Source organism: Vicia villosa, linkage group LG1, assembly GCF_029867415.1.
Source record: "Vicia villosa cultivar HV-30 ecotype Madison, WI linkage group LG1, Vvil1.0, whole genome shotgun sequence".
In the NCBI taxonomy this organism is placed as follows: domain Eukaryota; kingdom Viridiplantae; phylum Streptophyta; class Magnoliopsida; order Fabales; family Fabaceae; genus Vicia; species Vicia villosa.
The window spans coordinates 134481705-134553793 of record NC_081180.1 but is presented as its reverse complement, the minus strand read 5'-3'; the positions used below and the strand labels follow the sequence as shown (position 1 = coordinate 134553793).

Genomic DNA, 72089 nt, shown 5'->3' with positions numbered 1-72089 from the left:
ATCCACACGATCACTCTAGTTACAACCTGCTTAGATAACCTCTAAGACTTCCTAGAGTATTCTGATCCACACGATCACTCTAGTTCCTTACAACTTAATGTAATCAATTCTAAGAGTATTACAATTGCTTCTTAAAAGCTATAATCACAAACTGTGATATTTCTCTTAATCGTTTAAGCTTAATCTCACTAATATATTACAACAGCAATGTAGTGAGCTTTGATGAAGATGAAGATTCTGAGCTTTGAATTTGAACAGCGTTTCAGCAAGTTTAATATGAGTTGTTTTGGTGCAGAATCGTTAACCTTGCTTCTCATCAGAACTTCATATTTATAGGCGTTGGAGAAGATGACCGTTGAGTGCATTTAATGCTTTGCGTGTTCCGTACAGCATCGCATTTAATGTTATACGCTTTTGTCAACTACCTCGAGCCTTGTTCACGCTGTGTCTACTGACGTAGCCTTTAGTAGCTTTTAACGTTCCTTTTGTCAGTCAGCGTAGCTTGCCACTTGTACTTTCTTCTGATCTGATGTTTGTGAATACAACGTTTGAATATCATCAGAGTCAAACAGCTTGGTGCACAGCATCTTCTGATCTTCTGACCTTGAAGTGCTTCTGAGCGTAATACCATCAGAACTTCAGTGCTTCTGTTCTCTTGTTCTTCTGATGCTTCCATAGACCCATGTTCTGATTCTGCTTCGACCATCTTCTGATGTCTTGCCAGACCATGTTCTGATGTTGCATGCTGAACCCTTTGAGACAAAGCTTCTGAGCGCTGAATTATGCGTACTCTTTATATATTTCATGAAAGGGAAATTGCATTGGATTAGAGTACCATATTATCTTAAGCAAAATTCATATTATTGTTATCATCAAAACTAAGATAATTGATCAGAACAAATCTTGTTCTAACAATCTCCCCCTTTTTGATGATGACAAAAACATATATAAATGATATGAATTTGCGATCAGAAAGAACAGACGGCAAAAGACAAATTACACAGCTATAGCATAAGCATATGAATATGTCTCCCCCTGAGATTAACAATCTCCCCCTGAGATAAATAATCTCCCCCTGAAATAAATACTCGAAGAACTTTAACAAAAGACTTCCCTGATTATTTCGGTAGAGACGATCATATAAGCTTCTGTCTTTAGAGAATTCATAGCTTCTGACTTCTGCTTCCATTGGACAGCTTCAGAACTAGAATTTCTTTAGATCCCTAGAACACTCACAGCTTCTGATTCCTGCTTCCATCTAGGACAGCTTCAGAACTTGAATTTCTTTGATCTTCTGAACATTCACAGCTTCTGATTTCTGCTTCCATCTAGGACAGCTTCAGAACTTGAATTTCTTTGATCTTCTGAACATTCACAGCTTCTGATTTCTGCTTCCATTTAGGACAGCTTCAGAACTTGAGTTTTCTGGATCTTTAGAACATTCGCAGCTTCTGATTTCTGCTTCCCTCGGATAGCTTCAGAGCTTTGAATTTCTACCAACATCACTTCATGCTAGATTTGTATCAGAACATTGTTGAATGTACCAGAGCATCATCAGAGCATCTCTACATCCTGAAATGTTACAGAACAAAAACTAAACGACAAAAGTCAGCATGAACGAGTTAGAACATAAAATATATATTCGAACACATTATATGTATCAGAGCCATATAGGCTAAAAACAATGTATCAGAGCAAATAGAATTTTGTCAAAACAAATAGACAAATATGGATCAAATTCTATTATCAGTGCTTCTGATCTCTGAAGCTTGACAGCACTCAGCTTGCTTCAGTTTCCATGGTTTTGCTTCTTGTGTTTGCTTTGAAGATTCTCTTCACTTTTTTTTTTATACCTGCAAAACACTTAAACCATATAGAACTTGCAGTTCTTGTTAGTGAATGTGTGGGAGCTTTACCCAGCAACTGATAGATTAATCAAATCATTTATCATTTATCTTCTCCCCCTTTTTGTCATAACATCAAAAAGAATATTTCAAAAGATTCAGATGAATAAAACGACAAATAAAATCACTGGAATGTAAAACAAAGAAACTTTTCATTGATAATCAAAAGATATTACAAAAGGTTCCTATGTTTAACAAGCAGATGCAACAAGGAAAGAAAACTACTAAGACCAAAACCTAAGACCCTAGCTAAGACAAAGTCTGTGCCAGCATGCCATGAAGGTGTGAAACGCCTCATTGACTGCTTCTTGGGCTTCCAGGCGAGGGGTCAGGGAGACTTGGTTCTGATGCAGATCTTCCACAATCTTTATCAGAGACAACATTCTCAGCAGGTGAAGATGAGGAGATTTCTTTGGAATGGGTTGAGGGAGAGGAAAGGTTAGATGAAGAGGAAGTTGAGTCTAGAAGGAAACAAGATGAGGAAGAAGATGGAGATGATGGAGGGCTTTCACCAGGGGGTTGAAACACACGTCTAGAATAGTTTCTAGATAGCATTGCTTCGAATGGATTCACCTTGAGAGGGTCATAGGTGATCTTTATCTTTTTGGGTTTGGAAGGAGATGTTTCAACAGCTTTTCTTTTGTTGTTTTGATCATTTTCATGATTTCCTGGGCTTGATGAAGAGTTCATGATGGATTTGCAGATAATGAACAGCTAGGGTTTGATATGAATGCAAAAAGATAGAGTGAATAGAGAAAATATGAGAGGGAAGGAGAAGTGTTTGAAGAGTATTTAAAAGAAAATAAAATGAAACGAATGATGAATAGCATTTAATGTTACGTGACATGAGGAGAGATAATAAAGACAAATGAGGTGACTAGCACAGTTACCTATGGTCGGCGTCCCTTCAACTGCACGCGCGCTTATCCATGAATAGTAACGACAGGTTTACCATCCCAAGATAAAACGTTACAGCTGTTTTGCTTTAAAAGAGGTTCTGAATCAACTTAGACAATGAAACGTTAGTAATAACAGAATCATAATTTCTAAAAGATTTCAATCAGAACTTCTGATTAACAAAAAAAATTCACAATCATTTCAGAAGATACTCATACATAAGAACTTCTCATCTTCTCATTCTGGGCATAAATCCATACTGATGTTCTTCAGAATGAACTTAAACCTATCTTCAGCCAGGGGTTTTGTAAAGATATCAGCCCATTGATGGTCTGTATCAACAAAGTTTAAAGATATAACACCCTTCTGAACATAGTCCCTTATGAAATGATGTTTAATCTCAATATGTTTAGCTTTTGAATGAAGAATAGGATTCTTAGATAAACATATAGCAGAAGTATTATCACAGAATATAGGAATGTTACTCTCATATATCTGATAATCCTCTAGCTGACTCTTCATCCAGAGCATCTGTGTACTACAACCAGCAGCAGCGACATATTCTGCTTCTGTCGTTGATAGAGCAATAGTTGCTTGCTTCCTGCTATACCAGGAGATCAAATGACTTCCAAGAAATTGGCAACTTCCTGAAGTACTTTTTCTTTCAATTCTGTCTCCAGCATAATCAGCATCGCAGAATCCTACTAAGTTGTATTCTTTAGATTTTCTGTAAACTAAGCCAACATTAGTAGTACCTTTCAGATACCTTAGAATTCTCTTAACAGCAGTTAAATGAGATTCTCTAGGATCTGATTGGAATCTAGCACACAAACAAACACTGAACAGAATGTCAGGTCTAGAAGCAGTCAAATATAGAAGAGATCCAATCATACCTCTGTATAACTTCTGATCTACCTTCTTACTTACCTCATCCTTACCTAGGATGCATGTTGGATGCATAGGAGTTTTGGCTTCTTTGCAGTCTAGAAGATTAAACTTCTTCAGAAGTTCCTTCACATACTTGGTTTGGTGAACATACGTTCCTTCTGATGTTTGATTTATTTGTATTCCAAGGAAATACTTGAGTTCTCCCATCATGCTCATTTCAAACTCAGCCTGCATAGACTCAGCAAACTCCTTTCCAAGTGTAGCATTAGATGTTCCAAAAATAATATCATCTACATATATTTGACAAATTAAAATATCCCTTTTAAAGGTTTTACAAAAGAGAGTAGTGTCCACTTTTCCTCTAGTGAAACCATTATCCAGAAGGAAAGAACTTAAGCGTTCATACCAAGCTCTAGGAGCCTGTTTCAATCCATACAATGATTTCTTAAGTTTAAAAACATGATTAGGAGACATAGAGTCTTCAAAACCAGGAGGTTGATGGACATAAACTTCTTCATCTATATAACCATTTAAGAAGGCACTCTTAACATCCATTTGATAGAGAGTGATGTTATGTTGAGTGGCAAATGAAATTAATAGACGAATAGATTCTAACCTGGCCACTGGTGCAAAGGTTTCTGTATAGTCAATCCCTTCTTGCTGACTATAACCCTGAGCCACCAGTCTGGCTTTGTTCCTTACCACTTCACCTTTCTCACTGAGCTTGTTTCTGAAGACCCATTTTGTACCGATTATATTGAATCCATCTGGTCTAGGGACAAGATCCCAAACATCATTCCTTGTAAACTGATTCAGTTCTTCTTGCATAGCAATTATCCAGTCTGGATCTTCTAGAGCATGATCAACAGAAGTTGGCTCGATCAAAGATACAAGACCTAATTGACAATCTGCATTGTTCTTAAGGAATGCTCTTGTTCTGATTGGATCATCCTTCTTTCCAAGAATGACATCTTCTGAATGACCAGAGATGAGTCTGGATGATCTTCTGACAGATGGTTCTTCAGAAATGCTTAGATTCTCCAGAGAAGCTGATACTTGATCTTCAGATTCTTTGCTTCTGAGAAGCTCTGTTTCTGATGCGTTGCTTCTTGGCTCAACAACTTCTGATATATCAATATCACAATCTGCAAAATTATCAAACTGCTTTGGTTTTTCAGAACCAAGCTTATCATCAAACCTGATATTGATTGATTCTTCTACAATCAATGTTTCAGTATTGTATACTCTGTAGCCTTTTGAGCGTTCAGAATATCCAAGAAGGAAACATTTTTGTGCTTTGGAATCAAACTTACCAAGATGATCTTTAGTGTTCAGAATAAAGCATACACATCCAAAAGGATGGAAATATGAAATGTTGGGCTTTCTATTCTTCCACAATTCATAAGGAGTCTTATTTAGAATAGGTCTGATAGAGATTCTATTCTGAATATAGCATGCAGTGTTTATTGCTTCTGCCCAGAAATGCTTAGCCATATTGGTTTCATTGATCATGGTTCTGGCCATTTCTTGCAGAGTCCTATTCTTTCGTTCTACAACTCCATTTTGCTGTGGAGTTCTAGGACAAGAGAAATCATGGGCAATACCATTTTCTTTGAAGAATTCTTCAAAGGATCTGTTCTCAAATTCACCACCATGATCACTTCTAACCTTTATGATTTTACACTCTTTTTCAGATTGAATCTGAATGCAGAAATCAAAGAACACTGAATGAGTCTCATCCTTGTGTTTCAAGAATTTTACCCATGTCCAGCGGCTATAATCATCTACGATGACTAATCCATATTTCTTCCCTCTGACAGATGCTGTTTTGACTGGGCCAAACAGATCAATGTGCAAGAGTTCTAATGGCCTTGAGGTAGAAACAACATTCTTGGACTTGAATGCAGGTTTGGAGAACTTGCCCTTCTGACATGCTTCACAAAGAGCATCTGATTTGAATTTCAGATTAGGGAGTCCTCTGACAAGATTCAGTTTGTTAATCTGAGAAATCTTTCTCAAACTAGCATGACCTAATCTTCTGTGCCAGACCCACTGCTCTTCAGAAACAGACATAAGACAAGTCACCTTCTGACTCATAAGATCTTGCAGATCTGTCTTATAAATGTTGTTCTTCCTCTTGCCTGTAAATAGGATTGAGCCATCCTTCTGATTTACAGCCTTGCAAGACTCTTGATTAAAGATTATATCATAACCATTGTCACTCAATTGACTGATAGATAAGAGGTTATGTGTTAATCCTTCTACAAGAAGTACATTAGAAATGGAAGGAGAGTTACCAGACTTTATAGTTCCAGAGCCAATTATCTTGCCCTTCTGATCTCCTCCAAACTTGACTACTCCTCCAGACTTAAGCACCAGGTCTTGGAACATAGACCTTCTTCCTGTCATGTGTCGTGAGCATCCAGAGTCCAGGTACCATGACATGTTGTGCTTTGTCCTTTTTGCAGTCAAGGATATCTGCAATAGGAATAATCTTATCCTTAGGTACCCACATTTTCTTGGGTCCTTTCTTGTTAGATTTTCTCAAGTTCTGATTGAACTTGGGTTTAACATTGTAAGCAATAGGAGGAACAGCATGATAATTTTTAATGTGAGTTTCATGATATTTCCTAGGTTGTGTCACATGCTTTTTGGTGTGTGTTATGTGAAAACTTTGAGCATGTGAAGTGTGCCTAATATCATGGGAGTGGCCATACTTGAACTGATCATACAATGGCTTGTATGTGAATTTCATTTCATCAACAGGTTCAAGTTTGTATGGGGTTTCACCCTCAAAACCAATGCCGACTCTTTTGTTTCCAGACACAGCATATATCATAGAAGCTAGCTGACTTCTGCCAATACTTCTAGATAAGAAGGAGATCCAACATTATTGGATAATTTTAAAAGTTTTTCTTTTAATTCAGAATTCTCCAACTCAAGCTTCTTTGTTTCAAATTCAAATAGCTTTTTCAGCTTCTTGTATTTGAGACTGATCTGAGACTTGAGTTCCAGAAGTTCAGTTAGACCGGAAACTAACTCATCTCTAGTAAGTTCAGAAAATACCTCTTCAGAATCTGATTCTGATGTAGATTCTGATCCGTCATCTTCTGTCGCCATCAGCGCACAGTTAGCCTGCTCATCTTCAGAGTCTGAATCAACTTCTGACTCATCCCAGGTTGCCATAAGACCTTTCTTCTTATGAAACTTCTTCTTGGGATTTTCCTTCTGAAGATTTGGACATTCATTCTTGAAGTGTCCAGGCTCATTGCATTCATAGCACATGACCTTCTTCTTGTCAAATCTTCTGTCATCAGAAGATTCTCCACGTTCAAATTTCTTTGAACTTCTGAAGCCTCTGAACTTCCTTTGCTTGGTCTTCCAGAGTTGATTTAGCCTTCTGGAGATCAGGGACAGTTCATCTTCTTCTTCAGATTCTGATTCTTCAGGATCTTCTTCTCTAGCCTGAAAAGCGTTAGTGCATTTCTTGATATTGGATTTTAATGCAATAGACTTACCTTTCTTTTGAGGCTCATTTGCGTCCAGCTCTATTTCATGACTTCTCAAGGCACTGATAAGCTCTTCCAGAGAAACTTCATTCAGATTCTTTGCAATCTTGAATGCAGTCACCATAGGACCCCATCTTCTGGGTAAGCTTCTGATGATCTTCTTTACGTGATCAGCCTTGGTGTATCCCTTGTCAAGAACTCTCAATCCAGCAGTAAGAGTTTGAAATCTTGAAAACATCTTTTCAATGTCTTCATCATCCTCCATCTTGAAGGCTTCATACTTCTGGATTAAAGCTAGAGCTTTAGTCTCCTTGACTTGAGCATTTCCTTCATGAGTCATTTTCAAGGACTCATATATGTCATAGGCCGTTTCCCTGTTAGATATCTTCTCATACTCAGCATGAGAGATAGCATTCAGCAAAACAGTTCTGCATTTATGATGATTCCTGAAAAGCTTTTTCTGATCATCATTCATTTCTTGCCTTGTCAGCTTTACGCCTCTGGCATTTACTGGATGTTTGTAACCATCCATCAGAAGATCCCATAGATCACCATCTAGACCAAGAAAGTAACTTTCCAGTTTATCTTTCCAGTATTCAAAGTTTTCACCATCAAATACCGGCGGTCTAGTATAACCATTATTACCGTTGTATTGCTCAGCAGAGCCAGATGTAGATGCAGGTGTAGACTTTTCACTTTCATCAACCATCTTTTACTGAAGCGTTTTTCTCTTCCTGAATCTTTTCTAAACACGGTTAAGTGCTTGCACCTTAGAACCGGCGCTCTGATGCCAATTGAAGGATAGAAAAACACTTAGAAAGGGGGGTTTGAATAAGTGTAGCTTTAAAAACTGACAGATAAAAATAAATTGCACAGTTATTTTTATCCTGGTTCGTTGTTAACTAAACTACTCCAGTCCACCCCCGCAGAGATGATTTACCTCAACTGAGGATTTAATCCACTAATCGCACGGATTACAATGGTTCTCCACTTAGTCAGCAACTAAGTCTTCCAGAGTCTTCTGATCACACACTGATCACTCCAGGAACAACTGCTTAGATACCCTCTAAGACTTTTCTAGAGTATACTGATCCACACGATCACTCTAGTTACAACCTGCTTAGATAACCTCTAAGACTTCCTAGAGTATTCTGATCCACACGATCACTCTAGTTCCTTACAACTTAATGTAATCAATTCTAAGAGTATTACAATTGCTTCTTAAAAGCTATAATCACAAACTGTGATATTTCTCTTAATCGTTTAAGCTTAATCTCACTAATATATTACAACAGCAATGTAGTGAGCTTTGATGAAGATGAAGATTCTGAGCTTTGAATTTGAACAGCGTTTCAGCAAGTTTAATATGAGTTGTTTTGGTGCAGAATCGTTAACCTTGCTTCTCATCAGAACTTCATATTTATAGGCGTTGGAGAAGATGACCGTTGAGTGCATTTAATGCTTTGCGTGTTCCGTACAGCATCGCATTTAATGTTATACGCTTTTGTCAACTACCTCGAGCCTTGTTCACGCTGTGTCTACTGACGTAGCCTTTAGTAGCTTTTAACGTTCCTTTTGTCAGTCAGCGTAGCTTGCCACTTGTACTTTCTTCTGATCTGATGTTTGTGAATACAACGTTTGAATATCATCAGAGTCAAACAGCTTGGTGCACAGCATCTTCTGATCTTCTGACCTTGAAGTGCTTCTGAGCGTGATACCATCAGAACTTCAGTGCTTCTGTTCTCTTGTTCTTCTGATGCTTCCATAGACCCATGTTCTGATTCTGCTTCGACCATCTTCTGATGTCTTGCCAGACCATGTTCTGATGTTGCATGCTGAACCCTTTGAGACAAAGCTTCTGAGCGCTGAATTATGCGTACTCTTTATATATTTCCTGAAAGGGAAATTGCATTGGATTAGAGTACCATATTATCTTAAGCAAAATTCATATTATTGTTATCATCAAAACTAAGATAATTGATCAGAACAAATCTTGTTCTAACATATATATATATATATATATATATATATATATATATATATATATAAGTACATTGGTGTAAATGTATATGGTATATCTTTTGGTATTGTTTTTATTAACTGGATTGAAGCTCCAATTTGTGAAAATCTGGTGAAATTTGTAATGGTATATGCAGGTGCAAAATGTGGTGAAAACCTGGTGCAAGTATGGTTAAAATATGTGCATATAAAATTGTATATTTCAAACAGCGCTTTTTTTCAAAAAAGTTATATAAAAAATTTCGTGGACATTAGACAGCACTTTAAAAAAGAAGTGCTGGCTAAAGAGGCTTTTTTTTTATAAAAAAACTGGTTTCAAAATAGCGCTGGTTAAAGGGGTCCTTTAGCAGTGCTTTAAAAGTAAAAGCGCTGGCTAAAGGGGGCCTTTAGCAGCGCTTCAAAAGTAAAAGCGTTGGCTAAAGGGGTCCTTTAGCAGCACTTTTACTTTCAAAAAAAGCGCTGTCTTTACCTACAACAGTGCTGGAATAGACAGCGCTTTAAAGTGCTGTCTAAAGCCAAAAAAAGCGCTGTCTAAGGTCTTGTTTGGCGTAGTGGGGCATGAGATGGGATCCCCAGTGATTCATAGAGGGAGCCTAATATCAATTGGCTTAAACAAATGTTTTACCTTTCTTATAATTGGTTAGCCAAAGTGAAAAACTTCTTGTCTACTTTCATAGAGATATAACAAAAAATGTAGTGTGACAACCACAATGTCAAAAAGCGATGTGTTATTTATCTGAAACATCTTCAATTCGGTCTTCAAAATGGCCAGTGATGACGTTCCTAAAGCTAATGCGTTTAGAGTTGAAGTTGATGGTATCTTCATCCACAGGGTAGGGTCAAAATTTTCACCAATCGGTCAAAGAATAGTGATAGCAGCTACGTCAAGTAGAGTTGGCGTGATCATCCGACAATAGAGTTGGAGGGTGTTTGTCGAATTTTCTTAGAATTTCATTATTGCAATTAGCATGTTTGAATTGTACGTAGGTCCAACCCTAGATAGTTGGATTAAGTCGAAGAGACCTTGTTTATTCCAAACCTGCGCTCTCTTCAATTCCACTTTGTCTAGCCACTGGGTATACGATTTTTTATTGATATAAGGTACAGAACAAAAGACACGACAGGGAGCACTCATGAAGCCCAGATCATAGGTTTTATTCAAGCAAACATGTTGTTTGGTATGATAGTAACAAGGAAAGATTTCCTTCACCTTCTTAGTGTTCCTAGTAGGGCCACAAAACAGACCCAAGAATTCATGTACATTGTCAGAGATTGAGAAAGGAATCAATACATGGGATTTCCATATTAGAGCTTTCTCTTCCTCCATTGGTGGCTCAAGAACATAAGCTTGGTTCCCAACAATAATAAGGACTTTAATGGCTGCAGGGAGTGGTAGCATTTTCTATGGGTTTGAGGAAGACACCATTGTTCAGAATTGGTGAATATTTTTGAAGAAGATGAAGTTTTGAAGGAAGTTTGCGGTTTCTTCTAAGCATTGGGAAGTTGAAGATTAAGTGGAGAAAAGGAAAAATGGTAAAAGAGAGGATATTTATAGTAATATGAAAAAGACTCTTCATTTCTCCTTTTGTCTCTCTTGAAAATAGATAGTTGACCCCCTTTAGTTAACACGTGTATTTTCATTCAGAGGTGGAATGGAAAAAGTTGATTTTTGGGTGGCCCACATTCTTCCAAGGAAAACGGAGCCATGATGGAAATCTTTTAGATGCACATCTCAAAAAGACATTTTGATAAAGTGGTTTTGAGGACGATGACGTCAGTGCACCACTCTTAACAGTATTGGAAGTTTAAAAAACGCACCTGTCTCTCATAGGGGTGTTCAAAACCAAACAAACCCAATAGAAAACCGCAAACCAAAACAAACCAAAACGAAACCGCAAAAAACTGCATTTGATTCGGATTTGTTTGGGTCATCTTTTACCAAAACTGCATGGTTCGGTTCGATTTACGGTTTGTATTTTGTAAACCAAACTAAACCGAATCAAACCACATTATGTTACAACCTAACTTTTACTTAACTCACATCCAATCCAAACTTAAACCTATTATACCTTAGCCTTATGATTATAAACAACTTTATCATCCTTACATATATGATTTCAGTCCCGATCTTCTCAAATCTCTAATAGCATTATCGCGCCTTCTTTGCCACATACATCTTCCCTCTTCTTCTCTAATCTCTACTCTCTTATATTCTTTCTTTTTTACCTTCTTATTTTTATGCAAATGTTCCATATTTCATTTTCGTTTTTATCGCACATCTTCTTCTCTAATCTCTCAACTCTTTTATTTTTTCTTTTTCATCTTCACTAGTCTTTTGTCTCTTCTATTTTTTTGTTTCATTATAATAATTTTTATATTGTTTTATGCTATTATTTTATGTTTATTATTCCACTTTTGTCTAATTTAATTTTTACATATTAAATGAAAAGTTGTTGTCAAAATATGACGAGTTTTGTTGTTATTTGATAGTGTATGAATGTCTAAATACAAAGTTATGTTGTCATCTATATGTATATGTATGGCTCAATAAAATATTTATAAAAAACCGAACTGAACCAAACTGCATTGGTTTGGTTGGGTTTGGTTTTTTTTCTAAAAGTCAACCGAACCAAACCAAACCGCATGATTTTTTCTTTTACGGTTCGGATGATTATTTTCGTCAAAATCGCTCAAACCACACTGCGAACACCCCTAGTCTCTCAGATGGTCGAAAAGGGAATTTTATGGAGGCAATTTGTTAGCATAGAATTATCTACGTGGTGAGTTCGACAAAGAGAATATGATGCCGAGACAATACATAATTAAAATACGAGAACATGTGGTTATATGTATGACAAGAGTAGTTTTTCGACCTTGGTGTCGAGTTCGACACACTGGCTCTAGGTTTTAGAACTTAGCATATTTCCCAAATCATGGGAGTGCTTTTCCTCATAATTCGACAGGTTAGGCCATTAACCATAACGGTCGAGACAAGATAAAAGGATAAGATTGAACAAATGTTTTTTTGATCTTATCCAGATATCGAAGACACGTGGAAGTAAGTTGGAAGGTTGGAAACTATGCTGAGGGTTACATGTCGAACGCTAGAGACATAACCGTTGTAGAAAGTTATTTCTATACTAGTATCTATATTGGTTCTGGCGTTAGGAATCGGGTGGAAATATATTGTAAAATCTCTATAGAACTCAAAGTACCCAAGTCAGAGCAAGAAATGAGTTTGTGAGGAATATGTATGATTCTGCACACCAACTTTATACATTTAATTAGAGTAATTCACTTACTTTTGCCTATTTTGTTACAACTTTTATTGTTTATTTCCAATTTATTTCATAACAAACTTCGACACAGTCGAAGCTTTTAGTTTCTTTTCATTTTCAAATCCTTTTCTAGTCACTTTCTTAGCGATCGTCTTTAAACTCAAAACAACATTCGAACGCTTTTCCTTTAGAAATTATGCACAAAATGCCTTAGGATTTTCTAGTTTGATCCTGCAAGTCGTTATCCAAAACTAAGTGATTGTTTACCAAAATCATCGGTAAACAGGTGGTTAGGTGGTTTTTTGAGGTAGTTTAAGAGTCCTGCTCACGTGAGATAAGGGGCAGATAATCTATGGTACTTGGGAGCAAGCTAACAGTTACAGTCAATTGTGTGTTAAGATCTTAGTAAGCGTTATTCTCTTTAGGGTGTAAAGAATGATCTCCCTTTCCCCATTGGAGTGAAGTTGGACCTAGAGTTTTCTTGGAAAGGGTCACTGCCCACTCAGTCAATGATGGACCGTTGAATCCCTATTTTCAAGGAAGACGTGAGTTAGTTGATGACCTTGGCTTTCTCTTTGCCCAAGAAACGTCTTATCCCACGACAGGACGATAAAAAAACCATGGGGCGAGGCAATACCTCCCTTAGGGCGACATTCTATCGTCGTCTCTTCTAAGGCGTTCTAAAGGCACTGCCTTAAGTGAGGCATTTTTCAATTATAACACTACAAATAACATTAAAAGGTGTCTTGAACTAATTTATTCATCCATATTTGTTCATGAATATGTGAAACCCTTTCTTGTTTTCACTACATCCAAACGACAATGCAAAGATCCTTGCTCATTTATACTGAACTCGAACTATACAACTTGTTGGTTCTAGACAACGATCTAACATTCATGTTATTACATATTTGATCATGTCATAAATATTTTACAAAGTTTAAGTTAATTCTCAGTTATCTAACAAAACTATTTTTTGTAAAAAAAAAAAAAAAAACTATTGTTTTTTTAATCTAGATTTGACAAATTATTCACATTAAAATTAACATAAATAAATCCTCTGAGCATAATAATTCTTTAAGTCGAAATCATAATGTGCGACACAATTTTTGTTCACAATATTCTTTTTATAAACCATATATCACTATCTCTCGAATTAAGGAAATATACTTTTTAAAAGATTTAACATCAATTACAGTATATGTTTAAATTTTAATTGAATAAATAATCTCTGGTTAAAACAGAAATTAAAAATCTTAATATTGGACCACTTGAAAAGGTGGAATTACAATAAAGCCTCACATACACACACCGAAGTGACGAGAACAGAACGATAAAGAAACACGAAGTTGTGGCTGTGGTGAAGGACGACGAATTCAGAATCGAATCGATTTTTATTAATTGATCCAAACGCGCTTTTTTCTTCTACTTCCACTTTAGATTCACAAAAAAGCGCTTCCGACTTTGTTCTTAATTCTCTATTGTCGGTGTTAAGGGTTTTCTTCACTTTCAATGGCAGATGTAGCCGATAAATTGGCGTATTTCCAAGCGATCACCGGTTTGGAAGACGTCGACCTCTGTACTGAGATCCTTGCCGCTCACGGCTGGGACCTTGAACTCGCCATCTCTTCTTTCACCACCACTACTTCTCACGCAACCACCGCCAACGGCGGCGATGATGATAATAATAGCAATCTACAATCATCTTCTCAATCGGAACCGCCTCTTCCTCCGCCACCTCCCGGATTGGCTTGGAAGATAATCAAATTGCCTGTATCTGTGATTTCCGGTAGTCTAGGGTTGATTTCTGGTGCAGTTGGGTTGGGATTATGGGCGGCTGGTGGTGTTCTTTCGTATTCGTTGGGCTTCATGGGCTTGGGATCGGGATCGGGGCCGGGTTTGGGCTCGGCGACTTCGTCTTCGTCGGCGCAGGCGCCGTTGGTTTCTGTCTCGGCGGCGACTACTGAAGCTATGGATTTTGTTGCGGCTTTTGAGAGGGATTATGGAATGGGGAGGCCTAATTTTGTGAGTGAGGGTTTCATGGACGCGCTTCAGAGGTCGAGGAATTCGTTTAAGTTGCTGTTTGTTTACTTGCATTCTCCGGATCATCCTGATACGCCGTTGTTTTGTCGGAGGACGCTTTGTTCGGATGGGTTTGTTGAGTTTGTGAATCAGAATTTTGTGTGCTGGGGTGGGAGTATTCGGGCTAGTGAAGGATTTAAGATGAGTAATAGTTTGAAGGCTTCGAGGTTTCCTTTTTGTGCTCTTGTTATGGCTGCAACTAATCAGAGGATTGCACTACTTCAACAGGTACTAGTTTTACATCACATTAACATGGTGCCTTGTTTTTTTAAGCTTCTTTTGTTGTTGGTTCAACGGATCTCTTATTGTTCGGTAAATTCATTGGTTAAAATGAATGCAAATGGCTTAATGGGATTCTATGTGTTTATGCTTAAGTTATGCTTCTAGTTTAAGTGGCTAAAATGACTATGTATTTGGTGTGGTATTGAAACCAGACCAAATTGCGGTTTGGGTTGAGTAGTTCAGTCAATTTTGGTTTGAATTTAAGAACACCCGAGGATATGATTAGTATCGCTCAGATAATGATAAGGATTGGGGGTGATAGAGATTGTAAAGGAAAAGAAGATAGAAAAGGGTGAAAGCCCCTGTTCTCAAACACAAATTTAGCCTGCTAGAGCCGGTGTTAGTATGACACCCTTGTACGTGAGCATAGAAGATGGGGAAAGGGAAATAATGTCTTGAAATGCCAAGTTTTAAGTAGCACGTTCTTTTGCAATATATGTTTTCCCTAGATAAAACAAAAGAAATGAGTCTGATGGGTTTAATTCTTATGAATTTCTCTTTGATATAGGAGACACCTAGGCCAATTTATTAATATTTGTAATGATAATTAGGATTCAAGTTTCTTTCAACAAAATATCAATAAGATTGACTTGATGCCATTACTAGTTTTTGGATAAGTTTCCGTTTCATCCATGTGCTTTGGTCTGTATTATCCGTGCCCCTGTGTGATTTAAAAAGTGACTATTTCTCCCTTAAGAGTTTTAATATGTTAACTTTTAAGTTACCTTTCCTTTATTCAGAAAGCTGCTGCAGCCTCCTCCACTTTTGTAATTTGAACGATATGAATATATCATTCTCCCATTCCAGCCTCCTAGTCCTCTCTTCTTGTGGGCATCTGCCATCGTATCTGCAATTCCCCAGCTTTCTTTTGTCTCTGTTTGGGAGTTTGAATTTGATGATTGATTGTCCCACGTTATGCACTGCATTTCATTCAACATGCCATCCACCATTTGTGTTCCTCCTGTGACTCCTTAATATGTACACCTATAACTCTCTTTGCCATTTCTTCATACCTGCTTTCACTCTTTTTTGTACTATTCATGTCTCACCAACCAGGTCTCTAATACAGAGTTCTCTATTCATTAGAGACAGAGAATGGAGAAAGTTCTTCCCCATCAGGGAATTCTACCTCCCTGCATCAAGATCCTGGGTCTGACAGGAATGACTCTCCCAAACTTTCAATCAGTATCTTCTGTTCCTCCTTCTCTCCACTTTTGTAATTTGATCGATATGGAAATATCATTCTCCCATTCCAGCCTCCTCGTCCCTGCTTCTTGTGGACATTTTCCATCATTCTCGCAACTCTGCAGCTTTCTTTTGTCTCTGTTTGGAAGTTTGAATTCAATGATTGATTGTCCCACTATATGCACTGCAGTTCATTCAACATGCTGTCCACCATTTGTGCTCCTCCTTGTTCACACAAATTCTTGTATTCCCTTACCTCAACTATCATCAAGCATTTGGGTTCACACACACGCAAGTGGGAATCTATCTACTCCATAGGGATGTCTTAATAAAATAATTTTGTTGGTGGTCTCTTGTAGAACATATTTAACAAATCTGAATATTGAATAATATAGTATTAACATGACAACTTTGCGCATGTTTAAGATGAATTACCTTCATATGTTTTCAACCTATAGTTGATATATACTTAGAGTTCAATAATGTATTATATGTTAAATTAAAGTTGTCAAGTATCAGAGAAATTTTGATTCAACTGATGCATTAATAAATTCAACTTTCATCAAGTAATTATGAAGCTGTTTACTAAGACTCTTGAAGTAAGGGGATCCCCCAATATGTTGTGTTTGTGTATGTTGGTGTATTGATCCTTGTCAGCACGATCAAGATTGTTTGTTGGTTGTTGGCTGCTGAACATATGCACCTGTGTATTTCCCTTAGCTCAGATATGCCACAAGCTTGTTGATACGGTTCAATGCTAATAGCTGAGTGATTCACGTAGTCCTCTTTTGCAAAAAGTTGTGTTTATTTGATGTCATAAGATATGCCACAAGCTTGTTGATACAGTTCAATGCTAATAGCTGAGTGGTTCATGCAGTCCAATTCAAGCAGTGATAGTTTTAGCCTTTTAGGCTCTTAGCACTTGTGAGAAAATTATAATCAGAATCTGTTAAAAAAATGTGATGGAAAAAGCCATAAGGACTAGGGAGGTTTGATGTTTCTTGCCCATTTTCTTGTCGAAGAAATGAATAATGACAGGCAAATGATGACAAAGAAAGAAACATCATGAATTCCTTGAATTCCATTTTTTAGCTAGAACCAGAACTTGCTTTTCAGGGCTACAGCATAAGATCAAATTAATCACCATGAGAAACATTCTCTGAGCAAGTATCTTCTCCGATATCATATAATAAGAACTGGTGTTTCCTAATTATCACATGCAGATTTACTTGATGTATGAAATAAGTTCTTGCCATTCAGTTCATTAAAGTAAACCGTGTTTGATGAATTAGGAAACAATCTCATGCAGTAGGATAAGGCTTCATCATTTTTGTTGTGTTTTTCACATTGCTCCGCTTGGTCCTCTATATCAGTTCAACATATTTTCTTCCTTATCACTTGTTATGAAAATGCTGGGGATAGTGAGGAAGATATCAGTTGATGGTGCCAAATGCTTATGCAACAAAAGACTTCATGGCAACTGTGTCTAGGTTCAATATCTATAGTGCTTTATTCGATCGAGATTTAAAGCTGTACTATTTTCATGTTTTATCAATATTAAGTCATATTATTCATTGTCTTATTAAATTGGACGTACCAAGTATTAAGTATTGTAGTTTATCAATCTATTTTACTCAATTCAGGTTGAAGGTCCAAAATCCCCTGAGGAGATGTTGGTGACACTTCAGAGAGTGCTTGAAGAAAGCTCCCCAGTTCTTGTTGCTGCAAGGCTTGATGCAGAAGAAAGACGTAATAATGCACGCTTAAGGGAAGAGCAAGATGCTGCATACAGGGCTGCACTAGAAGCTGATCAAGTATGTCTTTTGTTGTGTATGGTTATTTCTTATGTCAGTTATCTTGGTCTCTATCCCATGATTTGTGTTTTTCCCTGTTCCCAATTTCTTCTCTTGGCATTTATTTGAAAAGTCTCGGCACTGTTGTTGTTGTTGTACTGGATTAATGCTGAGTTTATGTCCAGGCTAGGGAACGGCAGAGAAGGGAAGAAGAAGAACGTCTTGCAAGGGAAGCTGCTGAAGCTGAGAGAAAGCTAAAGGAAGAAGAGGAGGCTCGGGAAAGAGCAGCACAGGAAGCCGCAGAGAAACAAGCAGCATTAGCGAAATTACGTGAAGAGAAAGCTCAGTCTCTTGGTGAAGAACCTGAAAAAGGACCAAATGTCACACAGGTAAAGTATATGAAGATTTGGCCAAGATTTAACTTTTTTCCTGTAATGCTTTTACTCTGTACTTTGCTTGTTTCATTAGTTCATATATTTGTTCTGTTTATATAGTTTACCTTGTTTGCTAGATCTTACCTTCAATTCATTTACGGTTTCTCTTTTTATTTTCACTCCTTGATTAGTTTCTCATTTTTTTGTTTCATTATGTTTTAACTTGAATGACATCTCATTTTTGGGTTTTCTCTTCCATTCAAAAATATCAGGTATTGATACGGTTTCCAAATGGTGTACGCAAGGAAAGGAGGTTCAACAGCACAGTGACGATTCAATCATTGTATGACTATGTGGATTCATTGGGTTGTTTAGAAGTCGAGAATTACAGCCTAGTCTCTAATTTTCCCCGGGTTGTTTATGGACAAGAAAAGTTGGCACTGTCATTAAAAGAAGCAGGATTGCATCCTCAGGCCAGCCTTTTTGTGGAACTCAGTTCATGAGGATAGGACTTGCCAAATAATCTTTTGAATACGTGAAAATGTGACCTGCAGATAGGGGACTCTGGTTTTTCACTTGTCTGTTTTAAAAAAATTTACTTGATGAACTTTATAATGTTAGATATTATAGATAATAGATTACTGTGGTTACTGTAGTTTTTTGTTTCTCTTGTATTCCATTGAATCAAGCATATATAGCTTTACATGGAGATGGTTTAGTATAATATACACTTTGTTTCCGTTTAAAAATGTATTGCAGACATTTCAGAACAGGGTTTTGGCTATTAGGGACCATGTCCACATGGGCATGGAATAATTTGTTTACCTTTCCATTGTTGTATTTGTAATTTAACCCCTCACCCTGCTCTTTTCTAGTGGGTGACTATTGCCTAGATTTGGTTGGTTATAGTAACTGCAACTCCTTGAAGGGTGGAAGTGCTAGAATGGTTCGGGCAATTGCTTATGGCGCAGAGTCAGTTCAATATTTCTCTCTTAGATATAACAGCTCTACACTCTACAATTGTTCTAGACGATTAGAGTGAGCAATAAAGCTCTTGATTCCTCAAAAACATCAATGCCTTTGGAAGACATCCCTGTCACAAAAAACTTTGTGAATTGTATCCCTCTTGAAGTTTTCCTTCCCACAAATCAAGCAATTGTTGAATCATTGGAATGTGAAAAGCATTTTACCGAAGCAATTTGTTAAATTTGCAACAAACTTCAAAAAACTAATATATGGGGGTTATCAAGGCAGCAAGTTTACAAAGGACACACAAGTGAACCATTTTATATTTAAAGTTTCACTTACAAAAGGCCAATGCGAACACAATGATTGAACTTGGAACCTTAACATATTCCTTTTACATTTGGGAAATGCTCTTTCTACCCACCCTTATATGTGCATACTTGTTGTGGCGGTAAAGCGGCAAGCAACAAAAGTTTTGGAAATATTTATTTGGGAATTTATCGTGTCCACAGAGATTAGTGTTATTGAATCGCCGTTCGACGGATTCTTAGTTATGAGTTTGGGTTCAATGGGTTTTAAGTAAAAATGGGAACGATGCCATTTTGTTGAGGCGGTAAAGCGGCAAGCAACAAAAGTTTTGGAAATATTTATCCGGGAATTTATCGTGTCCACAGAGATTGGTGCTACTGAATCGCCGTTCGACGGATTCTTAGTTATGAGTTTGGGTTAAAATGAGTTTAGACGGTAAATGCGGAAATTTAACTTATGAACACAAAAGAATTCATTCTTGATAAAGAATAGCTTATCTGGTTCGAATCTAAACTACTCCTCACAAACTTAGATTTATCACTCCGCCGTACTCAATCTACAATACTCATCAGAATCACCACATATCCCTCACATCAATGTCCATTTCTGCAACACCGACGTGAATTCAACTATATTGCTCTTTCGACGATGTCTCAACCGATCGAACAACACAGAGACATTAAACTCAGATATTATGTGGATGTTAACCCCAATCCCATGTCTAAAATCAAAGGCTAACAGATACCCCCTAATCAAGATTTGTGATGTTTATTTCTACAACAACACAAATCCAAAAGCATTTAAGCAAAAAGATCAGAAAAACACCGATTAAGATTTGTAAAGCAAACTTTATACAACTAGTAGAAAGAGCAACAAACATCCATGGGTTTAGAGTATTTACATACAAACTCACCAAAAGAGAAATATAAAGAGAAGAGAAGAAGAGGAACCAAACATTTCTTGGTTTGTCAACACCAATCGATGAGAAATTCGACCTCCGATTACAAGCTCCAATGGCGTTTCCAAGCTAAATCTATCCAAAAATGACCTTGGATGAGTTGGGGTTCAAAAATACCCAAAACATAACCTAAAAAAAATATGATTTTCTCCTATTTATGCAATTTTGGATCTGGTACAGCGCGCGTCGCGCAGGAGCGCGCATCGCGCGCAGGAGCGCGCATCGCGCCCAACCTGCTGAATTGAAAAAACAGCTTTTAGTAAAAATGGTGTAACTTGAGAACCGTAACTCCGATTTGCGCCCGGTTCGAAGCGTTGGAAAGCTTATTCAATTTCCTATCTAACAATGAATAAATGGCAGTCCAATTGATGATTTTTATCATCCTCATTTTGAGCCTTAACCACCGAATGAATTGATTCCGTCGCTCAAAATCGCGCGTTTGAAGCCGTGTCTTCGACACTTTATTGCTCATGCTCCAAATACGCAAGAATACCTACAAAAAGAGTAGAAAACTATCAAAAAGTATAAAAGTGTATGATAATATATCTATTCACAAAATATACGTATTTATGCACAAAACAGAGAATTATTCAACGGTATTAACAAAAAGTATCGATAAGTGCAACAAAACATATATACAAAATAACTACATTTTGGCACTTAACAACTCTCCCCAACTTGAATTTGTTTGTCCTCAAACAAGGCCAAACTCTCAAATCGCAAAAGTAAAAATCCAAAGAATCAAGAATCAACAAAGTTTAGAAAACGAAACAATTGCACGGTTCAAAGAAAAACGCACAAACAAAGTAAACACTTACCACAATCCTACAACGAACATGAAAATGAAACGAATCCTAAGTACAAAAATCATACAAAACATTCTAAAACAAAACAAGCTCAATCACGAATCACGCCTAGCAAAAACTCATCGGTAGATGAAAAACACCGAAAGGTGAGGACTTTGACACACCCCCAAAAATAGTATTGAAAATGCAACGACACGAATCACAAGGGCTTTAAAGGTTGTAATACGGCTCGGTTAACAAACAAGTGATAAGTCCTAAAGCTAATCGAAACAAAAACTTGCCTAAATCTAAGGGAGTAATTACTTCCACAAAGTTTCAAACAATATAATTCCAATCAAACTTCTTCTTCATCACATGTTTCACACCAAACACAAAACTTATTAACACAAATCTTTATTCCAAACTCTTTTTTGTTATGTTCTTTTTCAAACTTTTTCTCTTTTTTCTTTCTTTTTCTTATCTTTCTTTTTCACATTTTTTTCTTCTTTTTCACATTTGTTTTCTTTTTCTTTCATAACCTAATAATCAATAAACCAAAAAGTAAGTAAACATTCTCTCCCCAACTTGAATTCAACCATATCATAAAGTGAATACTCTCTACTTTCTAAGGCAAGGTAAAAATACAACTAAACATCATAGTTAAGGGTCAAGAAAAACGATAATCAAAATCCATAAAAAAGGTGAACTATGTCTCAAGTTCAAAAACAAAATGGACAATGACAAAAAGGCTCAAAGGGTTACGAATGGTCACACACTCACAAGGTAAATTGACATTTGGCTATGGTAGTTGTGCTCAAAATCAAACAAGTGCCTTGATCACTTTCGTGCATTCACAAAATCAATACAAACGAAAGATTAAACATAATAATATCCAGTTAAAACAAGAAATGTCGGTCACTCGCATATGTACACAATGGAAAGCCACCTCACATTTATGGTAAAAAGGGAAAACTAATTGTGATTCAAGTCATGAGCAAGTTATGCAAAAAGAATGAATAATATGAAAGTTGTACAAATGAAAAGTCTCCTAATCATGTTATGCTATAGAAAGCGATAAACGAGTACCTTGCGACGTACAAATTTGAACAATCATTACCGCACAACCGACATGTTGAATCTATCACAATCGGAGAATTACCAAATGCGACTCCAAGTAATCGGGCCAAAATTTGAATCTAAACACAAACAAAAGAATTAAAAATAAAACTATAAAATACTATACTATAAAGCCTTGGCGTAAGTGGGAAAAAGGCTAGCCAAGTGAACCATTAAAAAGAATTCACAGGCCAAAAGTTACAGGGCGCGCGACGCGCCCTCAAGACCGTGCGACGCGCCCTATGTTCTGCCCAACCAAGCTTTTCAGCTCCCAGGCCGCGCGACGCGCGCTACACTAGAAAAGCAAAAACCAGTCCAGAAGACTGCACAACTGGTGTAGCCTCCACTTAACACCTACACATCTCATTTTACACAACTAACAGAATCTACAAAAGTCAAAACCGTTGGGGTGCCTCCCAACAAGCGCTTGTTTTACGTCGTAAGCTCGACGCCTTTATTGTGCTCGGGTAGTAGCTTCCTCCACGACACGCCAACGCTTTCGCCCCATTGCGAACCTAAAGAAAGTGTCCTAACCACACACTAACAAACATTACGAAACAAGAGAATATACAACAATACGTAAACAACATGTATTAACAAACAAGTAACGATAAGAAAAATCACAATTTTTACAAAAGTTTGGTGAAATTAACTAAACAAGTTGAAAAGTGAAGATTTGAAATTAAAGAACTATCCGAGTTCAACTTGTTTAATAAGTCCACCAAACAAAATTAGAACATGTATCTATACAATCCACTATACAAAAGTATACAAGTATAAGGAAATTCACAAATATACGATATTCACAAAACTCAAAAACAAAGAAACTATCGCAATGCGGATTCAATAAAAACACCAATCCCCGGCAACGGCGCCATTTTGTTGTAGCGGTAAAGCGCAAGCAACAAAAGTTTTGGAAATATTTATCTAGGAATTTATCGTGTCCACAGAGATTGGTGCTACTGAATCGCCGTTCGACGGATTCTTTGTTATGAGTTTAGGTTAAAATGAGTTTAGACGGTAAATGCGGAAATTTAACTTATGAACACAAAAGAATTCATTCTTGATAGAGAATAGCTTATCTGGTTCGAATCTAAACTACTCCTCACAAACTTAGATTTATCACTCCACCGTACTCAATCTACAATACTCATAAGAATCACCACATATCCCTCACATCAATGTCCATTTCTGCAACACCGACGGGAATTCAACTATATTGCTCTTTCGACGATGTCTCAACCGATCGAACAACACAGAGACATTAAACTCAAATATTATGTGGATGTTAACCCCAATCCCATGTCTAGAATCAAAAGCTAACAGATATCTTCCTAATCAAGATTTGTGATGTCTATTTCTACAACAACACAAATCCAAAAGCATTTAAGCAAAAAGATCAGAAAAACACCGATTAAGATTTGTAAAGCAAGCTTTATACAACTAGTAGAAAGAGCAACAAACATCCCTGGGTTTAGAGTATTTACATACAAACTCACCAAAAGAGAAATATAAAGAGAAGAGAAGAAGAGGAACCAAACATTTCTTGGTTTGTCAACACCAATCGATGAGACCGATCATCCGATTACAAGCTCCAATGGTGTTTCCAAGCTAAATCTACCCAAAAATGACCTTGGATGAGTTGGGGTTCAAAAATACCCAAAACATAACCTAAAAAATTTGATTTTCGCCTATTTATGCAATTTTGGATCTGGTACAGCGCACGTCGCGCGCAGGAGCGTGCATCGCGCCCAACCTGCTGAATTGAAAAAACAGCTTTTAGTAAAAATGGTGTAACTTGAGAACCGTAACTCCGATTTGCGCCCGGTTCGAAGCGTTGGAAAGCTTATTCAATTTCCTATCTAACAATGAATAAATGGCAGTCCAATTGATGTTTTTTATCATCCTCATTTTGAGCCTTAACCACCGAATGAATTGATTTCGTCGCTTAAAATCGCGCGTTTGAAGCCGTGTCTTCGACACTTTATTGCTCATGCTCCAAACACGCAAGAATACCTACAAAAAGAGTAGAAAACTATCAAAAAGTATAAAAGTGTATGAAAATATATCTATTCACAAAGTATACGTATTTATGCACAAAACGGAGAATTATTCAACGGTATTAATAAAAAGTATCGATAAGTGCAACAAAACATATATACAAAATAACTACATTTTGGAACTTAACAATACTTTTGAAAATTCAAAAATAATGCCCGAAGATGCATCTCCGTATACTGTTTGGGTGTATCCGGAGATGCATCTTCGAAATACCTCTTGCACTTAGTTACGTGGTTTTGTTATTCACTCAACTGATTTAAATAACAAAAATCAGTGATATTTTTGAAGATGCATCTCTGGAAATGTCCAGTGGAAAAGTTGATAAATGACCACCTTGCATGATCCTCTTCATGCTAAAATAAGAAATCATCTCGAAACCCTTGAAAAAATTTCTCTATTTTCAATCAACTTTTCCACACCAAAACATCATTTTTGTATTTCATCTTTTTAAAGGGAGAAAAACAAGTTGAAATTGTAGGTAAATATCATTCATTTCATCCCCGATTCCTTGCATTAATCTTAGTTTTGAGTTGAAAAATGAACGTTGAATCCAGGAATGCATCTATGGATAAAAATTGGTGAGGTTCGGATGTGCATCTCTGGATTTTCCTGATAGTGTGTGTTTTCACACTGTTTTTCTGTTATTGCTTGTAATAGATATGGTGAACCCGCCGAATATGTTTTCCAAAGCTATTGTGAGTGTGGTTGTTAAATCGGTCGAAGTGAAGTAAAATGTTAAACATGAAGAAGTGAATGACGATGTTAAATTGGATGAAGCGAATGGTGATGTTAAATCGGTTGCACGACCAGTTGTTGTCGAGGTAGATGATCGTGCACAATTTATAAATAAAGAATTGTTTATTGCTCATGAAGATATGCTACAATGGGTCCGTAGGGAGGCCGAAAAATTCATATTTGGCGTTGTAATCGGAAGGCCCGACAATGGTTCGGATAGAAGACAAGCATTTGTAATAATGACATGCGAAAGAAGTGGCACGTGCCAACCAAGGATTAGGAAGTTGAATCACGATGACGCGGGATTGAGGAAATGTGAGTGTTCGTTTAAATTACGCAGATACCATATGACGGATGAGACATGGAAATTTAATGTGATTTTCGGTATACATAATCATGCCATGATTTTCGAAGGAAAGGGAACTTGTTTCAGACATGACATTAAATATGGTGGCGTCGAAAAACATACTCGCATCTTTGAAACAGAAAAGACCTCTAAATGTTTCAAATATCAAACAAATATACAACGCTCGTGCTCGAGACAACAAGGCGATAAGAGGACCAAGATCAGAGATCCAATATTTTTTGAAGCTTTGGGAAGATGACGACTTTGTGTTGAGGTACAGAGTTTTTGATGATAAAGTCACCGTTCGAAATATATTTTCAAGGGTGATTGCATTAGAAAGCCATCTCCCTCACCACCATTACCAAAAATCATTCACATTGAAGATATACCGCTTTTTATGCAAAAACACATTGAAAAAATTATAAAATGTCGGAGGTAGCGACAATTGTGGTTTTTGAGCTGTTTCGAGTTTGCTCGGTAAGAGGACAACTATCAATTAGTTCGTAGTCATCTTATACAAGAGATGAAGACGCAAATAAAATCATACACAAATATATGGGAACAAAGAAAATTACGATGCAATTCTCAATGCTCTAGTTCTTTGTCTTACGGGTCCGACTCTGTTTAAAAATTGATGTGCTTCCTAAAAATGGGACACCTTATAGCAAATGCATATGATAGTGCGTGTGCCGTGTTAACATGATATGATTTCTAGAAACTTTCTTTCCACTAAGAAGTAAGCTACTTCAAAATCCATCCGAATGCATCATGTGTATCGACTGGCTATAAAAAATTTAACATTTTGTTCATGTTTATTTGAAACCGGGATGTCCTATACCAAAGACACCACTGGAGTGAACGACACATTCCACACAAGAGGTTGAAATTTGGCCGGATCACTTTTTAGAAAGGATGGAAGAGTTCACCAAGTTGAGCGACATTGAAAGAGAAGCAAATAAGGAAAGATCGAAATTACGTCGTGAAACAATCGAAGATGAATGTATTTTTGTTTGACAATCATTCTTGACCGCACCAAAAAATTAAATCATAAATTTTTGTTTGACAATCATTCTTGACCGCACCAAAAAATAATTACGTCGTGAAACAATCGAAGATGAATGTAAAGTAGGACTTTATAAGAAATATCCTACATAAACTTTCTTTCAGTTTTGTTTGGGAGTTTGAAGGGGATGAGAGAGAAAGATTTTCAAAAGCAAATTTTAAAAAATATATATTTGACATTTTTTGAAAAAATAATGTTGTATAGAATGATAAAAGAGTGTTTATCATTACTATATTTTAAATTTTTAGAACATTATAACAAAAAAAAATATTTTGAAAATTTATGTAAGCCCTCCAAAATCTTCCAAAACTCTCCTTCAATACAAATTTTGAGTTCCTTTAAATTAGGGGGTATTATGAATAAAAGCGAATCTTTCAAAATCCTCCCAACCAAAATCAATCAATTTTTCTTCACTTAATCCTTCCATTTTTTCAAAGTCCTCCCCTCCCCTCCAAACTTCCAAACTCACCCTTAAATATTAGATAACACGGTAAATAAATTTAATAATTAATTTAATAATAAAGCAATTTAATAACTATGATTGATAGTAGATAATAAATTATTCAAGTAATAATTAAAAAAACAACTATTTATATTTATACTCTAACATTTATTTTTAACTAAATCTCAATATTTATTATTTATTACAAATTATAATTATAAATTTTTTAATTAAAATTTTAAAATACTATACAAACACATATTTGTGTATATAGTAAAAAGTTCCAATATTAATTTTATATATATATATATATATATATATATATATATATATATATATATATATATATATATATATATTATGATTTTAATTATTAAAAAATAATAAAAGTAATAGAAAAAAAATAAATAAATAATTATTTTAAAATTATTTATATCAATTAACTATAGTTTATATGTTGAATTTTTAATTAGTCATTTTTAATATTATTTATACTGTTTAATTATGATCTGATCTTAAGTATTTAATTAGTTGATTTATATATGTATTTCTATTGGTTACTTTTATTATTTCAAGTTACAAGCTTTCTAGAGGTAATATAAAACAAAAGTATTCAAACAATATTAGCACTAAATTTGTGAGTGTTCTTCCAAAAATTAACAACATCATATAACACTGATCCAAGGAGCCTCTTTTGTTAAAAATGTCTAAAGAAATTGTATATCGACAAATTTTGTTTAAGGGACGAAATTTTTTAAATTAACTCCAAAGTTAACATACCATACCAAAAAAAATTAAACCTATCTTTTATTATAAAAATAATTTGAATAAACCTATCTTCTGGCAGCAACTACAACATTTCCCTAACAATTTTAGCTTTCTCAAGTATGTATTTCCCTTCCTTGTACTTTTGATTTTCTTCATAGGCTTTTTCATACTTCCAACCAAGCACCTGATTGCAGTCACAACAATAGACATCAGCAACTGTATGGAGACCTGTTATCAGATGTCTGTCTTCTTTTGGCCCTACTCTAACATTCATTGCATGTGAAAACAGAAAACCTCTTCCACTTCTTCCCTGAAATTTACCAAATTGTAATCACCAATTTGTTGCTTAAAACATCTTATAAATAAATCAAATTCAAATCTAAAAGATATAACAAGAGAGTCTCAAGATACGTAGGAGACATCCCTCCCCTTATAGGTGGTTAAATAGGATTAAGTATGTCAAACTTACATTTTTAAACAGTTTTAAAATATATCCAAAATCTATTGAATCACTCGTTATTAAACTACTAAACCCTAAATCCTAACTCGTTGTTAGATCACTTAGGTCACCCTCCAACTCTAAGTTGGAGCCATTTATCACCTTATAAGACGGTGATGTAACTCAGGTCAGGCTCAGACTCCAACTTTGAGCAGGAGACATTTATCACCTTACAATATAGTGATGTATCGTCGGGTAAAATTAGTTCCAGTCCAAATTTTCAAACAATATTATAGTCTATTCAACATATGTTGGATCACCGACTATATGACAATCTAGATAATGATCCGGCCCTAACATAAAGCATCTCCCCATATCGACCAATTTTATAGAATTAAGTTTAATTCCAACTCAATTTTAAAACTAATAGGACTAATTGATGTACATGTGAAAATAGTGTAATAATAATAATCTAAACAAGTAAACTAAAATTTTTCCAAATGCAAAAACAATAATCATATCATAGTAGATTAGATTATCTAATTAGGTGTATTATGATAGTAAGAAGGGTAATCTCAAATATGAAAAGATAAAAGTGAGTGAGTATTCACCCGAAAGGTTTTTGAAATGACATCATCATGAAGTGCAACATGGTTTCTACAATTAAAGCAAAAGTACAATTTGGCTTCAATCAAATTCTCCATATCAAGCCCTTTTATCAACTCAAACCCTTCAGAAAAGTGATTATGTGGCTATGAAACTGTCATTTAACACCAAACACAGATCAATATGAAGAGAGAAAAAAAGTATAATTTTTTTTTTTTGCCAAGATTGAATTTAAATTATACGTACCTGCCCCTGTAATCATAGATGATCGAGTGTTTTCTCATTTCTCTATCACTTGACAATTTAAACAGATTATGCTAGATCTGATTAGTAAAGTTGTTGCTATTTAAATTGCAAGATTAACGGATTTTGAACCACAAAATAGGTAAGATAGATATGATATGGCACATAATTAAAATGATGATTAATGGTGTGTTTATTACAAGGTATGGAAATATCATTTTTTTTGGAATATTATTATTGAATCTTGTCATAATTTTATTTGGTAATTAATTATACGTTTTAAGAATATTTTTAAATTATTTAATGGCCATATCACTAATTGATATTTCCTGGCTTACCAATATAATTAATATTATATAATTAAAATTAGTTATATTAAAACTTATCTACTAAACAAGACAAATGTTAAGGATCACTTCTGACATCAGGTGGTTTCAATCCTCTTTCGAGTATAATTGCAGAAGATTGAATCATGGTTCTCCTTACTAAGTTCAATGCCAATCACCTCTTAACCAACTAAACTATTTTTATTTTTAACTCTATACGACTTTTCGTATATTCTTTTTACATCTAATTTCTATTTCTATGTAGTTAGTTTTATTTATGTCTCACGACTAACCAAAACTAATACTCCTTTTAGTAGCATTATTAAAACTTTTTTTCTCTTTGAATTGTTGCATGCAATATTTAGGATGCATTTTTCCGCACTTCTATTTTGGATCATTGGTTTATTTTAGCCTGTTAATGATTTAACTAGATTCATTTAGGTAAATATCATAATGAAATCAATAGATGAAACTTGTAATTGCTTAACTTTGTTTTCTTAGTTGAAGTCTGATTTGCCACTAAACTTAAGTGTCTTGGAGGTAATATTGGTGTTGAGTTTCTCATGCATGACTTCTCAAAAAAGGTATTGCTCATTAAAGGGTGTTTGTGAAAACTCCTCAACAAAAATGATATTTGAGTCCAACAATCTAAGTCATCCTTGAGCCAAATGATAATGGCTACGAGGGGTATACGGAGAGAAATCCAAATCCGGTATAGAAACAGTGAAGTCATGAAATGAGTTTATACAAATAGATTTTCTTTACCTTATAAAGTCAACTTTGTAAGAATGAGTTATAAGTCAATTTTGTAAGAATGAGTTCGATCCTATATAAAAAATTGGTGATTCTCAATATACCCTTATCATATTCAACAACCTTCTTAATTTTCAATCTTTACCCTTCTCAAAATGATCCTTCTAGATGCTTTTTTTGTTCTTCCGAATATATCTTAGTTTTTGTTCTTCCTCAACATATCACAAGATAATTTTCAAACACTCTAAACCTCTGTAGGAACAAAAAATACAATATTACAATGGAGTATTCCTACTATAATTGTGCTTGCAGTGAAACCTCTACCTTTGCATTATCAATGGTTATTTCACCCATTCTTTACTCATATGCTTTAAGAGAGGTCTACAAATCTTCTTTTCTCATCTTTGAGAGATCTTTGGACTCTTAAATTGCCACAACCACATTATGGAATAAGGTGATGAGTTAGTTAGGAATCACGGGGTTCTCGACTTCGTCTTCTGTGTTGGACCATTATTACATCTATAAAATTATGTTTGCAGAAGGAATATAGAATGATATTTTGGTATTTGGTTGTGTTGGGTTTGTAGCTAGCTAGAAATGTAGTAATTCTGATTAAAGGGGAAGTTCTGTTAATTTATTCGGTTAAGATTCGTTCTTGGAACGATATTTCCACACTCAAAGCTACACTTACTGTTTATTTCCACACTCAAAGCTACACTTACACCATCTCTTTATACAGTTAAATTGTTTTTATAATAATTACTGTTTATTTTTTTTAATACAAAAATATTTAAGCTTTGCTGTATTTTACCTGGTGTAACTATACGGTGTACCAAATCTAGTGTAAGCATATCAACACTCTAATGTATTTTATGACTTTTAGATCTTGTATTGGGTTAAATATTGGTTTTTTCTTTGGCCACCTCCCTATGGGGGTCACCCCAGCGAAAATCCCAAAATACCCCTATTTCGGAAATGAACTTCCGAAGCGCTTTTTTATTTTAAAAAATTTCCTTAATTCGGAAGTGCATCTCCGAAAACACCCCATGGGGGGTGTCTTCGGAGATGAACTTCCGAAAACACCTCATGGGGGGTGTCTTCGGAAATGAACTTCCGAATTATGCAGAAACTGTGTTTTTTTTTATGTTTTTCATAACAGTCTCGCATTTTAATTAAACGCAAACGCCAAATAAAATAAGCAATAGATAAACTGAAAATACTAATATGATAAATAAACAAAAAAAAATACTAATCCGATGAAAATAATATATACAAACCGAAAAAAATAAAAATAGTGTGCTAAAGATACAATCCGATAACAAAAAATATATAAACCCGACTACTACTGGGTGTGCCTAAACCTCTCCCCCTGAGACCTCCTCTGCCGCCTGTATGTCGCCGCACGGTCCGCATCAGTGACGATCATCTCCATCACGGCGACTGCCTCTGGACCGCCCCGCTCCACGATACCTCGATCCAACGCGTCCCGCCCAAGCATCGATATCCGCTGGCAGATCGGCATGAGATCAATGGCGTGATCATCCTCGGCCTGCTGGTTCTCCAGGATCTCCTCGTGTGCTGGCCTAGGAGCGCCGGGAATGTCGGGTCTCAGAAGAGGATGTGACACCCGGTAGAACCATGTGACGTATCCCTCCTCACTGTGCCAGTCCTGGGTGACCCGAGTGAGACGGTACTCCAGCGGTACCACATGATCCTCCCAATGCTCCCATATGGCAGTGAGCTGCACTCGGGTCACAGTGTCGGGAGCAGCCTCAAAGGGTGACCTGGGTATCCGCTGCACGAATCCGAACTGACGCATGCACCGCTCAGGGAGATATCGAACCATGATGCCGGTCCCGCATGCCAACCAGCCTGAATATAGAGCAATGCCGTCAAAGGGGACAATCTGAGCGTAGTCGACGAACGGCCTCCAGGTGACGTCGTCGTGCATCGTGCGGTCCAAGTACAGACGGTATGGTCCCACCGCATCGTTCCCCCTCTGGAGAGCGTATCTGGCGGCCCTGGGCATGGCGTCCACGTACGCAGGATCGATGTGAAAGCCGTGGATGCGGGAGAAGTAGGAGATGATCCAGCTCTGAAACAGAAACAAGATAATGTATTAAAATTAAATACGAAACATATATAAATAAATAAATACGATAATGTATTAAAATAAAACGTACCGTAAGCAGTGTGCAGGATCCGACCAACTGCCTCGTCCTCCAGTTGGAGGCCTCATTCAGCTTCTGGTAGAGATATGCCAGAGTAGCTGACCCCCAGTTCCACTGGTGAACGGTATCCAGGTCCATGAAATAGCGGAGGTAGGCCACGTCGACGTACCTGGCACTCTTGTCCACAAAGCATGCAGCGCCTACCACATGCATGTACCAGCACCGGAGAGCGCAGCCGCGGTGGTACTGTGTGAATAGCTCGTCACCCTCCTGCCCGGCATCGGCCGCCGCGTCCAGGTGGTGCTCAAAATAAGCGCTCAGTGTGGTGAACCGGATGTGAGGCCCAGATGTCGTGACGCACTCATAGTGAGCAACCTCGTGCTCCATGCCCAAATAGAGCGTCATCCACTCAATGGCCTCGACCCTCTGGATCCTGGAGTGGTCCAACAGCGGCCCCCTAATAGGCAGGTGGAGAAGACACTGGACGTCATGCAAGGTGATCGTCAACTCCCCCACCGGCAAGTGGAAAGAAGACGTCTCCTTGTGCCAGCGCTCCACAAATGCCCCCTGCATGCCGGTGCTGATGGTGGTGTACCCGGTCATGCAGAGCCCGCTAAGCCCTGAACCTCGCACATGGTCGTTAAACCACTGAGCTGCTGGTTTAAACAGACCGAAAATCTTCCTGGAGTGGTTCACCATTTTCAATGGCTCTCTCTCCTGTTACAAAAAAAAAAACAAATAAGCGAGAAATAAACGGTAAAATTATAAAAAATGGTGACAAATAAACGGCTAAGTTAAAAAAAATACCTCTCCCTCCCAGATCCGCCGAGCGACGTGATCCTGGTAGTGAATCAGCAGGGAAGTGTCAAAAGGCCCTCCCGGATAGCTATCCACCTCCTGCTCCTCCTGCTCCTCCTCCTCCCCGACTGGAGGGTCAACATCCGGTATGACCTCCTCCTCCTCCTCATCCTCATCCTCCTCCTCTCGCTGGCGGGAAGAAGATACCCGAGCCAGCCTACTCCTAGAGCCTGAAGCAGATGAACTCTCCACCAAGTCCTGTGGAACGTGCACACGGCATCCCCGGCCCCGCCCGCGTGTCGACGCCAGCTACGCCGCCGCCCGCTCGCGTCTAGCCGACGCAGTCTGGGACTCCCTGCCCTGTCTGATGCGTGCTGGCTGGTTGCCTGTCATGTTCCTGTAAACAATCGAAATCGATTAATATGTGAGACAAATGAAAAAACAAAAAAAAATGCACTTCTGATACAGTTCGGAAGTTCATTTCCGAAACTGGGATGGAGGTGTTTTCGGAAATGAACTTCCGAAACACCCCTGCGCAGAGCTTTTCTGCAACCTACAATGGCAGACCCCAAAATCAAACTTTAAACCTATGTCTACACATTCTAAACATCCTAAATACCAGTACCAACCTAACCTAATACATATTTTCCTATTTGTAAACACCCTAATATCAATTTTAAGCATAGATCTAAAACTCATAATGCTTACCGATTGAAGAGGTTGGAGTGCTTTTTAATGTAGTATAGGAAGCTTGTTGGAGCCTTTGATGTTGCCTTGGAAGTCTTTTAACAAAATTTCGCCTTTGGTGTTGTTTGATGTTGGATTAGGGTAAATGAATGGGGGAGGGGGAGTGTTCTGCTTAATCTGCAGAACGCGCATTGTTTCGGAAGTTCTTTTCCGAAATGGTGTTTTCGGAAATGAACTTCCGAAATAAGACAATTTTTTCAAAAAAAAAAGGCGCTTTCGGAGATGAACTTCCGAAAACACCTTTTTCATACAGTTCGGAAGTTCATATCCGAAGTCAGGGGTAGTTTGGGTTTTTCACCAGAGGTTAACTAGAAGGTTGGGAGGTTGCCAAAGAAATTTTCTAAATATTTGAGGTATGCTATGTCTACACCAGTTTCCTACACCACAACACTTTACACCGTATATGCATGCAATTGTTCATATGCTGCACGCAAATCAAAGTGGAAAAAGATGATTAAAAAAATGATAAACATATATTAACCGTATAAATTACGGTGTGAGTGTACAAATAAGTGTACAAGTAGCATTTCTCTAAATATTTTCAATATATTTATAAAAAATGAAATCATCCTACCATATTTACGATGCTAATGTAGTAATAACTACAAATAATATTGTCTAAATTAAAATAAAGTTAAAACAAACTTAAAAAAACCAAGTAAATAAAAAAGGATATAATGTTTTTTGAAAAAAGACATTCTAAAACCAAAACTGAAATTAAAAACACTTTCTTCTAAATACTACAATTGATAAGGGGTGTTATTACCATGAGCTATCTTATTTGAACACTAAAAATGAGTGGGTTTTCGAAATTTATAGAGAGAGGTGATCCATATCTTGTTGAAATATGGGGCCTATATGAAGGGTTGCAATTTGCTCAAAAAATGAATTTTAATAAGGTAGAATTGAGGGTGGATTCATTGGTTGTAGTGTAGGATGTCAACAAGAGGAGGAATATCAATCGTGGAGGGAATAACCTAGTAGCCAAGATAATTGGTATGTGGGATCTTGACTGGGAATTAGATATCAAACATCTTCATAGGGAAGCTAACCAACTGGATGACGCACTGGCAAAACATAACTTTTCCTTGAAGGAAGAGTATAACATTTTGGAGGATTGTCCTGTTAATTTTGAGTATATTTGTAGAGCTGATGAGAACAACCCTAGTATTCCTAGAGTTATTTGTTTGTAGCCTTCTTCTTGTGGACTTTTAGCCCTCTTGATAATAAAAAATAAATAAATTTAAACACCATATTTGATACTGTATTGTAACTCCTACCTCCCTCCCAAATTATAAAACATTTTTGAGCATTCCACGCACATTAAGAAATATAATTATTATTTTATGAGAAATTGAAATGATATATAACTTTATAAAAATATCTTCAATAAATTACATTGGAAAGTAAAATTAAAAGATAATGAAAAAGGAAGAGTAATAAATGATAGAGCATATTGAAAAAAAATTATATTAATATTGTACTAGAATTATAAAATAATTTATAATTTGAGATAATTTTTTTTTCTCTAAAACAACTTATAATTTGAAACGGAAAAAATATATTTTTTATCTCGCACACTTTCACCGATTTCAAAAATACACTAATATACCATAAAATACGACACCTTTTTTACATTCAATTTTAGATGTACGTATATAATTTCTTTCAAAAATACACTAATATACCATAAAATTACAAAGAGAAAAGATATGCTTACACCCTTTTTGACACCTACACCGTATTATTATACGGTTTTGTTTTTCTAAAGTATTTAATTATTATTTTTTTATTTGTTATGATGCAAAGAAACACATGGGCATTTGTATTTGTTTGGGTGTAGATACATGGTGTAACATTTATGGTGTAAGCATAGCATCCCTCAATTACAAATCGACACCTTTTTTACATTCAATTTTAGATGTACATATATAATTTCTCTATCCAATTCTAGGTTATCATTGCCATTCTCAATAAAATTGCCAACTCAATACTTCCTCATACAAAATGCCACCTCCATACCTCCATCCAAAGTTTTCCTCACTCTGATATGTCCTTCCATCAAGCTGTCAGACTGAGATTTTAATCTCTATCCGAGTCTCCAGCTCATGTGTTTGTTTTTATGTTACCTTCTTTGTGCAAAATTATAATTGAGAATGCACCACATACATTTCTGCAAAATTCTTTGTTTTTTATTGGTAACAAAGAGGGGAAGAATATTTCAATTATTATATAATAAATGTTTTACATTTCAATTTAATCACCATACAGATCCAAATCAATGACAAAAAGAATCCAAAGTAAACAAAATTAATATATCAAAATAATACATTACATTAAACCAAAGAACATTGCATATATGACAGATCCAAATCCAATGATGAAAACATGAAAATTTGAAGCTATGTGATGTGAATTTGATGAAGAAGGAGCTACAGGAATGTTCCCAAAAGCAGCTTGATAAGAAGGTGCATTTGCATTTGCAGGCAATGAATTAGGACTACTAGCTTCTACATCAACATTTCCAGTTCCACCAACAGAAATATGAATCTTCTGATTCTTTTGGCAATGACCATTTACTCCACTTGTGAAGTAAAAATCACCATGTGATGATGTTATGTTAAACAAAGAGTTACCATTGTTCATAAACAATATTGGATCTTTAGTGTTGCAGCTTTTGTAGGATTCTTGTGTCACTTGAATCAATGAATCTTGACTTGGTGGATATAGAAACACTACAAAAAAATAATAATTAAATTAGAAAAATGTTCTCTTTGGTGTAAAAAATAAAAAATAAAATTGTAGATGCTTACAAAGTGAGTCTCCAAGGGTGAAGTTGTGGAGTTTGGACCATTTGGTGTAGATTTGAGGGTTTGATGAGGAGGGTAAGCTCCAAGCATTTAGATCTCCAACTTTGTATTGGAAAGAGAAGACTTTGGTTTGGATTTGGAGGAATGTGAAGAGGAGAGAAGAAAGAAGGAAGAAGATGGTGTTATGAGTGGCCATTTTTTTCTTAGATTTAGGACCCAACAAGGGGGACTTTTATTGGCTTGAAATTTGGTAAGTGGAAGATTTATAAATGATCATTCAATGAAATTAGAAGAGACACTATTACACTAATGTCAACTTGATTGTTGGAATCTAAACTTATATATATTATTCCTCTCACTTAAAAAAATCAATTATTAATTATAAGGGTTGATATATTAAATCATAAATTAGAAGATAGGAAAAGAGGTGAGGTAGACAAGGGAAAAAAATATGCTTAATAATGTGCACATGGCCAGCTGGTTTGTTTATAATTGAAGTGGGAAGGGAATGGTATGTTCTTGTGATTTCATATGTTTGTGCGGTGCGACCAAGTTTAGTTAATAACATATCACATGGTTAACAAAATGGAATCATGTGATTTATTTAATAAAATGAGGACTGAATATACCAAATTACATGATAAATAAACCACAATTCAATACTCTGCTATATGGGGCAAATTGGAAAAATGATTATGTAAAAAACTTTTTTATTTTGAGGCAAGTATTTAACCATCAAGTTAATTGATCTATCATGCAATTTATTTTAGGACAATTTTTGAAAGTCAACGTGACAATCCATGTCATTTAAAATCACATTTGTTGTTGATTAATTTTTCAGAAAGGTTAAAAAAAATAAGAGAACCTTGTTTCAATAATGTAGGTAAGAAGTTTTCGAATTCTTTTAAACTTTGTTTGACAAGTCATTTCAGTATAATATCTTATTTACTTTATTTCTTTCATGTTCAATGTTGTAGGTAAGATGCACCTTGATGTTGTCAACCTAGAAAATGTATCAGAAGTATTCCTAATATCAATGTTGTTAAAGTTAACATTAAGAAAGATTTTACTTTTAAACAAATGTTTACATTACATGATCATATGTTTAAATGAGTTTTGGTGGAAGCTCCTAAGTTAATTTTTGGGATAGTTATCGAGAAGTATGATTTAGGTTTTGATAGAAGACAACCATTTGATTTAATGAGTTGTGAAAGATGTGGTGGGTATAAAAACTTCTCTCGAAGTTGAATCGTGATGACACTAGATTAAAGAAATGTGGATTTCTTTATAGGTTGCGCATATACTGTATGGTGGTGAATTATGCCCTAAGTTGGTGAATTATAGGGAATTCGTATTCTAATACATAAAACTCTTGCTGGAGAAATCATCCGAATTTCATTTATAAAAATAATTACCTCATATTGTAGCAAATCTTGTAGCTCTGGCTACCCCACCTGGATTTCAAGGACAGAAGGATGTTGTTGCTGCTCCTCGAAAGTGAAAGTTCTAAATGATGATGGAAAATTTGTAAAGACCCAAGCTATGAAAAACGAGGATTTCAAGACTCGGAATCTTCACACTAATAAGGCATTTAGACATCTCGCGTTCAAGGTAGACGGCGTGGCCACTCGTAACAAAATGCTTGAAGCTCAAATTTCTTAGGTAGACTAACAACAAGTGTCTACATCATCCCCAACCGGAATTTTGTCGGTACAACCTAAGCAAAACTCAAAAGGGCAGATAAACGATGTTACACTGCAAAGAAGTAATGAGCAGGAACCTTTAGTTAACAAGAGTGATGAAGGAAATGCTTAAAAGAGTGAGACGACGCCAATTGAAAGGAGGTTGTTGTTGAAGGAGAAAAAGAAGATTTGTATGTAGTTTCGCCTCTATATAAGCCTTCGATCTCATTCTCACTGAGATTTGCAAAAGCAAAGATTGAGAAGCTCTCTCTCTCTCTCTCTCTCTCTCTCTCATGTCTACATATGCTAAATTCTTAAAGGAAATCTTGTCTAATAAGTAAAGATTAGATGACACTAGAGCACAACTGCTTACTGGGGAAGGCAGAGTTATCAATCAAAATAAATTAGCCTTAAAACTGAAAGACTCGGGAAGTTTATCAATTTCATTTGTCATTGATAACAATATCATAGACAAAGTCCCGTGTGATCTTAAGGCTAGTATAAGCTTAATGCTCCAGTCTATTAGTAAAAGACTAAGTCTCGATAAGGTAAAACCTACAAAAATATCCTTACAACTAGTCGATATGTCCATAAAGTATTCGGTAAGAATACCAGAGGATATCCCTATTAGGATGGGTCATTTGTACATTCTCATTGACTTTGGTCATAATCATAAAAAAGATGCTCATATTGCTATTCTCTTAGAAAGACCTTTCTGACAACGGTTGAAGTCATAATAGATGTAAAGAAAGTTTTATAACAAAACTTTAATTGAATATTAATTTAATATTAAAAATAAAAAATTAAATATAATATTAAATATTAAATTTAATGAAGTATGGCAATTCAACATTGGTTTTCAAATGAAATAACATAATCATTACAATTTTAGAATTTTTAATTATACAAATTAAACAGACTACCCGTGGTCCATACAAACTAGCCATAATAGATACTAAGTTTTTAAAATCAAATGAAGCAAAAGTCTGATGCTTTATATAGTTTTTCAGACTAATCCATATTAGTTAATACATTTTAACGGCTCTAGTTTTATCAGATGAAGCAACAATAAACTTATTTTAAGACACAAAGTTTAATCATGGAGAGCACTTCACCGTTCATAACAAAAGCAGGCATTTCAATATTTAAGTTATCCATTCAAAACAAAATCATCATGTTTAACCACCATGAATAGAATCTAAAATGAAGTCAACCAGACTAAACATCACAAAAAAATATTTTGAAAAAGAAAAGAAATAAAACACCAAAATTTTAAAAATCAAATTGAAGAGACCTTTGATTTTTTTTCAAAAAAGAAAGTTATAGCTAATAATGGAAAAGAGAAAATGCCTAGAGGAATATTTGTATTGATGAATATAGAATAATACAAATGAGGAAAAGTGAATTTAAGTAATTACAGTAAACCTATTTACAGTCATTCACAAACCAGTAACTATCTACTAACTACATTTCTAATAGAAAGCAAAATCAATTTCACATCACAAAATCAAACGCTTGTAACTTCATTAAAATCACATTTAACATGAGCAAACCCAATTATAATGCAGTTCAACATGAAACCAGACAACTTAATTTGAAGAGTTGAAAATCATTTGACTACATTGATTCAATTGGTACAAAAACCTGTTATTATTCAGTAGGTAGAATACAATAAACCTATACAAGCTCAAATAAGATATAGTAATAATAATATATAATTTATAAACAACATAATATGTAGAGATATTACTTTTCCCTTGGGGTTGTGTCCCTATAACTTCAACTCCTAATCTGCAACCAACCATAGTGGATTGCAGTGTGATACCGCAAAAGAGAAGATTATATACATCTGAATCTTGAATGAAATAAATAATGAGATTAACCTTCACAGGTCATTTTGCTCATTTTCACTCGCCTCGCTTTCAGATTGTTACAAAGGCTTGCTGAAAACAAGGCAAGCTGGACAGGAGAAGATACATGACTCTTATTGACCATCAACATGCAAAGAGCAGAGCCGCTTCAGCAGAGAGAGGTAGAGGGAGGGGGGAGAGAGAGAGAGAGGAGGGGAGAGAGAGAATGGAGTACAACTTATAATTTATCATCACAGCTGGTGTACACTTACTTCACTAAACACTATCATTATTATCCACATTCATGCACCTTCCTCTCTTTCTCCGTTTTGCTCCTGGCTATGGAAAGCAGCTACCTGTTGTTGCAACTGCGGAAAAGGATAACCAAATTGTTTATTAGTTTGGCATAAACCATCAGGGGGCCCTTTCATGGCCTTGAACACAACAAGATGATTATAGAAATGACAAGTGAACAATAAGAGTATATATGATTTAAATATGTGAATGTGATCATTCTTTTCATAAATTCAGTTTGATACCTGCAAAATAATGTTATGTTATAATATAATACAATATAAATATAGTATAAATCATGTTAAAATTATATCAATTTTTTTTCAACAAAAATGATAAAAATTATGCAAAAGAATATGATAAATTATCTGTATGGTTTTCTATAATTTAAAAAAAAAAAAATCAACTGTTAATCTTTTTTACTATATTAGTTAATGAAATCATTATTAATTGTATAAGAACCATAACTTTATATATTTCTAAATAAAGTATTTAACACCAAAATAATAAATGTAATAAAGATGTATTGAATTATAAAACTATATTTTCATATAATGTTACCCTATTGGTTAGTTTTTAATTCAGCCTCAGGGAAAAGTTTTAGCTAATAGGTTGTAATGGAATGGATTTGTCATATTGGTACACCAAACAACGGATTATAATATTGTATATAATAATAGTTTATCCTATTGTATCTTCTTTATGTTAGCTGCCAAACGAGCCCTTAAGGTTGTAACCAAAAGTCTCCAAGGTGTACATCACATATATGTAATGCAAGCATGATGAACCCAAAAAGGCTGAAGAAAAATCAAGCATGATAATGAATCATAAAAACTTGTGGAGTAACTTACCTGCATGTGTTTTAACTTCTCAGAAGTAAGTTCATCTGTCAAACTGGTCACACTGTCAACACAAAATAGAAGGACCAGGTGAGCGTTTTGAAGTCAAAGCAAAAGGGTACTTGAAAAGTGTTTTACAAACTTATAACTAACCGAGACTGAAGTTCTGAAATTTTGGCCAGCAGAAGTTGTTCTCTCTCTGGAGCTGATGTCTCAACCTATGAAACGTTTGGGGGAAAATCAAGCTCTTGAAAACATGTTTTAAAAATATGGATTGTGTTAACAAGTGTCATAAGGGCATTGGTTAAAGAACCTATAAAAAAAACTTTAGTATTGGAAATACAAGTCAAACATTTGTCGAATAAATACACAATTTTCTATACAAAGGTTATCTCTTTTGATTCCTTAAACAATGCCCTAAAAAAACTTGTTAATTAAGCATACAATTTATGGGGCTACATGAAATGAAAATTTGCTTACACTGCCATTATTTTCTGAACTACGAGGTATTGGTGGCAACTTTCCATTCTGAGAAGCTGAAAATATTAAATGCACTCATCATGTAATCAATGCTATACAGAAAAAAGAACGTCTTCAAACATAATGGAAAAACTTTCACTCACCATCATTTGCCTCAGCAGTTTGCAAGCTATTTAACAGATTCATTATAAGATCCTGGAATGAAACAACTCTCAGATAAGACTATAAATTTGTTAAGTTACATAATCAATTATCCAACGGAAAACAGTTTCCCCACCTGTTGAATAGACGTCTGCTGGTAAAGATTGTGAAGGTGAGGCACAATAACAGATGCGGGAATATTCACATTGGCAGAATCATTGGAAGACTGTCCAACTCCAATTGGCTGAATATAAATACATCCAACGAAAGACAGACGAGCATTATACATCACACAAATACAATAATCAATAAAACATCCTAGATACTCTTTAACCAACCAAAGACGCCAATATTCACAAAAATATGATAAATAAGAAAGCTAGCTTTAGAACAAACGGAAAGTTACAAACCATTTGCTGTTTGAAATCCGCCATCCAATCACCAACACTGGCAGATTTCTTCAGTGGTGAAGAATCCTATATGTCATGTAACAGGAAGAGAATATCAAATGAGAGGAGTAAAATGTAAACAATTGACAATAATTAATTAAACCATCAACCAACCTGTGGAGATCGGCGTGAAACTGAACTTACAGGAATATCCTGTGCAACAAATGAAGTCAGTTAAAGTTGTAGATAAGGTCAAATCAACTATTGGAAAAAAAATATACCTTTACAAGATCTAAGTTTTCTGATGTCACTGAGAACCGCCCTTTAATTTGCACAAGATTAGCCTTAGATTTATCATCAGAGGAATCTCTGAATCCTAACAAGTGGTGGTGAAACAAAAATCAAAACCAAGAGCTTAACAGGACTGGTTCGAAAAATAGCTTACAATGCAAATGATAATTGAAATACCTCCAGAGGATTTTATTGGGGCCGATAAACTATTTGCTGAAGCACGATTAGGAAGCATCAATGGACCACTAAAGCTTGGAGCACGACGTATATCGCGATTACTTTTCTCACCTGATAACTGACTTTCATTCTCAAACCTAAAAGTAGCAAAGAATTGCAAATTAAACTAGAGCAAGGACACCTCAATTACCAATAAGCATAAAATGACCAATTGGACACAAAATGTTTTGCTTTATTTATTTGAACTTCAAATTAAGCTAATTACATAGTATACTTATAAACAATCAATAAAGATAAAAGTGAACAAGAGGATTCTTCAGAAAGGTAGACTTTAAATTGTGAACTTCTAACTATATTATATATACATTTCTTTCATATAAAATTTACCTATTTAACATATATTGGTTCAAGTGGTTCAGCAAGTTAGTCACTTTTTCAATCACTTTCACAGCCAACACGCTTAAGGTGTTGGAGGCGGCAATTAAGGCAACCCAAATGCCACAATGAAGCAGCTAGGGGAGGACCGCAATGAAGGCAGAAATTCCAACATATCTAACAATTGTAAGATCAAGAAGGTTGGACGAATTGAAGACCTAAAGCAAATGAGGAATAGGTTGTTGAAGAAGTATGAAAATTATGTCAACATGGAAAGGGTGAAAGTGCAAACGCGAAGGAAAGGGCTTGCTCCTCCATAATCAAACGCATAGCACATAGAAAACATGGAAGAGGTATTGAGTTTTGTAATGCTGGATCTCATTCTTGGGGAATGGTGTCAACATTTCCTAGTTTAATGGAAGTGACTCATTTGGTTGGATATGAGAAAAGTAAGGAGTAAAACCAGAACCAGCTTGGTCATTGGAGAAGAAACTGGAAAATCAAGAAACAAAACAACAACTTCATAAGGTAACAGAAACAAATGATGAACCAGGGACTGATGTGGTCAAGAAGGAGATAGATCTGTTTACTGTAGTGATGCATGGGTGGAAGTACCACTTGGTGGCAAAAAAAAGAAACTAGGTTTTTAGTCCAGTTGGTCTACTGGCTTCGCTCCCAGATCAACAAAACTGTACAGCCACTATAAAGATTTGATAGGAATGGGCCTGTTAGTAAGGTAGGAGACATATTGGTTAACAAAGCAAATTTTGGGCCCAAGGTGTGGCGTGTGTATGAGAGACGGATTAAGAAAGGAGCCTAAAGGAAAGTGTGATAGCTGATGTGGCAATTCTGTTAGGATGTTTACAATTCCCATAATAAGTAGCATAGTAGGGAATTAGTTACGGAGGGTTGTTATTTCCATTTCACCTTAATGGTTAGGCAGTGAGAAGCTTGTTTCTCAAACTGTGGAGCTTTGCTCGGCTTTGTATTACGTTTTCCTTATTCCATATATCAATAAATCCTTGTCCATCTATTCCTTGATCTCTGCTCTATTAAGATTCAAGTTATTAAAAGTTCGGCTATGCCCCCACCGGCCACCACAACCAAAGCTGACAGACGCCAGCCTACACGGACAGGTGTTTGCACCTAAGAGATCCATCCCCCTGGTGCAAAGAAGTGGGTTCTACAGAGGAGAAAGGGGAAGGGACAGCATTGATATTCTGAACAGAGGGTTTGAATTTGAAGCTTGAGCAGGTCCAAATTGATTTTAGGAATGAAACTTGTTAAGGTAAGGTAAGGTAAAGGAAGCTTCTGCCAACCAAGGTCTTATTTGGACATTATGGCAAGGGCCAAGCCCAAGCTGACAGAATAATAATAATAATAATAGTCTTTTACTGTTCTTGGAGCAATGTATATCAGAATGGACTAACAAGATTAAGCATAGCTTCCTAGATTTCCAATTTCCAAATTGCAACTTTGACAACAAGGTTGAAATTCAAGAGGGTGTTATTGTTTAGACAACAGATTGGAAAATCAGTTAAAGAACATTAGAGTAGTTAGCTAACAAATTTGATAAATAAATGGACGGTGCAAGAGTAGCGGTATCAGTATCACTCATATTTGGCCGCAATGAGTGAACTGAGCAAAGGCTCTGCTGGAAGAGGAAATCCGGGAGAATTTTTTTCTGTAGATTTCAAATCATCCAAAAAAATTGTTCCTTATCTTTGTTCATACCAATTTTCCATTCTCTTCTCTAGATTCCTAATACAACCATACAGTTTGTTTCTGCATTACTGTTAAAACATGGGGGTGACAATGTTTTACTTTCCATCCCTTCCATTTTATTATATCCCTTTCATTTTATTTCCACTCCCTAAAACTTCAAAATATAACCCAATATAAGAACAAATAACAATGATATAATATGCAATACCATACATACCTTTCAAATAGACGTCCTCTTTCGGGTAAATAATGACCAAGCACTGTGCCAGGCACAAGCGGCCCACTTTGGGTTTTACCAACTTTCACTGCCTGAGTTTTAATTTTGCTTGTTCCCACGTCCTTTTCTGAAGTAGATGCTGATGCCTCAGCAATCAATCCATTTCTTTTATCACTCTGTGATACCTCATTACCACCCACTTGTAACGTGGACTCGTCTTGTTGTGCGTTATCTGAATTTCTCTGGTCCACGCGGGATTGAGAATCACTTGCATCCTGTCATTACAATTAAACAAAGATTTTCATAGATTATTTCTACGGTAAGAATTCACTGGACGTGATTTGTGATAAGACACTGGTTGTATTATTGTGATAAATAAAGTTAGTTCAACCAACCCTGTTAGAGCTGAAGAACTTGTTTTCATCTTCTTCCGTTATCTCTGCAATATCATCTTCATCTTGCACCTAGTAAAATCATAAGATATTAGTTCTGACCAATCAAAGAAAAAACAGCCACATATAATCTGAAACATGATAATTCATACCAATGAAGCTTGAGCTTTCAAATCTTCAACGTCGAAGTTCCACGCACTAACTCCTCGCTTATATTCACTCTAGAAAGGGAAATATATAAATGGATTAGACTTCAATGGTTACAAAAGCAACGACGTTGTATTCTCTTTTCTGCAAGAAAAACATACACTTCAATCTATATTTTCCAAAGCTTTAAAATTTCTAACTTTCGAAAGATAACCAAAAACATTGTCAGAATTGAGACCAATTGCCTAAAATTCATCCCCTTTGTTAACAAAAGATGCATTTAGTTAAGAAAAGTACTCTATTTGTTTGTTCTTAATTCTTTTTCAGGTGTTTGGCCAAAAAAATATAGGTCCTTTAAGTGAAAGCAAAAGGAAAAAAAAGCTGTGTTAAAAATAAGCAAAAAAACTGGATATTCTCAGGAAACAGAGCAACAAGAAAAAAAATTGTTTTTCACAGATTTTTTTCTTTATACTACTGTTAAGAAATGTACTTAGGTCTAACTCAATCCTACAAAACCGGTTTGTAGGAAGAGGATTGCCCCACTTATAAGCACATATAGGGCATGAAAATAAATTGTGGGTGGCCCGATATCGAAAACTTGATAGCACCGGGATCTTAAATCTGGCTCTGATACCATGTTAAGAAATGTGGTTGGGCCTAATTCAACCCTACAAAACCATCTAGTAGGGTGAGGATTTCCCCCACTTATAAGCACATGTTCAGACCATATATTATCCAATGTAGGACTCTTAACAATTAGAGAGCTTTTTATAGAAATAATCTTTGTGAAAGCATTTATCAAAATAGTAAACTTTCACTGCAAGGCCAAATGAGTGTGCAATCATGATTATTATTATGATTTGTAAATTAAGAAGTCCAGAAATTGCTAGCTCTTTCTTTTTAGATCAAATTGACAACTAATTCTAGGAAAACCAACCAAAGCTCTACCATTTCAAGTGCATAATCTACTGTATCTAACTCTAACAACCAACAACCAGACTGGAATAAGCTCTGCAATGAAATTTTCTAGTAGTGAAAGAAACCAGTATCAAGAGAAAGAAAAGTAAAATGACAAATTTAGCTTGTATAAACCCATACATGAAAATGCTTGCAGAAACCACCAGAAAAAATAGACTACACTTAATGACAAATAAAATTTGAATATCAGCTTTACCTGAGATATTGCTTCTTGTTCAGCAGAAGGCATTCTCTTCAGTGCTAGTTGAGCTGCATCTTTAAGCTGCAACATTTCAGTGAAGTCATGCAAACGTAACAGAACAAGAGAAATTACATAACAGGCATTGAAGCATGTACGAAATCAAACCTGGAGGGCTTTTACACGAGTCCAAAGAGGCGGTAAATCAGCAAATAATTTCTTCACAGAAAGCTCCGGAGGCTTGGCTTGTTTGAAGAAGGAGTGTTTCAGTAACTTGTCCACGGACGGCCTCTTTGTTTGATCTTTTACCAGGCACATAGCAACCATTTCCTTAAAAGACTGATCACAACTGGAAATACTTTAATTAGACTGTCACTATTAAAGTACTCCTTTTTTTGGAGTACTACTAATCTACTATAACTATTAATTCCACACGTTGTAATTTCAATATACAAACAATATCCAACATATTAAATTGCAGTCACAATCGAGATTGCATCCTTAAGCTTGATATTGCAGATAATCACATTCAAAAATGACTGTGTGTCCCTAATCATTGGTTGTAGTAGAGATTGCATCGTTATCCTTAATATGGCAAATAATCACAATAAAATAAGACAGATGCAGCCCGAATTGCGGAATGTTTTACTAAACTTTGTCTATATCCAAAGCCCTCTTTACTCTCATTACTTATTAGCCATAATTAATTAGCAAAGAAGTAAAACCACAAATACAGACACATGACAAAGAAAGAGTGTTTTAGATTTTCAAAAAAAAAAGGAGTGTTTCAGTAACTTGTCCATGGATGGCCTCTTTATTTGATCTTTTACCAGGCACATTGCAACCATTTCTTAAAAGACTGATCACAGCAAGAAATACTTTAACTAGACTGTTACTGTTGAAGTACTAGTCCTATCAGTCCACTGTAATTATTAATTCAACACATTGTAATTCAATAAAGAAACAACATCCAACATTTTAAATCGCATTCACAGTAGAGATTGCATCATTATCCTCTATATTATAGATGATTTTAATCAAGTATGACCAGTTTCCCCAATCATGGTCAGAGTAGAGATTGTGTCGTTATCCTTAATATTGCAGACGATCACAGATCAAATATGACTGATATGTCCCCAATCGTAATCGGAGTAAAGATTGTGTCGTTATCTTTAATATTGCAGATAATCACGAATCAAATAAGACTAATATGTCCCCAATCGCGGTTGCAGTAGAGATTGCATTGTTATCCTTAATATTGCAGATAATCACAATCAAATATGACTGATGCAGCCCCAGCCGCAGTAGAGATTGCATCGTTATGCTCGATATTGCAGATAATCGCAATCAATGCAGCGCCAGCCGCAGTCACAGTAGAGATTGCATTGTTATGCTTGATATTGCAGATAATCGCAATCGAATATGACTAATGCAGTCGCAGTAGAGATTACGTCATTATGCTTGATATTGCAGATAACTGCAATCAAATATGACTGATGCAGCCCCAGCCGCAGTCGCAGTAGAGATTGCGTCATTATGCTTGATATTGCAGATAATCGCAATCAAATATGACTGATCCAGCCCCACCCGCAGTCGCAGTGGAGACTGCATCATTATGCTTGATTTACAGATAATCGCAATCAAATATAACTGATGCAGCCACAGTCGCAGTGGAGATTGCGTCATTATGCTTGATATTACAGATAATCGCAATCAAATATAACTGATGCAGCCCCAGCCGCAGTCGCAACAGAGATTGCGTCATTATGCTTGATATTGCAGATAATTGCAACCAAATATGACTAATGCATCCCCAATCGCAGTCCCGATAGAGATTGTGTCAATCCTTAATATTGCAGATAATTTCAATCAAATATGATTGAGGCATCCCCGCGACCGTGGAATGTTTTTACAAAACCTTGTCGATATCCAAATCCCTCTTTACTCTCATCAGTTAAAGCCATAATTAATTAACATGCAAAATAAAACCGCAAATATACAAATACTCATAACTAAGAAGTATTCTACGTAAATAAGAACGACACGTGTAGGCAGAAAGAAAAGCCATACCTTCGAGAACTTTTTATCACGATCGTAATCAAGACCGGGAGGTGCATTCTGTATGGTCATGAGTAAAACCTAAACAGATAACACAAACAATTAATAGTAGCAAGTAACTATCTCCTTCAAATTTCAAATTACATGATAATAACAAAAAGTTGAAGTGAACAACAAGCACATTTATCCCTTCAGATTGATAAACACCTTCATTGGAGGATACTTAGAGAAAGGTGCATGACCATGAGCCAACTCAAGTGCAGTAATTCCAAAAGACCATATATCAGCCTTGAAATTATAACCAGTACCAGGTTGCAGTACCTCCGGCGCCATCCTTCAAAACCAACCACAAAAATAATATTCAATCAAATCACATAATATGCATAATCGGCGACGAACATCGAAACAATATCGCAATCACATAAGAAGCATAATGAAGCAAAACCAGTACCAGCAAGGAGTACCAACGAAAGTATTCCTCGACCGCTGCCGATCACCAGTATCAAACATAGAAGCGGAAACACCGAAGTCAGAAAGTTTGACTTCACCATTAGTATCAAGCAAAATATTCCCCGCCTTAACATCCCGATGAATGTGCCCATGCTGATGAAGATAATCCAACGCCTTAAGCGTCTCCTTAAGAATCGATCCAATAGCATCCTCTTCAAGTCCATCCGGATAAGCAGCTTTCATGAGATGCAAACAAGAACCCTGCGCCATAAACGGCATAATAACCCAAAGCTTATGATCAACAACGAACGAACAATACGATTTCACCACGTTCCGGTGATCAATTAAGCTCATGATCTGCGCTTCCTTTCGAATATCTTCGAAATTGGAGTTGCATCGATCTAGATCGAGAGATTTCACAGCTACTTCCTCGTTGTAAGGGAGGTAAACTGCGTGAAAAACCGTCGCGCTTGCACCGTAACCTACTTCCTCTAGAAGCTTGTAATCGCTAGGATTCGCAGAATAGCTTCTGCTTCCCGAACCCATTTGTGATGTGTTTGGCTGTGTTGACTGTAGTCAGCTTTTTAGAATCAGAAAAATGGATTTCGAAATCGATTTTTTACTTGCAGCTTTTTTGAATCAGAGCAATAAACAAACAGTTTTGCTGTAATGACTAGTATGCTTCTTCTGTTAATGTGTTTGTGTTTTGTAACCCACTTTTCCTTCGCAGTCTTCGCTCTTCAATCTATCTTCTACTACCCTATAATAAATAAATAAAATTTCATTGTAAGAAAGAAGATAATAAGCCGTGTTAATTGTTGCAATTTTTATTATTTAATTCATTTTCTAATTTGTTGTTATTATTTTAAGGGTATTATTGTGATTTTGATTGAGTTTTTTATTGTTATGGATTTTAAAATTTTATGGGTCTTGCTTGGGCTTTGTCATCCTTTTTGGCAAAAACTATTTAGGTGTGAGTGAAAACTATTTAGATTCATCATGTAGTCTTGATTAGGGAGGGAGAATCTTTTGAGACTTTGACATGCAATTTTTTAGATCCTAGAGTTTAGTTAGTGTCATATAAATTTTGAGTTAGATTCCAAAATTTTAGTTGACAACTTTGATTTATTAAAATAGGATGATTGATGATTTGAGATGGTTATTGTTTAGATTTGTATATGTTTTGGTTTAGAACATAAAATCAACCTCAAAAAGGTTGAAGGTGGTGGAGCTTCAACAAAGGTGGTTGATAGTTGTGTATCCATGATTATAAGTAAGGGAATACAAATTATTTAAATTTAATTAATTAATGATTATATTATTTAAATATTATTTGAGAGTCGGTTGGTCGAATTTTAAAATAATGCAAATTATTTGTATAACGACAGTGGGTCGACTGAAAGAGATATTGTGTGTAGGGTTGTATACATAATTTTCAAAGTTTATTTGTGTGCAAATGCACATTCTCTAGTGTGACTAGATATACGCTCAATGGTAAATATTCTTTATGGTTGTTGTCCAAGATGAAAACCATAAAACATATTTTATCGTCAAAGTCATTATAAACGTGATATAATAAATGAGTTTGGAAAATAAAAAACACCTGAAGTAGAACACGTTATACCTTTTATATAAGAAGAAGTGAGACAATATCATTCACGAGTCTTGTCTCTTTGGCCATAGAATTTCAAAGTCACATGTTCATTTGGTCGATCCAACATCCTAAATATAGTTGATTTTTCTTGTTTATATATATCAAGTTGTTCTTGCATCTCGATCTTATGGACCTAAAATATTTGATATCAAACAATATAGTTTTGATATTCAAACCCAATAGTTAAATTTTCAAAGACACAAATTAATGTGTTCGCACCTAATATATTAAAGGCGGTCATTAGTTAGTCTAACTCTACTTTATTACTCTTGATATTTTATCTATATTGATGATATTATTCCTTTTGAAACGTGATAGATATTCTTTAGTATTAAATAAGTAATAATTATTTTTTAATTATAATTTTTTGAAATTTTTTTTTTTACTTTATAGAAAAGAACTCATGTGTACGTGTACTTTTTGGTTTTTCGCACATATCCCTTTAAGATGTATTTTGTAATTTATTAATTTATAAAATAAATTTTTATATAGTTATTTGGAAAACCAATTCTTTGTAATAATTATGTTTGGTAATATTATATGAATATGTTTATTTTAGTAAAATTTATGTCGTATAGTGACTTTTGTAAAATGTGTTATTCTTGACCTATTTTAATGAAGAAATTTGTGTATTGAAACTAATGTGACATTTTTTTAAAAACTATTAGATTTCTTATATTTTTAGAATTTGAGTTCAATGTGTTTTATTAGTGGTATCTTAACAGGTTTCTTAAGGTAGGTCAAGTTGTGTGGGTCATGTGTCACTCATGTTTAAGTTGTATGTCAGGTTAACATTAGCTTTGAGTCAATGGTGATTATGTGTATATTTTTATGTTAGTTGATTAATTGATATGTGATTGATCTATGATTATGTAGTTGAGGAATTATTGCTTAGTGTAGTGAGTAAATAATTTTGGAATAGTTTATGAATATTGAAGGAGTGTTAGCCACTAACACGTGTTTTGTGTGACACCCCGTTTTTATTTATCAGTTATTTTATTAGTTACTTATTTTATTAATTATTATATGATATAGTAATTACTTAATGGTGCGATTTTGTGAATATATGTGTTATATATGTGTTGGATCATTGGGTGTGAGAATAATAGAAATGAGTAATTTGGCCTAATGATACTAGGAAGAGTAAAGGCTTGGGTATATGTTAGTAAGACCATTAGTGGAATTTGTTTTGGTAAGGGTTTTGATAAAACAAGAGAAATAGAAATTAGAAAGAGAATGGAAGAAAATCAAGAGGAGAGGAAAATAGGAGAAAAAAGAGAAAGGGAATAGAAGAAGAGAGAACCCTAGAAGAAGATCTACATCCAAGGTAAGGGTGAGTTTTTCATTTGATTATGGGAATATCTAATGTATGTAATGGGTAGCAACATGAGTTATGATTTGAGATTTCAATTTCTAAGTTTTGGTATGCTTAGGTTTTGATTTAGAATCCATGAAATTGATGTTTGAATCATGTTTTTATGTTGGTAATTGATACTACATGATGGGTATATGTTATAATGTTTTTAGTTAATGAAACATGGTTGTTTGGATGAGTTTTATGGATGAAAATCGTAGGAACCCAAGATTGTTTCGAAATAGTATTTTTCTGGTTTTTCAAAATGAGTTTTATATTTTCATCAACTGAAGTGGATCTTGTATGCTATTGATTTATCATAAATTTTTTGGAATTTTAGGAATATGTTTGGATAGTGTTGTGAAAAACAATGTCAAGAACAAAATATAATAGGAATTAGGGAAGATAAGAAGAACAAGGAAGAAGAAGAACACAAGAATTGGTTATAACTGCTATTCTTTCATTTTATCTTAGAAAACAAGATTACAAGTTTACAAGAATAACAAATAACCTCTCTCACCCTAAATTAGGATTTGCAGCTTAGCAATGATGACAGACTAGTATGCTATTTATAATAAAACCTAACATACTAACTAATGGGCTTTTTCTACAAGGCCCATTACACAAGCCAACTTAATAAACAAGCTAACTTAACAAATTAGGGTTTAAACACTAAAACCTAATTTAACATGCTAACAACCCTAGCATCTTCGACACAAGCATGTGAACAACCTTCGACTTTATGCTTAATCCTGTCGAACCAAGAAGCTACCCTTCGGCCATACTAGAGTTCGATCCAATATCTCACAAATCTCCACCTTGGATCTAACTCTACAACATCAAGGGAATAACTAGCTTTCTTCATGCAGCTTTAGCAACTACATACAGTGGAAAAACTTGCAACTCGGCAATGTCTTCTCTCTTTTCGTTAACACAACATCCATAGCCGCCGCTCCCTTCAACGCTTCCAAACAACCCTGCTGTACTAGTAGGGCTTTCATCTTCAAGCGCCACAGACCGAAATCATTCACTCCGGTGAACTTTTCAATCTCATACTTTGTTTAAGGCATCTTCTCCACGCTCACCGCACTAATTTGTTGTGAATTCGATGCCAAGAACAAAGTATAATGCAAGGGAAGAATAAAGAACAAGGAAGAAGACGAACACAAGAATTAGTTATAACTGCTATTCTTTCACTTTCTCTCAGAAAACAAGATTACAAGTTTACAAGAATAACAAATAACCTCTCTCACCCTAAATTAGGATTTGCAGCTTAGCAATGATGGGAGACTATTATGCTATTTATAATAAAACCTAACATACTAACTAATGGGCTTTTTCCATAAGGCCCATTACACAAGCCAACTTAATAAACAAGCTAACTTAACAAATTAGGGTTTAAACACTAAAACCTAATTTAACATGCTAACAACCCTAGCATATTCGACACAAGCATGTGAACAACCTTCGACTTTATGTTTAATCTTGTCAAACCAAGAAGCTACCCTTCGACCATACTACAGTTCGATCCAATATCTCACAGATAGCTTTTGAAGCGATTCTTTGTATGAACATAACACTTGATTTTTGTATATATGTATGTTTTGAATTGCAATTGGTTGAGAATAACACTGTTGAGCATTGTTTGTTATGTGTTAATTATGATGTGTTGAATTGGTGAATGTTATGAATGTGTTTCATATGTGAATGATGACATGATATATGTATGTTTGTGCAAAAGGTGAGATAATTCATATATGATGAATTATGTGATATATATGCTTGTATAATTAAGATTTGGAGATGGTCTTAATTGCATATAATTGTTGATATTTGCACATGCATCATTTGTTGTTGAGAGGCAATGTTTGTTAGTTTCGTGGAAGCGAGTGACTTGTCACAAACCCTGGAGATGAGTTTGAAGCTTAAGGGACGAGCTTATTTTTGGTGGTTATATGTCTTAGAGATGGACTCTGTGAAACCGATAAAGATAACAAATTGGTACCACATGCATATTACATAGAGTTGCATTAAAGTCACATGTGTCGATGTGAAATGTATGTTTGGTATGCTTTATGTAACATTGGTGCGAATGGTACATTGTTGGTATTTGTGATGATTATTTTGGTATCTTGAATAATTGAGCTATGTTGTATATGTAAACATGTAAATTGTGTTAAAAAATGTTGAATACATGAATGTATGAAGTGTGATGAATTCTATTGATGTATGTATGTTATACATTACTTATTGTTATGTATTTCTATAATGATATGAATTCTCACCCTTCTGTTGAAATTGATGATTTGTACAACATCGCTCAGGTACCGAGGAGTAGTGGGGTGTTTGGCTCGCAAGGATTAGTCGGAGGAGCTAATTATTTGTTTATCCTGATTCTAGATAGTGAGTCGTGCTCTGGTTATGTAACACGGGGAAACGTTTGAACTCGTATTTATTTTGAGAGATGTTTGTTATACTCTATTTTATATTATGATGTATTGAGATTATGTAATGGTTGACCTTTGGTATCTAATGCTTTAATACATGGTTTTCTATTATGAGATTTAATTATTAGTGTCATTAGGAAAGATAATTATTCCGATGTGATATACATATATGTTAGTGTACGGAACACGAATTTAAATGCGTGTTATGAGCATGACCAGTTGTATTTTGTATTGGTTTTGAAATACATGTGACGCCCTCTTTAGATATGCATGCTAATTTACTATGATCATGCCATATATTTTTCGTGGGCTTTAGAGGGTGTTACATTATGCACCTGAATGAATAAATTGGTTGAATGTCTGATGTTAGATGGATACATATGTGTATGCGATTGTATTTATACCATGCTAACGACCTATGATGCGACTCTACAATCAATTAGGTAGAAAACATATTTTTGCAAGTTAAGAATATGTGTATGAGTTTGAAATAATGAATAAATATTAGATTGTTTATGAAATGTTATAATTTAATTGTTTTTACTACTCAATAATTGTAAAGATGATCGAACGAACATTTGATTCTAATAGATAAGAGATGAAGAGTTATGACAACGTCCTTTAGTCATGCAATAGAAAAGGAAAGTAATTACAATTATAATTATAAATGTTCTAAGCCATGGATTGAATCAGTAAGAAAAACTAATCATCTAGATGACTCGTTGTTTGAGGGTAGTAAAAACAATAATTTTAATCATTTTTTCTATTGGAATTTAAATCAAACTTAAGAGTGTTGCAATGTCAATTAATATGTGTTAATGTAAAAGTGATTGTTCATGTTGCTGAACAATGTAGAGTTTTATAATTATGAGAATTAAAATTTTATAACATGTTTAAAAATGAGATATTCGATTTGAATTAGAATGTTGAATGTGTGAGATTATATGTGTTTAGAGTTGTGTGGAATCCTATTTGAACATTTTTCATAAATTCACACATTTGTATGTGCGAAGGCCTTAGTATGCAGGTGTGAGGAAATTGAAATTCAAAACTTATGTTTGAGGTTCTTTACTTGTGTGAAGTATAGATCTCATGCGGGTGCATTTAATAGGTGGTTGAACATTTTGATTCCCTCTGCATTTGAATGAGCATGTGTGTTTTCTTGCATGTATTAATGTGTTTTAATTTTAAATTTTTCTATTTTGAATCTTGCAGCATGTGCGAAGCAAGTGGCTCCGTGTGTAGAACTTGCAAATTTTCCAATTTTCAAGAGTTAATGTAGCATGATACAAGCGATCCTTACGCTTCTCGTGTGAAAGTCACTCTTATTTAAGAATTTTACATCGGGTTTTCTAGCCATTCTAAAATTTCCTTAGATACCTAACATTTTTAAATTATAGAACACTTCAACTCATTTAATTACTAAATTTTTTCAAGTCATTATATCTATTTTTCCATAATTCTCCCATCACAAAAGAAGACTCAATGATCACACTCATGTGCACAACCCTAACATTGAGCATTTATGTTAGCCCATTCATGAAGAATGCATTAACAACATAGGTACAAAGAAGATTAATCTTGATTGGGAATCTAAAATCATGGTGGATGTTTGTTCAAAGATATAGGAAGAACTGGGGAGAAGAAATAGGTGTAATTTAACTCCCTCGTCAAAAAGGCCAGTGTGAGAATTATTAAGGAATTATGAGCAAATCCTTACATGCACAAACATGAAACTTAAAATTAATGTTCTTTTGTTTGAGTAAAACATGTTAACTTCTCTATATGCATGATAAATACAGTTCTAGGACTACAACACATTGTCGTAAGAGTGTTTTCAAGGACTACAACTCTATGTGTTGGTTGTAGAGACAAAAGGACATCCTAGAATGCAACATCAACTATGTTAGGGCCTTGATTTATTTGTTTTTTTAAAAATGATTTTTGTAGTTCGTTGTTTTTTTTGCATTTCATTACATTGTACCCCCAATGATTAACCTACACATATTTCTTACCATGTCATGTGAATTCTCGAAATTAATCTTATTAATTTCAGCGTGTTTAATTCCATTTGTGAAACTTTATTTTTAGGACAAAATTTCTTAACAAAATAAGGAATGTAACACCCAAATTTTTATCTTAATGTTTTTGATAATTTTGGGAGAAGTGTATTGACCTTACATGCTTAGAATTAACCTATTTTAAACATTAGTCTTTAGGATTTGGTATTGAGAATATTGGATCAGTGTTAGTATCTTATTGTAGAGGAAAAATCATTTTTAGTGTTTCCCTCGTATGTGAGCAAAATAACTTGCATGTGCGAGCAAGCACAAATGGACTTTGAAAAAATATGGGAATCCTCCCAAGTGCAAGTTGGAAGTTTACATGTGTGAAGTTGGAAGAATCTAACTTTTAATTTGCGGATTTGCTTCACATACACGACCATTTTCCTCTGCATGTGCGAAGAAGTTTTTGTTATGGTTAGATTTGTTTGATAATTCCGCATTAGCCCTCTGGCCCGCACGTGCAAAAGTAGTGTATTCTAGGTAAGTTGTGTTAAATGAATTTCGAGTGTACGAAGGTGATACCCTGCATGTGCAAAGGTAAAAGATTTAGTATTTTGTACCATTTATCAAATTTTCTCCCATTTTTCTCATTTTCTTCTCACATTAAATTGGACTAAAACCTATCTCTCATCCTCACTTTTCTTTATCATGTTGAAAACCATTGAAAACTCTATTGATCCTTGTTATTCCTAAGTGATGGAGAGCTTTTTAAAGGTCAAATTTAATTAATGGACTCTTTATCTCACCATCGTTGTTCGTCATGGTAAGATGTACCCTTTTGTAATTTTAAACTTTTCATGATGAGTATTCTTACTATGTTTTGTTATGTCTCGTCTTGAAGATTCTACAATAGGTTGTGTAATATAGGCGATCAAAGGACCAAACCCTTTCATTAAGCATATTATATGTCATCATTGTCACCACTTTGGATAAGGATTGATCTCATTTTGATTAGAATTAATCTTTTAAATATCTTTATGCTTTGTCTAATATCACTTATTGGCATAAGAGTGTTTTCAAATAATTAGAATTAGAACCAACCTTTGGTGAGTAATTCAGTGAATTGAAAATTTGAATACTTAATATAAGTTAATGGATGAGATGACATTTACTGCATCATGGATAAATTATATAGGGTGATTGGTAATGTTTCATTTCTCACATTTGCTTAGGGCTTGTCAAGTGTTTAAGTTCTAAGTGAGTGATTTGATGAATTAAATGTGATATTGGTATATTAAAGCAAAACTGAGAATCATAAACATTATTAAGGTATTGTGTGATTTATAGTCAAACTATGTAAATGATATGTGAACATGTGCCTAAGAATTAATAACTTAGTTTTTTTCCCTTTTAAAGTTTAAATTTTAGACAACGAAGCAATAGTGCACAATGTACTATGGTACATACTTTACTTGACAAAAGGTACAATTACGTGTGCAACAAGATTTGTTATGAGCACAAGGACACAAAATAGTTTGTTTATAATAGTACAAAAATTATAATAGATCCTTTATAGAAAGCTCGTGATTATCTAACATTCATAAATGAAGCTATATTTAGACTTAACTTTCCATTGTTTTAATCACCAGAAGGAATTACACTATACAAATATTGAGTGTGTAGGTGTTTTCATGTTGGATGCATTTGTGGTAAAACATACCTGAGTGTTTAATGTCTTGACTAATGTCATGACATGATTTATATGGTGTTATGCAGGCTGCATATGTTTAAGCTAATACAGGTTTTGTTAGTGAATGTCATGACCGATGTCATGACATCCATGTCTGACAGCATGAGCTGTTATGTTTTATTATTATGTTTCCTGATTTCTCTCAATCTACAATTTAGGAAACCTTTTATTGTGTGCTGAATATTTCGCCTAGAAGATTTTGTAAACAGCACATTCTGTAACAACCTGATGACATGTAAATTAGGTTAACTTGGTTAACCCTAATTTGGTTCTTGGAAATCCCAAGGCCCAAGAGTTGCATATAAGAAGACTGCAATCCTAATTTAGAACGCAGGGAGAAATATTTGTTAATTCTGAAGAACCGTAGTTCTGTAGCTGTGTGTTTAGTCTCTTGTACTCCAAGCAATTGTCTTTTGATGATTGTATTGGAATAGGTTGTTTTTGTACTTTGTCACTCTAAGCTTTTAAGCACGAGTGTGTGTCTCTTGATTGAAGCTTTTAAGCAGATCAAGGTGTGTTCGTGAAGAGTTTCTTCTCTCCAAATTTTTTAATGTTTGTTTGTAATCACTGCTATAATTGAGGGGGAGTGAGTGGAGATACTCAGGTCTAGGAATATATTGGAATTACATTGGGTAGGTCTTAAGTGAGGAGTTGTAAACGAGGGAGTTTAACTTTGAATTAATACTGCTTATATTGGATTCCCTCCCTGGCTTGGTAGCCCCCAGAGCAGGTATTGTTGTATACCGAACTGGGTGAACAATTTGTTGTGTTCTTTACTGTTTTTATGCACTTCTGTTTTAACGTTTTGTTCTGTGTATTTGTGGATGTCTTAACATCCAGTATGACATCGCATGTGAGTTACTAGAATTTTCAATTGGCATCAGAGCAGGCACCCTGCCTGTTTATATTTGGGTGAGATCTAGGGACAACAAAATTCTAGTACTATGGAGAAGGAATTGTTAGTGTTTGGGAATAGACCACCCATCTTGGATGGCTCTAACTATGACTACTGGAAACCTCGTATGGTGGCTGTCATAAAGTCGGTGGACAGCAAGGCCTGGAGAGCGGTGGAAAACGGATGGAAACATCCTGAGAAGGTTGTGGAAGATGGAACCATTATTCTAATTCCTGAAGAACAATGGAGCAAAACTGAGGAAGAACTAGCTTTGGGCAATTCGAAGGCACTAAATGCCTTGTTCAATGGAATTGACAAAAACATATTCAGACTTGTGCAGCAATGTGATCTAGCTAAAGAAGTTTGAGATATTCTCAAAACAACTCATGAAGGCACATCCAAGGTGAAGATGTCTAAACTTCAAATGCTTACCACCAAGTTTGAAAATCTCAAGATGAAAGAGGATGAAACCATTCACGAGTTCTACATGAATGTCCTTGAGATTGCAAATAACTCACGAGCCTTAGGAGAAAAAATGTCTGAAGAAAAACTGGTAAGAAAGATCCTCAGATCACTGCCTAAGAGATTTGCTATGAAGGTGGCTGCTATCGAAGAAGCTCAGGACATCAGCAACATGAAGCTGGACGAACTCATTGGTTCTCTACAAACCTTTGAGATGAGTATTTATGAGTCTGTTGAAAAGAAGAACAAGAGCATAGCTTTTGTTTCCAACACAGAAGATAACTCGAGAGAAAGCATTGGTGGAAGTGATGAAAATTTATCAGAAGCCATGCCATTCTTGGAAAACAATTCAACAGGTTCATTAAAAGGGTTGATTAGAAGTCCAGGCCCAATGTCAAGAACACTTCGAATGACATCAGCAAGACCTATGATCCTAGGCGAAGATTCAAAGTTGGAGAAAAGCCCAATCAAGGAAAAGGGGTTCAGTGTCATGGATGTGAAGGATATGGACACATTAGAGCTGAATGTCCTACCTACCTCAAAGAGAAAAAGAAAGGGGTGTCTGTCACTTGGTCTGATGAAGACTCTGAATCTGAAGAGGAAACTGCAAAACATGTCACAGTTCCAACTAGTGTCTATGCATTTGATGATGATTCCAGTGATGACGAGCTAACCTTTGATGAACTTGCTGCCTCATACAAGAAGTTGAGTATTAAGAATGCTGAAATCTGCAAACAAGTGGAGAAGCAAGAGATAATCATAAAGGAGCTAGAAACTGAGAAGAATAGACATATTGCAACCATAGACTCTCTCAGTAGTGAAGTGAGCATGTTAAACTACAAGCTTGATCAAATGAATAAATCCTTCAGAATGCTGAATAATGGAACTGGTACTCTAAAGGAAATTCTGGAGTTTGGGAAAAGAACAAGAGATATGTCTGGGGTAGGATTTGTGGCTGAAGAGGAATTCACTTATGGGATCAAGAGATCAAAACCTGAAGCTTGTGTGACAAACCAGATGTCAGCACCAATGTCACAACATCAAGGAAATAGAAGAAGGAGCCATACAAAGAAGAAATTCCAAAGATGGAGGTGTCACCAATGTGGAAGATTTGGTCACATAAATCCATTTTTGTTTCAGACTAGTTGGATATCCAAACCAAACTCATTAAGCCAAAGCGAAATATGATACTCTTAACAGAAAGCAATAGTGGGTGGCCAAGAATGTTGCTCTAGTAGCACACACTTCTCTAAGAATGCCTGCCAAGGAAGATTGGTACCTTGATAGTGGTTGCTCAAATCATATGACTGGAAGAAAGAACTTATTAATAGAAATCAAACTTGAGAGAACCAATTATGTGACCTTGATGGAGAAATAAGAGAAGTCAAAGGTGTTAGTAAGACAGGAGGTCATGGTGTTCCTATTCTGAATAATGTCCTACTTGTACAAGGACTGGCTGCAAACCTTATAAGTATCAGCCAACTGTGTGATGAAGGGTTCAATGTCAGATTCACTAAAGAAGAATGCATTGTCACAAATGGTGAAAATGAAGAAATCATGAAGGGAGTCAGATATAAGAATAATTGTTACCTATGGGAGCCTAAAAACTCCAAGTTTCCTTCTGCGTGTCCCGTGGCCAGAGAAAAATTGAGGGTAATCATCAAGAAAGAACTGTCAAACTAGAGGTTCCCGTTCCTAGAACAAAGAACCAAATGGAAGAAGTGGATGAGTCTGATGATGAGTCTTATATTGAAGAACTCACCGTTAGTAAACTTGTTGCTGGATATTATGAGACATGTCTAATAAATGAAGAACTGAGGAAAAGGTTGACAGTGTATAAAAATGCTTATGCACTATTACAAGAAGAAAGAGTAAGTCTCATGATAACATTGTTGATCTAGAGAGAAAACTGTGAAACACAAGATCAAACAATAAGACAACAATGGAAACTACTCAAGACACAAATATCATCAAGTTAGAGATGAGAATCATTCCTAACAAGAAGAAGAGAAAGAAGTTCAATCAAGAGCTTCAACATCCGGAAAAACACACACCTGTCTTAGCCAAGAGATGTCATCAATGTGGTAAGATAGGTCACTTGAGGTTCTCATGTCCTGAAACTCATACACCTACCAGAAGAAAGATCCCTTAACAGGAAAATCTGACCAAGATAAAGCCACCTCAGCGGAAGTCATGTGTTGACTCTAAACACTCAAGTTGTGACAAAAATGAGGAGGAGGCTATAAGGAAAACATGAAGCTCTAAAAGAATGAAACCTAGACGAGATGAAAGTCACAGAAAAGACAAGTGCATTCCTGCTACAAGCAAGAACACGACAATAAAGTGGGATGTTGTAGAAGAAGGTGAGACTACTATCTGAGTAGAGTATGAAAAATGTCAAAACAGATGTCTTAACATTAAAATATGATGAGAACTCAATTGTGAGTATTAAGACAAAAGAAGTCTCTGGAATTGATGAATGCTTATTTGTCAATGTCCAAAATGTTCTCCATAGGGAGATTATTATTCGGAACCAAATCCCAGAAGCTGTTAGAAGATCAAGGAAATCATCTGCAACTTCCTGTAATGCTCACAACCTTCACCTAACGAAAACAATGATGAATGCCCTTAATGACATCTGGACTAGAGATATGAGAAGAGAAGTTTATCTGTTCAAGGCGAGTAATGTATGGAACATGGTCCCAAGGAAGCTATCTATTGGTCATCAATTTCATCTAAGAGAGGAGCCACTAGAAATAGACCAAGCTGCAAGAATCTGGACGGAAAGAGCAAAGGCTTCACAAATCAACCTGAGAAATCAAGAGAGCAAGATATTCCTTATCACAACTGAAGATGTAAATTTGACGATGGGTATGATTCCTACAAGAATTTTAGGCTAGTCTAAATTAAGTTGGATACACCAAGGTGTATCTAAGCAGAATGTCAAGGAGGATGTCATAACTATGCCCGACTACATCATTGGGCATATCTACATTAAATATTGTGTGGAGGACAAGCATATTACAATAAAGAATTCGGCCACTAATCTAGATGATGCTAATGAGCTAGATGTGAAAGTTTCCCCAGTTCACAAAAGGATTCTTCAGTTGCCATCCTTCTGCAACAACTCTAGTGTGATCTCAAATTGATCTTCTCCCACAAAATATTGCTCAAAATTCACTCATTTCATTGAGATGTCTCAAAAATCACCTTCCTTCTCTTCCAAAGCAGGGTCTTATCTAAATGTGCACGCTGAGGTAACTAGTCCTAATAAGACTCTGAATGATGCACAGTTAAAAATGGTGCATATTTTGAAAACTGAGAACTTAACCATGGAGACTAAAGATGACAATACCAATGACATTGACATTAAAGGCAGCAATATTAATGCTGATAAAGGAGATGGTGGTACTAGTAGGTCCAATAAAAGTGCTAAAGTTAGCAATATGCTTGATAAGGGCGCTAAGAAAGAAGCTCATGTTGCTACACAGTTTGAAAAAGTGCGCAGCAAGCTAGGAGTCTGCATCTATGAAGAACCATAAATTTCAAAAAAAAAAAGGGGGGGAGAAGACAGTTGTTTGCTTTGGAAACTTTTGTGGCCAAACAGGGGGGTAGTAATGTCACCCCAGAACCAGAACAATAAGTATGTGTGGTTAACAATTCTGATATGTGTTTTTTTATGTTGATCTATTTGATCTTGTGTAGTATAGCAGATTATTTCTATTATACTTGACAGGTGCTCATGTGGTGTTGTAGTATAGCTATTTTTTATGGTTAAATGTTTGTTATAGAAGTAACAGCATTTGTGGTCGTTGTGTACATACTGATGGTAGTAGTACTGTATGTTGTTTGTGTGGTATGATGTTCTGTATTAGTTTTGATTGTGTATGGTTGTGTGCTTTCTGCTGCAAGTGTTTCTCTGATTTGGTGTGACAGGTTGTTTTAGCCAAAAAAATTCCAAAGGGGGAGATTGTAGGTGTTTTCATGTTGGGTGCATTTGTGGTAAAACATACCTGGGTGTTTAATGTCTTGACTAATGTCATGACATGATAAATATGGTGTTATGCAGGTTGCATATGTTTAAGCTAATACAGGTTTTGTTAGTGAATGTCATGACCGATGTCATTACATCCATGTTTGACAGCAGGAGCTGTTATGTTTTATTATTATGTTTCCTGATTTCTCTCAATCTACAATTTAGGAAACCTTTTATTGTGTGCTGAATATTTCGCCTAGAAGATTTCGTGAACAGCACATTCTGTAACAACCCGATGACGTGTAAATTAGGTTAACTTGGTTAACCCTAATTTGGTTCTTGGAAAGCCCAAGGCCCAAGAGCTGCATATAAGAAGGCTGCAATCCTAATTTGGAACGCAGAGAGAAAGGATTGTTAATTGTGAAGAACCATAGTTCTGTAGCTGTGTGTTTAGTCTCTTGTACTCCAAGCAATTGTCTTTTGATGATTGCATTGGAATAGGTTATTTTTATACTTTGTCACTCTAAGCTTTTAAGCACGAGTGTGTGTCTCTTGATTGCAGCTTTTAAGCAGATCAAGGTGTGTTCTTGAAGTGTGTCTTCTCTCCAAATTGTTTAATGTTTCTTTGTAATCACTGTTGTGATTGAGGGGGAGTGAGTGGAGATACTCAGGTCTAGGAATATATTGGAATTACATTGGGTAGGTCTTAAGTGAGGAGTTATAAACGAGGGAGTTTAACTCTGAATTAATACTGCTTATATTGGATTCCCTCCCTGGCATGGTAGCCCCCAAAGTAGGTATTGTTGTATTCCGAACTGGGTGAACAATTTGATGTGTTCTTTACTGTTTTTATGCACTTCTGTTTTAACGTTTTGTTCTGTGTATTTGTGGATGTCATAACATCCAGTATGACATCGCGTGTGAGTTACTAGAATTTTCAGAGTGTTTTCATAACTGTAGTTTTGCGACAATGACTCGAGTATCGTATCGCAAGGATTCTTGTATTATTATTAACTAATTAAAAATCGAATTGGGGGTTATGGTTTTAGAATCAATTTATTAAACATAGTAAATTTAGTGATAATCAAAATAAGCTAGACGACTAATCCTACTGATTCAGGTTCCGACTTATCATCGGTTATAATGACACTAATTCCTAAACGGCTTCGATCCTGTTCGATTATGAGACTAATCAGACAAGCGCTTATTAAAATCATATGAGTTATGTTCATGTTTACCGAATTAAGCAAACGGTTAAGAATATGGCGAGTTAACGAATTAAGCAAACGATAACACGCAATTAAATTTAGGAACATGCATACAATCGAATTTAATCAATTCTATCCAATGAACAACAATCGAATTAAGCGAACAATTGTAATCAAATTAAGCAAATGATTTCATAGAAAATAATTGAACAAAAATTGAATTTAAATTAGTATTAGAATAACCTCAAAGCAATGGAACCCATAAGCAGCAGGATTTGCCTTCGGGGATTAGTTCTTCATTCTAATCATGAAAGCAAAAATAAAATTTGTGGAAAAAAGGTATTAAAAAATGTAGCATGGCTGCAACCCTTATAAACAAAATAAGGGTTTCCACAACTAACTCAAACCAGATCGACAACATAACCCACCCAAAACAAAAATATATCTAAAGCTGAAACTTCAAACAAAATGATGCACTCCGAATATGCATTTGACTCCAACATGAAAGTTGTAGCTCTTTCTCTTAGCTTTCCGACAAATATTAGAACGTGTCAATCAGATTCCCGTAGCTCCAGTTATGATCATTTTAGTACAGACTGCTAGTGCGGAAAATAAAGTGCGAAAATCAAATAACAATAAAAATAAACTGAAATATAAAAACATGATAAAATAGAAAAATAAACAAACCAAACCATAGAAATGCCTAAGTACAAACATAAAGGAACGTGCATCAAAATTCACTGATCAAATTCTCCCACACTTGAACTTTTGCCCTCTGAGCAAAATAAAATCAAACTCAAGAAACACACGGCATCAACTACTCATTCCATGCTACAAAATCATCTTCGATTAAGATTGCATTGATAGGTACTAATCTTGCACACTAAGGATATAATAGGAACACTAATCCATAATTGTGCACACATAAGCCTCCTGAACCCACAAACCATTTCGAGTCATGTTATTATGCCAAAGCCTAACTTACTCAACCTCCTTTTTACTCTTTTTCATTCTGGCGCAATCATATTAAGCCTGTTATCTCCACACACTCATAGTAAGGCTACCGGTTAGTGGCTCTGATCCTTTTTGCATGGGGTTATGGTACCTAAGTTGTATAACCATTTGCTTCCCCAATTGTAGTTGCGGTGGATCATACCGTAATTCGCCCTACGAAGTTCAGCACCAGAAACCTCTAAACCAACTAATAACGGGTCTTATTATTAATTTTTTGTAGGTTCCACAACCGTTTGGCTAAGTGACTGGGTGAGGGTCACCCAACTTAGAAGGTGCATTCCCTATATTTTTTTCTTTTTCAAAAGAGACTTGGATCACTCACTTATTTTCATCGGCTTCTTTATGTAGAGCATGTGTGAGATGGTTCCGACTGCAAATATAAACTACTTAAGAGCTATTAGAGAATGAGAATTCAAGGCTATGTCATAATAAGTATTCAAAATAATTTCCATACTCAGGAGACTTACAGTATTAAGATGATACCGATCTTGTGAACTTTTCCCAAGTCTCCACAACTGACCTCAGATTAATTTATAGCCTAAAACTTTCAAAGAAAAGCTTTTTTTTAAAGAACCTAAAACAAAACAAAACAAAGAACAAAATCAAAGAAACTAAATGATTCCCTCTCCCAAACTTAAATCATGCATTGTCCTCAATGAAAAGACTTAAATATTAAAGTAAGGGGGAGAGAAAGGAAAGAACATACCCGAGCAGTCAAGGAGAATAGGTGATCACATAAGCAGCCTTTTCTAGTGAGGGATCTTTTACAATCTCTCCTTCTAAAGCATGGCTCTCATGGAGTATATTTGGCTAATGTCCATTGAACTTGAAATTTTTATTAGTGCCTTCGTCTTTTATTCCAGGATCAAAGAAGAATCTTCGATAAGTAAAAGTGTCGAATGAGCACGTGATCTTCTTTTCCACAACATCAGAGATCAAAGGACATAGGGGGTGCCTCACTAATTTTGTTTCATCTTCCCCTTCAATTGAGACCCTATGCAAAATCATAGATGGGATAATATCGGGAATTTCGGTCAAATTCCACCCAATCGCCTTCTTATGCTTCTTCAAAACCTGCAAAAGCTTATTTTCTTAATAAAAATCAAGGTTAGAAGAAATTATAACTGGTAGCTTTTCATTCATCTCTAAATAAGCATATTTAAGATTTTTAGGAATTGGTTTCAATTCTTGGGAAGGCGATTTTTTGATGGATGGTTTGTTCCGGACAGCGGGGGTGTCGAGAGCTTCATCGGCATGAACAACTTCATTTACAACCTCATATGTAGTAAGAATATAAACTTGCAAGGGAACCTCAATTCCAACACAAACAAAAAAAATTTAGTGTCAGTACAAACATCACAAGAGTAAACATCATCAAAACCAGACAGTGATGGAAAATCAGCTGCAAACAAATCAGTACAAGTATCATCAACAGTTTCAGAAAGCAACTCTATTTGAAAAACATATTGTTCTTCCAAGGGTTGTTGGTTTGATCCTTGAGCGTGTTGCATGGTATTCATCAAAGTGACAAGCTTTCCAATCTGTGTTTGCAAAATCTGAAGAGTAGAATCTATTTGTTGTTGAAACTGGAGATTATTTGCAGCCATTTATTTGATAATTTCTTCCAAATATGATTGTGTGTCAGCTTCCAATGATGCATTTTGTTGAAATTGTTGATATGGCCAAATAGGTTACTCTTCAAGGTATGAGTATTGTCCCTGAAGATCACCTACCATTTGGGCCTCACCACAACAAGTAGTATCTAACAACATAGGACATGCATCATTACCATGAAAATTTGAAGAGCAAATACTGCATATCACAAGTGGAATATTATTTTGATATCACGATTGTTGTTCTCTTGTATCCATCAAATTAATAAGATAAGCCAATTGACCTAATGAGTCTCCCTTTTTTTTATTTGACACGAAATAAGAAATATGATTCAAATAAATTCATAAAAATACAAAAACGCGAAATTTGATCTAATTGAGACAAATAAGAATTTTGAGATTTTTTTTGGAATTTTCTGAACCTCTGAAAACAATAAAAAATTCATAAAAAGAAAAACAACGAATTTGCAATTTTGAGGGTCAAATTTCTTTAGAATTGTTCGTCGATTTTTTTCTGACTTTGTGGAAAAAATCCGGAGCAATTTGAAACAGTAGCTTTCAAAGTTACCTGATAGGCTGGAAAACTTATCACGTACTGTAACCGATATTGCAACCCTGAAAATCAACAAACACAAAAAAAAAACTAGCAAAAACACTATACCTATGACTCTAATATTAGTTAATAACATCAAGAATCCCCGGCAACGGCGCCAATTAGATATGTTGTCGTGTGCGGGTCAAAACGGGTGTTTTCAAAACTGTAGTTTAGCGACAATGACTCGAGTATCGTACCGCAAGGATTCTTGTATTATTATTAACTAATTAAAAATCGAATTGGGGGTTTATGGTTTTAGAATCAATTTATAAAACATAGTAAATTTAGTGATAATCAAAATAAGCTAAACGACTAATCCTACTGATTCGGGTTCATCGGTTATAATGACACTAATCCCTAAACGGCTTCGATCCTATTCAATTATGAGATTAATCAGACAAGCACTTAACAAAATCATATGAGTTATGTTCATGTTTACCGAATTAAGCAAACGGTTAAGAATATGACGAGTTAACGAATTAAGCAAACGATAACACACAATTAAATTTAGTGACTCAACATAAACGGCTTCGATCCTATTCGATGATGCACTCTGAATCTGAATTTGACTCCAACATGAAAGTTGTAGCTCTTTCTCTTAGCGTTCCGGCAATTATTAGAACGCGTCAATCGGATTCCTGTAGCTCCAGTTATGATCATTTTAGTACAAACTGCTAATGTTGAAAATAAAATGCGAAAATCAAATAACAATAAGAACAAACTGAAATACAAAAACATGATAAAATAGAAAAATAAACAAATCAAACCATAGAAATTACTAAGTACAAATATAAAGGAACGTGCATCAAAATACATTGATCAGTGACTCAACTCTACCAAAATATTTTTGGGCCGATGCAATTAGTACGACATGTTATGTAATCAACCAAGTTATCATAAGACCAATATTGAAAAAGACTCCGTATGAACTCTTTAAAGGAAGAAAACCAAACATTTCTCACTTTCATATCTTTGGATGCAAGTTCTTTATCCTCAACAATGACAAAGACAAATCTTGGTAAAGTTTGACGAGAAATTTGACGAAGGTATATTTCTAGGTTACTCTCTCACTAGTAAGGCTTATAGAATTTATAATAAAAGAACTTTAACTATTGAAGAATCTATGCATGTTTCTTTTGATGAATCTAACATCTCTAAGGAGGACATAGTTGTTTGTGATGATGATGATATTTTAAAAATGCCCTCGGAAGACACTACCAAAAATGACAAAGTTGATCAATCGAAACACAAAGAGGAAACCATTCAACAAGAGCAAAATCTTAGTGACCTTCCTCACGAATGGATAACTCATAGTGATCACCTAATTGACAAATTTATCGGTGACATTAGCAAAGGAGTTTGATGCTTTCTTGAATATGACATTTGTTTCTCAAATAGAACCTTTTAAGGTTAATGAAGCCTTAGAAGACGACCAATGGATACTTTCCATGCAAGAGGAATTAAAACAATTCGAAAGAAATCAAGTTTGAGAACTTATTCCTAGACTAAGTGATAAACACATCATAGGTACCAAATGGGTGTTTAAGAACAAACTTGACGAGAATGGTATAATTGTTCAAAACAAAGCAAGATTAGTGGCTCAAGGTTATAATCAAGAAGAGGGAATTAATTTTGAAGAAACATTCGCTCTGGTTGCAAGGTTAGAAACTATTCGTTTATTACTCGCTTATGCTTGTTCATTAAATTTTCAGTTATTCCAAATGAACTTCAAGAGTGCCTTCTTGAATGGATACATCAATGAGGAAGTCTATGTCAAACAACCTCCTGATTTTGAAGACTTCAAGAATCCTTCACATGTCTTCAAGTTGAAGAAAACTCTTTATTGCTTGAAGCAAGCACAAGAGCGTGGTATGATAGACTTAGCAACTTTCTATGTGAAAGAGGATTTGAAAAAGGTAAAGTTGATAAAAAAATTTATCAAGAAAATCAAAAGTCATACTTTATTTCTTCAACTCTATGTTAAGGACATCATATTCCACTACAACAAAATTAGGGTTTTACGGTACAAAAAATGCGATAGTTACTTGATAACTGTCCTAACTCTAATATAGAGACGTGTGTCACGATGGTGTACACCTACAGTCCTTACATTTTAAATAAATTATTAAATATAATGACAGTTATACAACTACCGCCCTAGAAATCAGGTCACGGCGGTTTAAAAATTGTCCTAAATTATATGTTACGATGGTACATTAACCGTCCCCACCAAACCAAATAACACACGCCCTACACCTTGAAAAACTCATCAAAGGTCACGACGGTGAACCAACCATCGCGCCCACTTACTTAAAAATTATCAAACTTCATGACTGTGAACCTACCATCGCCCACAATTACAAAACAGTCATTGAAGGGCACGATGGTGAACCTACCGTCGCCACCCCATACCCTTCACACGTGGATAAAAAGTCTTTGACAGTGATTTTACCCGTCATCATCTCTTAATGCATCTTTCGCGCTAAAATTGTATCCGCTTTTTATTCTCTTCTTTTTTAGAATCACCGTCAAAGGCCGCTCACTTTCAAAGGAGAATCACCGTCAAAGCACTACAAAAAACACGCTTGATTGCGACGATTATTTTGGGGGGTGTTTCAAAACCCCGCTCAAATTAGAATAAAAATTAATAATCTCTATCTTATGGGAAAAATATTAGAGTAATAACCCCCCTCAAATTAGAATAAAAATTAATAATCTCTATCTTATGGGAAAAATATTAGAGTAATTTACGGGGGTTTGAAACCCCCGTAATCTTGGCGCATTTTTCTCCAATTTTTACTCTTGGGTATTTTTTAATTAAAATTTGTTAAATTAAATATTTTACCGCCAAATATTTTTTTGAAAAAGTTGGCGCGATTTATTTTAAACTTTTTTATTTTATCTTTAACTTGAATTTAATTGAAATACACTGACAATATAAATCAATTTTACACCATCAGTGAATAATAACCGTTATTCTTTTGTAGATGTTTGACTTTTCTTTTTATTATATATAAAGTATTGCCTGTTATTGGTTACCAAAATTTAATGTCTAATAAGTAAAATTTTAAATGTTGCTAAATCGGTCACAAAATAAAATAGCTACCGAATTGGCAATCGCATTTCAGTAACCGAAAATTCAGTCACAAATAAATTTAACTATTGAATCCATACACATTAATATTAATATTTTCGCCTTCTTAAATTTTAATTTCTTCTCGATTTTTAAAAAAAATTAATTTCATGTAAATTTTAATTTTCTGTAAAAATTACATTATATTTTTAATCTATATTCTCTTCTATTATTACTCTATTAAAAAATATTATATAAATAAATTGACATAAAATAAATTCATTAATTATATAAAAAGATGGCATAAGTGATATTAAAAAATAAACAAAAACTGTATTTGTAAAAAGGAAATTTGATCAAGTTTTCTTTTCATTACATTTCAGTTTTTATTTTCATTAAAAATAATAATGACATGAATGTATTTTTTTTAAGGAAACGACTATTTTAATATAAAATCACTTACATATTAATATGATTTTAAAATAATGCATATATAGAATTTATATATATATATATATATATATATATATATATATATATATATATATATATATATATATATATATATATATGTATATTTATCTTTTATTGATATATTTATTAATTTCTTAATGTGTATTTTTTATAAATTGTCCTTGGCTCGGGCTGAGGAGTGTCCACATGAGTTCGTTGAGGTGTCTACACAGGTTCGAAGACGCTCTTTTATATTCTGTCGAGAGTTCGGAT

At 35.2% G+C, this 72089-nt stretch overlaps 5 protein-coding genes across 5 annotated transcripts; 1 reads left to right on the top strand and 4 right to left on the bottom strand.

Annotated features, from left to right (window-relative positions):
• The first annotated feature begins 13799 nt into the window (after positions 1–13799).
• Positions 13800–18937, top strand: LOC131644255 (plant UBX domain-containing protein 10-like). Its single transcript, XM_058914706.1, has 4 exons — positions 13800–14805; positions 17688–17858; positions 18023–18226; positions 18484–18937. The coding sequence occupies exons 1-4, from the start codon at positions 14008–14010 to the stop codon at positions 18712–18714; spliced, it is 1404 nt and encodes a 467-aa protein (XP_058770689.1). The 5' UTR covers positions 13800–14007; the 3' UTR covers positions 18715–18937.
• Positions 18938–23013: 4076 nt separating this feature from the next.
• Positions 23014–28944, bottom strand: LOC131655016 (uncharacterized; the record flags this gene model as incomplete). Its single annotated transcript, XM_058924927.1, has 5 exons — positions 28811–28944; positions 27826–28070; positions 27612–27667; positions 23096–23112; positions 23014–23035 (listed from the first exon to the last, which is right to left on the bottom strand). Coding segments are annotated over exons 2-5 (240 nt in total), but the record flags the coding sequence as incomplete, so codon positions are not given.
• Positions 28945–31385: 2441 nt separating this feature from the next.
• LOC131617288 (protein MAIN-LIKE 1-like) lies at positions 31386–33075 on the bottom strand. The gene is made up of 2 exons (XM_058888608.1): positions 32311–33075; positions 31386–32222 (listed from the first exon to the last, which is right to left on the bottom strand). The coding sequence occupies exons 1-2, from the start codon at positions 32995–32997 to the stop codon at positions 31470–31472; spliced, it is 1440 nt and encodes a 479-aa protein (XP_058744591.1). The 5' UTR covers positions 32998–33075; the 3' UTR covers positions 31386–31469.
• A 3069-nt stretch (positions 33076–36144) lies between these two features.
• On the bottom strand, positions 36145–36975 carry LOC131617275 (early nodulin-like protein 8). The gene is made up of 2 exons (XM_058888599.1): positions 36657–36975; positions 36145–36578 (listed from the first exon to the last, which is right to left on the bottom strand). Exons 1-2 carry the CDS (start codon positions 36847–36849, stop codon positions 36175–36177), a joined length of 597 nt encoding a protein of 198 aa, XP_058744582.1. The 5' UTR covers positions 36850–36975; the 3' UTR covers positions 36145–36174.
• A 2953-nt stretch (positions 36976–39928) lies between these two features.
• On the bottom strand, positions 39929–50088 carry LOC131644254 (serine/threonine-protein kinase BLUS1-like). Its single transcript, XM_058914705.1, has 18 exons — positions 49318–50088; positions 49074–49200; positions 48879–48947; positions 46977–47147; positions 46827–46892; positions 45658–45726; positions 45509–45577; positions 45114–45388; positions 42797–42933; positions 42610–42704; positions 42503–42541; positions 42350–42415; positions 42076–42183; positions 41942–41993; positions 41799–41854; positions 41472–41536; positions 41331–41382; positions 39929–40553 (listed from the first exon to the last, which is right to left on the bottom strand). The coding sequence occupies exons 1-18, from the start codon at positions 49860–49862 to the stop codon at positions 40488–40490; spliced, it is 2127 nt and encodes a 708-aa protein (XP_058770688.1). The 5' UTR covers positions 49863–50088; the 3' UTR covers positions 39929–40487.
• Between the last annotated feature and the right edge of the window lie 22001 nt (positions 50089–72089).

Coding starts and splice junctions, on each gene's coding strand:
- LOC131617275 (XM_058888599.1), bottom strand. CDS start 36,849: ATGGCCACTCATAACACCATCTTCTTCCTTCTTTCTTCTCTCCTCTTC. Junction 36,579..36,656: donor CACCCTTGGAGACTCACTTT/GTAAGCATCTAC, acceptor ATTTTTTTGTAG/TGTTTCTATATCCACCAAGT.
- LOC131644254 (XM_058914705.1), bottom strand. CDS start 49,862: ATGGGTTCGGGAAGCAGAAGCTATTCTGCGAATCCTAGCGATTACAAG. Junction 49,201..49,317: donor TTCGTTGGTACTCCTTGCTG/GTACTGGTTTTG, acceptor TTGGTTTTGAAG/GATGGCGCCGGAGGTACTGC. Junction 41,537..41,798: donor GTTCAGAAAATAATGGCAGT/GTAAGCAAATTT, acceptor AACGTTTCATAG/GTTGAGACATCAGCTCCAGA.
- LOC131644255 (XM_058914706.1), top strand. CDS start 14,008: ATGGCAGATGTAGCCGATAAATTGGCGTATTTCCAAGCGATCACCGGT. Junction 14,806..17,687: donor GGATTGCACTACTTCAACAG/GTACTAGTTTTA, acceptor TACTCAATTCAG/GTTGAAGGTCCAAAATCCCC. Junction 18,227..18,483: donor AAGGACCAAATGTCACACAG/GTAAAGTATATG, acceptor CAAAAATATCAG/GTATTGATACGGTTTCCAAA.
- LOC131617288 (XM_058888608.1), bottom strand. CDS start 32,997: ATGGTGAACCACTCCAGGAAGATTTTCGGTCTGTTTAAACCAGCAGCT. Junction 32,223..32,310: donor GATCCTGCACACTGCTTACG/GTACGTTTTATT, acceptor TTTCTGTTTCAG/AGCTGGATCATCTCCTACTT.